Source organism: Oryx dammah, unplaced genomic scaffold (assembly GCF_014754425.2).
Source record: "Oryx dammah isolate SB20612 unplaced genomic scaffold, SCBI_Odam_1.1 HiC_scaffold_28, whole genome shotgun sequence".
In the NCBI taxonomy this organism is placed as follows: Eukaryota; Metazoa; Chordata; class Mammalia; order Artiodactyla; family Bovidae; genus Oryx; species Oryx dammah.
The window spans coordinates 14,139,681-14,204,014 of NW_024070212.1; the positions used below are offsets into that span (position 1 = coordinate 14,139,681).

Consider the following 64,334-nt stretch of genomic DNA (forward strand, 5'->3'; position numbering starts at 1 on the left):
GCCGCCCCGACGGCGGCCCCCGCGGCGCAGACGCCCCAGCCCCCCACCGCCCCCAAAGGGGCCAGCGACGCCAAGCTCTGCGCTCTCTACAAAGAGGCCGAGCTGCGCCTGAAGGGCAGCAGCAACACCACCGAGTGTGTACCAGTGCCCACCTCCGAGCACGTGGCAGAGATCGTGGGCAGGCAAGGTAAGCGGGCGCCGGGACCGCGGAGAGGGACTGGAGTTGGGGGGCACCCCATCCCTAGCACGGAAAGTTCACTTCCTCCCTCCTTGCCCGCCTCTGGCTCAGTCCCTTCCCCACAAAGGGGGACCCGCCCCCTACCCTGATTCCGAAGTGCCTCAAAGTTCCCTGCTACCCCCTAGTTGGAACTGTCCTCCAGATCCTTCCTTCCCTAGGGCTCTGCCCTTAGACAAAGAAATATCCTCTCTCGGAGAGAGGGAAAAGGGAGGGGGATCGGTTTTCCAATCCGGGGAGGCTGTCCGGAGGGGGTGTCCACTCGTAGCCAGAAAAACTGGCCGAATGTGCAAAAGAGTTACTCAGGAGCCCCAACTACGGCATCTACTAGTGGTTTGGGGAGGGGGCACCCCTGGGACCCCCAGCTACCTGGAGTTACAGACTTTGGGGGAGACCTGGCCCGGGAAGGCAGACTGAGTATCTGTCTCTTTGTTGGGCTGAGTGTAGGAATGGAAGGGGGTGTGGCTCATGGGAGGGTCCCAGCCTGGGGGTGAGGTGGGGAAGGGGGGCTGCTGGGAGGAGGGAGTCCCGTGGTCACCCGCACACTAAAGTTGGATGGTCTGTGGGATTTTGGAAGGGGTGCCTCCAGTGAAGTGCCACGTCCCGGTGTGGACCTCTTCTCCTCCCTCTCAGGCTTTTGTTCTGGGCTGGCCACGGCAAGGGGCCAGAGGCCTGGAAAAGGGTCTCTGGTAGTGAGAGAGTAGGACTGGGTGGGAAGGGGCATGCTGAGGGGTGAGGAACCGTCACCTGGAGATTTGCTGGAGGGCATGGGTCTGGGTGTGTTGTTGGGGAGGGGGGGTGGGTACAGAATTAATCCAATGTAGAGTGTCTGATACCACACCCTCCTCTGCTCCAGCATCCCTGGGCGGGTGGGGGTGGGAATGTTGGTAAGGGTCCAGATTGAGCAGACGGGATCCTGGGGACCCTTCCCTCTCCCAGTTTCCCAAAGAGGAGTTGGGGGGGGGGGGGATTTGGAAATTGCAAGGGGGCTGGACTGGGGAGGTGTGGGGGGGGGGAGGAGCAGGGGAGGAGCTGTCCCACAGTGGGGAACAATAGAGGAGCTGCATTCCGGCTGGGAGTGAAGGAGGAGGCCGGCTGCCTGCTGGTGAAGAGGGGAGGCAAGTCAGGGGGGCCCCTACTCCACATCACACCTCGTCTATCCGAAGTGTGGGGGGTTGGGGGGATTTTGCTGGGAGATCCAGAATGGAGGAGGGAAAGATGCCACTCCCCGGCGTAGCCCTCATCCCCCTGGGGCACCCCATCTCTTGGGATTTCTGGTTTTAAAAGTTGGATTTCCTCTTGTCAGAAACTAGGGACCCAGAGCCCTGGAATCGGGTGGGGACACTGTTATCTTTTCTTGGGTGCGGGGGTGGTCTTGGGAGGCCCCGGAATTTCATGGAGTCATTCTTTCCTCTTCTGCCTCCGCATCAGATGGGCCTGTCTCTCATAAAAGTAGGGGGATTTCTCCTATTCAGAGAAGAGAAGCCTCCTCCTCACTCCTTAAGGAAATGGAAGTCCTTTCTCTTGTCTAACCTCCCTTCTCCTGCTGTGGTGTAAGTGGTGCTCTATTTGACCTCTAGGAAGGTGAAGCCAAGTGGGTCTTCCCTTCAAGAGATGCTTCTATAGGGTTGGAGCAGGACGAGATCCGCTACCCGTTCTGCATCTCTAGGCCTCTAGCTGTTCTCCTTACTTTTATACCTGGCCTGTTCTCCTCACCCCAATTCCAGTCCCCAAAGACACCTATAACAGCTCTCCTGTAAGTTTAGGGGCCCAAAACTTACAGCCAGAACCCAGGTGCCTATCAGATGCCATACAATTAGAAGTTGTAGAAGGGCCTTCACTGTTCCTTCCCCCACCCCCCATGCCTCCCAATCATTTACTGATATTAAAGCAGCAAGGATGTGGGCTTGACAACAGGTAGGACTTCTCAACTGCCAAGAGGTCTGAAGACAAAAAGGGAGGAGCAGATTCTCCTTCCTAAGGTCTCTTGAAGGTGAGGAGAGCTGCCCCCAACCCACTCTCTCCTCCCACATGCCAATCTGGTAGGTTTGGAGAAGAAGCCATCTGGAGTGGAGGAAGGAGAGGGAAAAAAAGATGAGCTCACCTCAGGCCTATGGTTGGAGGGTTAGGCAGAGTCAGAAAACTAGGACCACTGGCATTGGTTGGGGAGTGAGAAAGGGAACTGTAAATGCATATCTGGAGACGGGTATGAAGGTCTAAATGGGGATGGGGGCAAAAGTTGTGGGCAGGGGTGTGTAGGAATGTACTGCATGTGTCCTGGGAATGATGGGGATGGAAGAGTGGGCTGGATGAAAGGATGAAACACAGGGAATCCATGTGTATGGGGGAGAGGGGTATGTGAACGTGTGCATTAGACTTGCACCAGAAATAACGTTTAGATAGAGGCAAGCTGCATAGCGGCTCCTAGGTCCCTGTCTCTGTGTGTGCATGTACAAAGACACACATGTAGCATGTGTGCTTTGAGAAAACATGTGAGTCTCAGAGGTTCCGTGTAAAGATAGGGGCAGGGATTGGGAATCAGAAAAGGAGGAGAGAGCTTTGTCCAGTCAGCCGTCAAGGTCTGCCACCTTTAGACTGCAGTCTGGCCATCCCAGCCTCCCTCACTTTCTCTTTCCCCTTCTCCCTCTTTGTCTCTCTTTGTCTGGGCCATTTCTCTTCCTGCCTCTCTCTCCAGCCTCTCAGCTTTTACCCACTCCTCCTTCAAAGCAGGAGTATGGGTCGAGAACACCTTCTCCCCCACCCTACTCAGCCCGCAGCCCATCTTGGCTCTCCTGCCCCAGGGGACAGGGTGGCAGGAGTGTCCATGAGGTCAGAGGCACTGCATCCCTCACACGTCATTATCCTCCTTTCCTTCCTAAAACTGATTCTCAGACCCTTCCTGACCTCTCACACTCGAGTTACTGAAAACTTGCTGTGAATTTGGGACCGGCTGAGACACTAATGGGTGGAAGGCATGGGAGCAGATGCGGGTCAGTCGTCCCAGTGTAGACTGGAAGACACTTTTAATGCGTGGAGATCAAGTGAGGAGTAGACTGTAGGCTTCTGAGGCAAGATCAGGGTCAGTGACAGACTGGAGATCGCAGTTGCAGGGCAGGGTGGGTGATTGAGCGACTTGGAAGTATGAGTAGCCAGAAATCAGTAGAGAAACTGGGGGAAACAGCTAATGGTTGCCGAGGAGTTAGTGAGTAGATTAGCAGCTTGTCTGGGAAGGTCAGTGATTATTTCAGGATTTCAAAGAGTGCATGAATTTGGAGGTCCTACATGGAATTCAAGGGAAAGTTGTGACATTTTGCAATCTGTGGCTGATAGATACCCTGGATAGATTTAAGATACAGTAAGTGAATTGTTCTGGTTAGAGTAGGGGGGGAGGGTTTCCTAAGGGTAGATAGAGGTTCCTGGTGGGCTGGGTATCGGAGTAGAAGCAGGAGCTTGTTGGCTCCAGCACAAACCTTCTTGCCTTGTGAGTTGATTTCTCTCTTCCTTTCCCTATCCCAGGCTGCAAGATTAAGGCTCTGAGGGCCAAGACCAACACCTACATCAAGACGCCCGTGCGAGGCGAGGAGCCAGTGTTCATGGTGACTGGGCGGCGGGAGGACGTGGCCACAGCCCGCCGGGAAATCATCTCAGCGGCCGAACACTTCTCCATGATCCGCGCCTCGCGCAACAAGTCGGGCGCCGCCTTTGGAGTGGCGCCTGCTCTGCCCGGCCAAGTGACCATTCGTGTGCGGGTGCCCTATCGCGTGGTGGGACTGGTAGTGGGCCCCAAGGGGGCAACCATCAAACGCATCCAGCAGCAGACCAACACGTACATTATCACGCCAAGCCGGGACCGCGACCCGGTGTTCGAGATCACCGGTGCCCCGGGGAACGTGGAGCGCGCGCGCGAGGAGATCGAAACGCACATCGCGGTCCGCACAGGCAAGATCCTCGAGTACAACAATGAAAACGACTTCCTGGCGGGGAGCCCCGACGCCGCGCTGGATAGCCGCTACTCCGAGGCCTGGCGGGTGCACCCTTCCGGCTGCAAGCCCCTCTCCACCTTCCGGCAGAACAGCCTGGGCTGCATCGGCGAGTGCGGAGTGGACTCTGGCTTTGAGGCCCCGCGCCTCGGCGAGCAGGGAGGGGACTTTGGCTATGGCGGGTACCTGTTTCCTGGCTATGGCGTGGGCAAGCAGGACGTGTACTACGGAGTGGCCGAGACTAGCCCCCCGCTCTGGGCGGGCCAGGAGAACGCCACGCCCACCTCGGTGCTCTTCTCTTCCGCCTCTTCCTCCTCCTCCTCTTCCGCCAAGGCCCGCGCTGGGCCCCCGGGAGCGCATCGCTCTCCTGCCACCTCCGCGGGGCCCGAGCTGGCTGGACTCCCGAGACGCCCGCCGGGAGAGCCGCTCCAGGGCTTCTCTAAACTTGGGGGGGGCGGCCTGCGGAGCCCCGGCGGCGGGCGGGATTGCATGGTGTGCTTCGAGAGTGAGGTGACTGCCGCACTGGTGCCCTGCGGACATAACCTGTTCTGCATGGAGTGTGCAGTACGCATCTGTGAGAGGACGGACCCGGAGTGTCCCGTCTGCCACATCACAGCTACGCAAGCCATCCGAATATTTTCCTAAGCTCCTGGCCCCTGGCCTCCTGGGGCCGCTCCCCAGGGGCCCTTCCTGGAGCTGTTTTCCACTGGGGCCTTTTGCAAATCAGTGGTTTGAGGGGCAAGGTGCTTAGATACTCGCTTGCCGGGGAGGGGGGAGGGGAGGCGATGGTGGCTGGAGGGCGGGGCCACTTTCAGAGCCTCTGGTCCCCCTGTCCTGGAAAGGTTGGGAGGGGGGCCAGGCCGGAAATTTTACTAGAGTTACAACTCTGATACCTCAACGCACCCTTCAATCCGGAAGCAGCTAAGAGAAACTTGTTTTGCCAGAGGTGGCCGCTAAGGCATCCTGACTCCTTGCCCGCCCAACTCACACTACCCCTATCTCTAGGGAGGGGATGGGGAACGGGAGAAGGAGAGTTACCATCTGTATCTAGAGGTGCTCCAATAATCCCCAAGCCTCTGGTCCTGACCTCTGACCTCCAACCACGACCCTTTAGACCCTCCACCACCTTGTATTCTGTTTGAGGATTTGTTCTGGGCTTCCAGCAGTATGAGGGGGTTGGGGCCCTTTCAGAAGTCTGAATAGATTTTTGAGGGGGAAGGGGAGGAAGTATGTCGATCAATAAAGGGCTCAGAACTCGTCCCTCCCCACAAAGCTGGGCTAGAGGAGTCTGGAGAGGCGTTCTCTGCTTTCCCTCCACTCTCTCCTCCCCATCATCCTTCCCTTTGGGTTTTCCTCTTTCCTTTGCTCTGTCCTCCAGCTCTTCTCTCTGCTTCCCCTTGCTGGCTGTCACAACCAGCCCTGTCTTGCTCTTCCTCTTTCTTCCCTTCTTACCTCTCCTTCCTGCGCCATCCAGCCCAGCTTTGGGGACACTATCCCCCTGGGGAGAGGCAGAGGGAAAAAACATTTTGATGGTCCCCTCAATTCCTCTTTGTCATCCAGAGGCCCACTTTTCTCCTCCTCCAAAGAAACACCTCAAATTCTTGATAGAATGTATCCCTGTTCTCAGTGAATATTTGAAGAGGGGACTAATACTGGGGTATGTAAAGGGTCAAACCTCCACCTTTATCATCTTTGGGCATTACATTTAGGGAGCAGTTTGGGGGCTGGGTTTTCTGGTGGTGGGAGGGGGAGAGCCAGGGTAGTGTGTCTGCTCTTGAGGAGTAGGAGGGAGGCAGTAGGAGACGCTGCTGGAGGGAGGCAGGGTTCCTCCTCCCTTGCAGTGCCCCATTCCCTGTGCCCCTCTCTGGACCTGACCTGAACCCTTGTTAACAAATTAATCATGAAGCCTCTGAGGAGAGACCTTGTCTTCAGAGAGGGGTCACTCCAGAGCCAAGCAGGATTGGGGTGCAGCCGGGCCTGTTCTAAGAATCATGTATTATTATAGGCCTTGCACGCCCTTTGCTGCTTCCCTACTGCTCACCTGGGGCAATCACCAGCCTCCCACCCTCCTGGTTCCGCTGGCCGGGCTAGGAGGGGATGGGGGATGGGAGATGGGAGTCCCCAGGGGTCCTAGGAGATTCTTGTATATAGTAGGGTGGGACTGTTCTAAGTGATCTCTGAGCCTTGAGGCTCTGGAGTCCCATTCTTCCTGGATGGAGAGGGGGTGCAGGGATGGGGGCACAGAGGGGATTTCCTCCTCTCCTTCCTCCTGTTGTGAATTAACTCACCTCTCCTCAGCCTTCCCCTCCAGACCACCAGCCAGGGAGGGGAGCGGAAGGAGGTCACAGCCAGGAAAATTGGCCTGTGACAACTTCCCTCCTTCCCGCCAATGTGAGCCATCCTGAGATGTCTGTACAATAGAAACCAAACCAAATGGGCACCCCTCGGGCGCCGAGGGAGGGTGGGGAGGGGGGTGGGAAGATGGGATGTCTGTCTGTCGATCCCCTCCCCCTCTCCACTCTACCCACAAAGGCGGAAGACTGTTACACTAGGGGGCTCAGAAAATTCAATCCCACTCTTACTAATTGAGCCAAACCTAGAAACCAACACAAAACACGTAGTGAGAGACAAAATAGAGGAGAGAAAGCAAGAGAGGGAGCGAGATAGGCAACCAACACAGAGGAGAGAAAACAAAAATAGAAAAAAAAAGCAGTTCTTTATAATTTAATATTCTATTTTAATAAAGGCATTTATTACCGTATAAATGTAGCAAAGAACCTGGGCTAATATGAAAAAAAAAAAGACTTTTTATTAGGTAATTTATTATATGAAAAGGATATTTTATTTTATGATAAAGTGATCCTTAAAAAAATAAAAAAACTTTAGAAGGTTTAGAATATATGTAGGGAGAGAAGAAGAAAAAAAATACATTTGTATTCAGAGTTAAATCTTAAAAAAGTGTTTTTAATATATGTTCTGGTTTACGTTCCTTTTTTCCCCCACATTTTTTTGGGGAGGAATGTCGTTTGCTTTTCCGGGGGAGCATCCTGGGATGGCTTGTGGAGACAGGGGCTAGAGGAAGCTGGTCCCTCTGGGGCCCTGCAAGTAGATTGGATTTCACCCCCAAGGCTCCCCCTCCCTCTCCCCCTCCCCTTTGGGGGAGCTGGCAGAGCCAAACAAAGAAAGGGATTAAGGAGAAAGGAAGAAGCAGTAGGACTGAGGATCCTGGGGTGTCCCCCCCCCTCCCTTCCCCTGTCCGGTCCCAGGGGCAAGTAAGGTGGGGAAGTCCAGAACTGAGGCCTAGCAGGCCTATGGGAACCCTCAGAGAGGTGTGAGATTTAAGAGAAATAGTTTTTTGTTTGTTTGTTTGTTTTTTTAACCAAAAATGAGAGAGAAGAAAAACCGAGGGGTTTAAAAGAAAAGAATACTACAAAATAATAATAATTAATAATAATAATAATTCAAATTTATTTCATATAATCCTAGAGACAAAGAGAAAGAATTACTAGTTACTTAGTAGACGATATTCAGATAGCTTAAAGTTTAGTAGCATTGAGGGCCCCTGGGTCCAGTAGAATGTATAAAAGTCATAATGAAAAGGAAAATAGAGGAGGGAAGTGGCTGAGTCCACCCTGAGGCCCCCCCCCATCTTCAGATATCAGGGTGGAGCAGGTTGCTAGTTATGGTTGGGAGCTTCCTTCCAGTCTGCTGGGGTTGATTCTAAGAATCCTTGGATTTCTAAATTATAGGACAAATAGATGAGGGGCTCAGCTCCCAGGGTCTTTGAAAGCATGAACACTGATCATTTCAACCAGAGGAGGGCTAGATTAGGGACAGCTAAGGTGGGAGAGCATGGTTGGCTCCCTGTCTTTGGGCAGCCCTTACTCCAAACGTGTCCTCTTGGGGCTCTGAGAGGAGGAAGACTGCCCAGCTTCAACCCTCCGGTGACAACTTCTCCCAGGCCTAACTGAGGAAGTCCTTCCTGAAGTATAACTGCAATCCACTCTACCTCTGATTAATTCAAGAGCCTGGTAGGTCATTCCACCAACAGACACACACGCACACACTTCTTTCTCAGAGCTTCAAGGGGACTGGAGGGTATCTGTCCCCCATTCTTTTTCCTACTGCTTAGCTTCTGACCTCCATGGCAGCAGGTGAAAGAATGATCTCAACAATCAGTCTCCTTTAAAGCTGAACTGTGCTTTACAAATTTGCAGGAGTGCTTTATTATCTCTTAGATACCAAGGACTTGCCACCCACTGGGGTGGAATGGAGATGCTGTCCTTGAAGGCCTGGGAGAACTGGCCCCCAAGGGTACAGAGTCAGGGGGTGCAGCAGGGACTTTAGGTGACCCCAACCCTAACCATCTGTTCTAGTTCACTGCCATCTGTAAGAGTTCAGGTAGAGGTCATCTGCTGTACCCAAGTTGGGGAGCTTGGCTTTTGCTTGTGAGAAATCAACTTGTTTTTTAAGCACTTGCCTTCTACCAACCCCAGCTTGTAATCAGGTTGGTCCCCCCACCCTCGGTCCTGTCCAAGGGGGTGTAGAGGCCTCTTGACTCTTGGCAAGAAGTTCATTGACACTAATGACTCTGTCATGCTCCTCCCTGGCCCTAGACCCCAAACATATCTCCTCCCCAATTTACTCTTCTCACCCCACCCAGGGACAGACTTTTCCCCTGCTCTTTTTGTCCTAAGAACCCCGCTAGTTTGGGAAGGTAGCGTCTGGGGTGGGGAGGGCTTCCTCTTCCCTACTCGAGGGTGCGGGTGGGGTAGGGTGGGTGGGGGGAGACAGCCCTGGGGCAGGGGAATGGTCTCTCCACTGTAGAAAGTAGAGTAGGATTGTGGTCAGACTTAATTTGAGGCATCTAGTGAAGACACGTTACAAATCCACCAGGAAAACCATTTCAAAAGCAAAATAAAGGCGGGAAACAAAACGGACCCATGAATAATCAAGTCAAAGTGATGTTGCACAAAATGCAGAGAAACCAAGAAGGGGGAGGGTTAATGTATTAAATGTGCTATTAAGAACTTAATTTTATTAAAAGTATTATTACTTAAGGCTCAGGCTTCTTTCTTGGCATGTTGGTCGGAACCGCCTTAGGGGGAGTAGGGTTTTCTCTATTGTCATTCTGGGTGACCTTGCTTACCTTGCATGGAGTGGATGGCTCCTATCTGCTCTCCACAGCATCCTACTTGGGTCTCCAAGAACTCAACCCCTCTTTTCTCTCCATTTACCTCCTTCTGTTCCTTGAGGCACCAGGAGGCCTCATTCAACCCTACCTTGCAGAACAGGGGAAGGTGAGGGAGGGCCACCTAGACCTTGCTTGGAAAGCCAGCTTCTGGACTTGACGGAGAAAGGGCCCAGCTGAGAGCTTGACCCTCCCGTCAGTCCGCACCAGATTCAATCCATCCCTACACACCACATCTCTTCAGGGTCAAGCAGAAACCTGGATGGAAGACTTAGGCCTTCCACCTCCCAGGCTTAAAATCCCTTCCCCAGCACACACAGCCTGGGCTGGCCCTGACTCCCCTTTTCTTAAACATCCCCCCTGCCTCCTCCCCTCACCCCTGGCATTGGAGTGACCTCAGCTCTTGGCACCAGGGCCCAGGGCACCAGATGGTACCCGCTGATGGTTTCCTTTGTCTCTTCTTCCAGATACCCTTCTCTGCCATGCTGTGCTCCCTCTTCCACCTGCCCTGGGGGTTGGCAGAGGGAAGGGCGGGCACCTCCCACCCCCTTGGCACTGTCCCCAGACCACAAGACTCCAGAGACAGCTGGCCCCGGGGGGCAGTGGATACGGTGAGGGGGATGAGGGAGGGGAAGGGGAAGGACTCAGAGGAGGGCCCAGAGATGAAGGGGAGGCAGCAGGATGGTCAGGCTTGATATAAAACACAGCTTTATTGGAGGGCCGTGGTCTGTAAGGGGGGGACCGATAATAGAGATCTGGGGGTGGGGAGGGGTACATGAAGACCTTAGAGCTCTGCAGGGCTGTGGATGGGGACTGGCCCCTCTGACATCTGGACCAACAGGGCAGCGAAAGCTCCTGGAGCTTGGCAGGGCTGGGGGGCACCGGAACACAGTAGGGGCAGGTCAGAGGCTGATGCAACAGGCCCTCTTCTCCCCAGGACCCAGCTCCTGCCCAGCCGGGCCACTGCCCAGGGTGATGGCATTGGTCCGGGTGTTGTTCTGCCTCTGCTTGGACACCTTAGCGAAGATCTCTGTGAAGGCAGAGGGCGGTGATCAGGGCAGACAAAGATTAGGAGCCCACACTCCCCATACACACTCTGCGTGCCCCTCTCTGAACACTGGGGGTTTTGCTGGAAGGAAGAGGAGTTTGGGCGCCTGGGTCCCGTCTACTTACGTGGGTGGAGTGGGACTAAGACTCAGCTCCCTGGGAGTGTGGCCTTCTGGTTCTTTCCCTAAGCTCCAGCTGACGGGGTGGGGGTGTATGAGGGAGACTCTGAGGAGGCTGGGGGGGCCCACAGAGGGGATGAGGAATCAGCTGGGGCAGGCGAGGGCTGGGTGCCTGCGTTCCTCCCGCAGCCCGCGGAAGCCTCAAGGGTGGGATGGCGGTGCCTTTCGAATGGAGGCAGGGGCTCTACCTCTGAGGACAGTCTCAAAGGCCAGCTCGACATTGGTGGAATCCAGGGCCGAGGTCTCCAAGAAGAGCAGCCCATTGTTTTCTGACGGAGAGGAAGCACACCATTAGTTGTGAAGGGTCAAGATGATAATATTTACTTCATGTTTTACCATGTACGTTCGTTATGCGCTAAACCCTTGGCATGTGTGACTCATTTAAACCTACAAACAAGCTGGAAGGTAGATCTGAATAGTATTCCTCTCTTTTAGAAGAGGAAACTGTAGCCCAGAAACAGAGGGAACCAACAAAGAACTTGCTTTGTGTCCCACATCTAGTCACTCACCAAGAGACGTGGGCTAGGCCATGGGACCCCACAGCCTACACCCTTAACCCCTGTTTCCTGCTGCCTTGAAACCCCAGAAAGCTCCTGGGCAAAGTGTGACAGGAGACAAAGAAAGCCCATCTGCCACACTTGGGGTCTCTGAGCATGGCGACATGGGCTGCCTTGAAACCAGCTATGAATAACTGCCCATAAAGACAGGGCAAGTGGGGTGGGACATACCGAGGGACACAGGGTCACTGAGGGCAAGGGCGAGGAGATTCTGAGGCAGACAGAATGGAGGTAGGGGGGCCCTGGGGAGGAAGTCCAGGCCAGAGCCCTACAGTGGGGGCGGGGGCTGAGCATTGGCAGAGCAGCCGGAGGGGTCCGGCTGGGTTGTGGTGGGCTCTCACCAGCAAACATGCGGGCTTCCTCAGTGGGCACCTCCCGGGACTGGCTGAGGTCACTTTTGTTACCGACGAGCATGACGACGATCGTGGCCTCGGCATGGTCGTAGAGCTCCTTCAGCCAGCGCTCCACCACGGCATAAGTCTGGTGCTTGGTCAGGTCGAACACCAGGAGGGCCCCCACAGCACCACGATAGTACCTGGGTAGGGGGTTAGTGGGGTGGACAGAGGCAAGGTCAGGGCCATCAAGCCCAACCTCAGAGCAGAGCTCTTAGGCCAAAAGCCAGAGAAGAGCACCAGAGACAGGGAAATATGAAGATTACAGTCCAGAGAACCAAAGCACACAGGGCAGCCCAGATCTCCCATGTCTGATGCTGAACGCCCTCCAAAAATACTGGTCTTGGTCTCTGAAGACTCACCTCCCTTCTCTAAAACCACAGGCTCCCTCCTCCCTCCTAACCCCTCTGCTGCCTCTGGTCTTTGTTCTGATGTTAGCCACAGATGTATACCAGGGCTCTGGTTAAACTAGCTTCCTGGATGCCCAACACCCAAAATCTACCTCACATAGCTCCTTGACCCCCAGCACTTCTCTCTCATGGCTATCTTTCTAGAACTAATTGAATCTCCCTGATCATCTGAGGCACCCTTACTAAGCATCCAGTCTCACTCTTGGAAGTTTAATAGCGCTTCTTCAGACTGAAAGAAAGTGAAAGTGAAGTCGCTCAGTCGTGTCCCACTCTTAGCGACCCCATGGACTACAGCCTACCAGGCTCCTCTGTCCATGGGATTTTCCAGGCAAGAGTACTGGAGTGGGGTGCCATTGCCTTCTCCAGGGGATCTTCCCGACTCAGGTATTGAAGCCAAGTCTCCCGCATTGCAGGTGGACACTTTACCCTCTAAGCCACCAGGGAAGACTGGTGGTATATAATTATTCCCTTTGTACTGAGGCTTGCAAGAGTCAAGTGACCAGTCCAAGAGTGATGAATATGCATAAACAAAGCCACAAAGCCCCCGACTGCTGCTTCCTGGGCCCCACCACCACCCACAACCACACACACACACCATCTTTGGCCTGACACTGACTGGGAGACCCTCTGTGTCCAGTGTCAAGAGGCTTATATGTTCCTCTGTGTCCTCGAGTTTTGTAAAGTGTGGTTATGGGGTCCAGCCTTTCACCTTGCAGTTAGATAGTGAAGGTTGCCATGTACAAAGCACTGCAGAAGTGAGGGGGGTTTGCTCTCGATCCTAGAATATGTCCCCATCACAGCTGCACCCCAATTTCACCTGCTTGAAACACAGACTTCTTATCTAAAGAGAGATTAATGATAGCACCTTATTCCTATGGTATTTGGAGGATTACATAAAAAGCCCAATGTAAAGTGTCTTGTACCTTCCCTGGCACATAGTAAAGACAAGTAAGTGGTGGTGATGACTCCTGTTTTGGGTGCCAGCTGTCAGTATCATTGCTTCCTGTCTCAGACTGTTTGTAGCTCAGAGTACTCGTGTCTTCTCCCCCGAGCCATGGTGGCCCCACGGTCCCATTCAGGGAACTCGCTGCTGAGTTTCCTTGCCTCCTCCTCCTCCACTCCTCCTCCAATGGTACACCCTGACTTCCCCAGCACCCCAGCACCCCAGTACACCCCCAGCCCAGGGCTCACGCCGACGTGATGGCTCGGTACCGCTCCAGGCCAGCCGTGTCCCAGATCTGAGCCTTGATAGCGGCGGTGCCCAGCATGACAGTGCGGGTGGAGAACTCAACCCCGATGGTGGTGCGGCTGTCGTGGCTGAACTCATTGCGAGTGAATCGGGACAGCAGGTTGGTCTTCCCCACTCCTGACTCGCCGATCAGCACCACTGAAGGAGCGGAGAGATAAGGACTGAACTTGGAGGGTCTGCCCATCAGAAAAGACGAGTAGCTCAGAAAACTGAGGAGCCAGGTCTCCTGGCAAAGCCATTCACGCACGCTCAGTCGCGTCCCACTCTTTGCCACCCTATGGGCTGTAGACTGCCAGGCTCCTCTGTCCATTGGATTCTCCAGGCAAGAACATTGGAGTGGGTTGCCGTGTCCTCCTCCAGGGGATCTTCCCGATCCAGGGATCTAACCTGCCTCTCTTAAGTCTCCTGCATTGGCAGGCGGGTTCTTTACCACTAGCGCCACAGGAAGCCTGGCAGAGACAAGGGTCTCCAACTCTACGTGATGTACCCACACTGAGGCAGAAGGGATGAGGGTCTGAAACAGGCTGAGGGGCTTCGAGGGTTCTCAGCCTGGCCTGTTGCAACATGGCAGCAGAATCAGCCCATGAATTTGGTGAGACAGTGATGTCTATGGGCTGTTTGTGGATAGTGGCGTTCAAGGGTTGTGAGGTAACAGGGAGGGTAGGGGGTCTGTGAGGGGGGGTGCACATTTCTGGGTGAGAGGATATGAGAACATGTGTGTTTTTCCATGTATACAAGCTGGAAGGAGAAGTGGGCAGTTTGTGTGTTTGCGAGGGGAGCAAAGGGGGGAATAGCAATATGGGTGAGGAGAAAGTTTGGCAGCTGACACATCTGTAGGTGGGGGAAAGGTATGGGGGTATGTGTGCAAGAAATTAGGATCCTGTTATCCTCAAGAAGGGGCAGTCTTGTATGCCTAAGACCATGGAACTGGATGTGGGACCAGTTATGCATGCCTTCAGCAACTTGTTATTCTCTTCCTTATGAAAAAAATGGGAATAACAATTTTATCTGCGAGTTGTTGCAAGAAGTAAACAAGATATTGCCCAGGATATAGTGAGTATGCAAAACTGTTACTGTCATTATTGTTGCTGGTGAAAAATGAAAGTGTTAGTCACTCAGTCGTGTTCGACTCTTTGTGACCCCATAGACTGTACCTTGCCAGGCTCCACTGTCCATGGGATTCTCCAGGCAAGAACACTAGAGTGGATAGCCATGCCCTCCTCCAGGGGGTCTTCCTGACCCAAGGATCGAACCTGGGTCTCCTGGGTCTCCTACATTGCAAGTGGATTCTTTACCCACTGAGCCACCTGGGAAGCCCATTGTTGTTGGTAGGCTGGTGCTTTTACCTTTAGGTTTTCATGGACAAGGATACACCAGAGGGGCTATGAAGAGCCTCTGGGCCCAGCCTTACCCACTGTGAGTGAGCGAGGGGCTGGCATTAAAGTGTAGGGCTTGATGTTAGATATAACCCATAATCCACTGGCCTGGAGCTACCCAGGGTGGTTCTGGAAAGGCGGGCTGGTGCCCCAGGATTGGGCACTGCATAATCTGGGCCCTGGTCCCCACTTAGCCTCTGATTAGCTATGTGACCCTGAACAAGTGGCTCATCTTTTCTGGGTCCCAGTTTCCCTGTTTATAAAATCTACAAAGGCTCACTCCAACTTCAAAAATTCCTTATTTGTGTAGGATAGGGAAGAGCTGGGAGCTGTGTGGATGTGTGTAGGTAAGAGGATTTATGAACATGAGAGTGTGTGTGTATGTGTCTCTGCTGTTGGAAACCTCATTCCCATCTCATCCCTCCCACGAGGTGGACTCTGAGCCAGGGCTCTGAATACTGACTGTGCGACCTTTTGAAAACTATTTGTTCTGTGTCTCATCCTCCTCTGAAAAATGGAGATACTAATGGTTAATGTTTATTGAGCCCCTCTAGTATGCCCGGTACCCTCCTGAACGTCTGAACTCATTTAACCCTCACAACAATGCCGCAAGGCAAGTACCACTATTAGAAATCACCCCATGTTTACATGGGGTGAGCGTTCAGTGACTTGCACAGGATAACGCAACCAGTGTGGTAAATGTGAGCTGTGCTGTCCACATGAGCCTTCCAGGGAGGCCTTGCCCCTCGCTGCAGGGAGTGCAGGCAGCACCCAGCCTTCAGCTGTTGCTCCTTCAGCATCTGCTTCTGACATCGAGGCAGCCTCACCTGGGCTCACGCCTCTCCCTGGGCAGCCGCGCCCAGTGCGCAAGCAAGGAGAGGGGAAACCCAGAGCTGCTCGCCCTTGGTCGAGGCTTTGTGTTCCTGCCTTGCAATGTGACTTCTCCCTCTGCCCGATCCTGTGTCCTTCCTCTTCCTTTCACTGCTGTTGAGCCATGATAAACATCTCACACTCCAAACTTCTCCTGGTCTGCTTCTAGTGAGCCTAAATTGCAATAACTCCTAAGCGGCGGGGCTGAGATCTGAACTGCCCCAGGCTACTGTGACCCCTTACCCTGTCTCCCTTCCTGGGAAAAATGCTGGAAGTACAGGTTTCCCAAGCCCTGGTCTCCTGAGAGTCCCAGCTCAAGGGAGGGTGGGGCTGAGGCTGGGAGGGTGGAGTGGCTGGACAGGGAATCACAGTGATGCCAGTCCACCCTGCCCTGAAGGAGGTGTGGAGGTGGGGGTAGGGAACACAAGACTGGCTAAACACAGGAGCGAGATAAAGGAGCTGGAAAGATACATGCAAACTTCCAGGGATAGCCTAGTTAAACCCAGTTCCGGATATTTGAGCCCACGGGGTCTGCCAAGGGACAGACTGACAAGGCTACGGTGCTGGGAGTTCTCCAGATTCTATTAGACCCTGGTCCCGATTCATAATATCTTCCCTGTGTCTTCCTCCAGCCCTGTATGGTATAGATCTTCCAATCTCTCCTTTCCTGTACAGCTGCCCGGAAAGGTGACTTTCTTCCTTTTAAGTCTCTCTGAAGTCTCACCTCCATCTCTTGTGCTGCAGTGGCTAACTCTTCCTAGGGACTGGGGCTCCCGTTAGGAGTTGGGCGGAAGAGCCCGACTTGCACCATTAAGGAGTGACCAGCATTGTTTACTTCCGCAGAGCATTCTGGCAGCTCCAGGACTTTTGCTCCTGTAAACAGATCCCACCCCCGCCCCACTCCTTAAGCTTACTTTCTGATCTGAAGGAATGATGAGCCCTAGGAGGGGGGCCCTGCTAATTGATTCAGAAACAGGAAGGGGCCCTCTGGCTCTGTTGTTCTCTTCCTGGGTCTCTCTCAGGTATTCCTCTTTCTTTATGGACCCCCGACTCACCCTTGAAGACAAAGTTATAATCTTCCTCGGCTCTGTTCCCCATCTTGGCTCCGCATGGAGGGCACAAGTGTCTTCGAGGGCAGAGGTGATGGGTCTACCTGTTGGCTCAATGCCCTCAACCCTCAGCTCTCAAGACACCTGGATCCGCCCTTCCTCTCATTGAGAGTAAGACTTCTGCAGTGAGAGGGATCGAGGGCCGACTTTAGGCTAGCCAGGGCCTAGGGAGGCTCAGTTCTGGTAGGTGGCAGAGCTGTAAGGAATCTGAGAGGAAGGAAGCTGAGAACAGGAAGAGTGAGCGGCTGGAGACCTGGAGCCCAAGTGGGTGGAGAGATGATGACGTCAGACAGGTTAGACAGGTTGTGTGTCTGCTCTCAGCCTGGGCTCTTGCAAGCAGGTGAGCAGGCTCAAGGGAGTGACAATGGGGGCAGCTAGGACAGGGACAGGACCTTCGGAGAGCCAGCTGAGGACTAAATGTGCGTTGCTAGGCTCCCGGGACCTGTGGCTGGGGGTGCTCAGCCACTAGTGAGTGAGAAATAGTCCCTCAGGGAGCAAGAAACTACACAGCCTTCTGCTATTTCTTGGAGCCTAGTAGGAGCGGTAACTGGGGGGACCAGAGGAAGGGCTGTGGGGGGAGGGGCTGGGGTCACCCCACTGCAGGGCAGAGCTCTGGGAGGGGCATCTTGGATGCAGCAACTTCTACCCCTCCCTGACAGCCCAGGACCTGGGATGGGCAGTTTCTCAACCTGGGTGGAGCTGGGACTTGCAACCTACCAGCTTCCCTGGGATGAGTCCCTTCCTACAGCACTGGGAAAGATCCAGCCTTGCTCTAAGGACACTGGATAGCGGGGGAAGCTGGGGCAGAAACAGCCAGGTGCAGGGACGGGTCTGACTGTTGGGCCAGGACTTCTTAATTGTTTCTACTGTTTCCCCAGGACCTGAAGCTTCAGGGCAGATACTTGCTGTGTGCAAAGGACTTCCTGATCTGGAGAGGGGTGTGCGTAAGCCTGTGGATGCCAAGAGGGAAGGGGTGGCCCTCGTAGGCCACTAGGGGGCACACTCCCAATCCCGAGTAGAAAAGGGGCCCCCCAAAGTTGGTGCTGGACACTAAACTCCCACAGCCTGTTCTCTCTTCGTCCAACGTGACCCCCACCAGCCCACTGTTCCTCTCGGCTCACTCCCAAGGTTTTGCCAAGCAGGTGGGCAAGATTCTTCTCTGAGTGGGCCTGGTGAAGTCACAGCACCGAACCGGCCAAGGGAGCCTAGGCGCCTCTGCCAAAAACCGTGTGGTGGTTGGGGGTCACAGTGGTGTGGGAAGCATCCTAGCCGAACGCAAAGGGCATGATGCACAATCGCTGCCCCTTCCTCACTCCTCTGATTCCCCTCATCCAAGCAAACAGCCAAGACATGAGACGGCAGTTGAAGTTTATTCTTGGGAAGAAACAAAGTCCCCCGACTCCAACCCCCTGCAACAGTCCAGGAAGGTTTCCCTGGGGAGCCGTGGCCCACCACATGGTCATCTCACTCTTCTGAATCCCAGGCTCCACCGACGCCCATTATGATGCTGCTACTTGGGTGAGAGGCTCCTCCAAATACTGCACCAAGGCCTGGGCCTGTGGGAAAGGGAAGAGAAGGCCTGCCACTCGAGGCATCTTAAATTCAGGTCTGCTCCTACCGCTGAGCCCCCAGCCCCTAGCTGCTGCCTGTGAGCCCACCCCAGATGTTGACTGGGTGACATGAGAAAGACTCTGGGAAGATGGTGGGGATGGGAGCGGATACAGTGATGGAGCATGAAGGCTGAGCCCAGGGGTGTACAGGAATGGGCACATACACACCTTGGCCTTGAGCATTCCGAAGCCAACGGTCTCCTTGGCATACATGCACAGTAGAAGGTTGGCCACTCTCGTGATGGCTACACGGCCCTCCTGGTGGGGGTGATATCAAGGGATGTGATATCTGCTTGCAGCCTTCGCCCCTTCTTTCCCCAAGGGCTTCTCTTGAGATGGTCTGTATCTTCCTTTCATGCCCCAGGCAGGGCAGGAGCTTCTGCTGGGGGACTTTAGCCACAGCCCTGAACCTGAAGTCCTGAGCCCATTCTAGCCTCAGCACAGTCACCTACTAACCAAGTTACCCGAGAAAACTCCATCTCCCAGAAGCTTTGTTTCTCTTTCTGTAATCCCTAGTTCACTCCAGTTGCTGAGGATGCTAATACACAGGAAGGAGTCTGGTGTCTACAAAGGGCTGTCCAGATGGGGGATGTTATTATCATGGTTTCACCCCCAGTGACACTGTAAGGGGAGAACACAACCCAACTTACAGTTCTCCTTGTTTCCCAACATAATATTTTTCAAACTGTAGGTTTGCCCCAGGGCTAACTAGCCCCAGATCAATTAAGAAGGTTGATCAGCATTAAAAGAGAAATAAAGTGTATTGCATACAGCAAAGGAAGTACTATTTCATGAAACTTTTGTTTTACTAGACCCCGACTGAAAATATATTTCTTATGGCTGGGTTGTGGTCAAGACATCTGAAAGCTATTGCCCTTATGGCACCAGCTCTAGGCTAGGGACCCTAGGAATCATCAGTTGAACTGGCATCTGTGGTTAAGGAGGGAGTGAGGAAGAGGTAGGTGGCTGAGGTGCAGTGGAAATCCTTCCAGGAGAATTCACTCTTGGGGCCTTCCCAATTTGGTTCAGCAAATTTTCACTAAGTATGCACCATGTGCTTGGAACCAGGTGTCATGCCCTCTGCCTCTTTGGCATCACCTACTAACCTCTCCAATTCTCATGCTACTCTGGCCACTTCAACCTTGTTATCCCTGACCAGGCATCAGTCTGCCGCAAGGCCTTTGCATTTGCTGTTCTATCAGAAATGTTCCCAACCTAGACGGCTTACCAGCCGCCTTTAGATGGATCTTTGATGAGATGCCACCTTTTCAGTGACGTTGTCCCTGATACAACCATCCTATCTTACTTCCTTGCTTTTTCTCGATAGCATTTTCTTCTACTTTGTACATTATTTTATTTTTTTGGTAACACCACATGGCTTGCAGGATCTTTGTTCCCTGACCAGGGGTCAAACCCGGGGGCCCCTGCAGTGAAAGCACCGAGTCCCAACCATGGGATCACCAGGGAAGTCCTCCCCTAGCATTTTCAATATCTAACATACTACTCTTTAAACGTACATAGGTATGTTACAAAACATATTCATGAATTTATTTTCAATAAGTTCATACGTAAGACTGCAAGCTTCATTAGGGTGGCAGTTTTTGTCTGTCCTCTTTCCTACTTTTCCCCTAGCCCTGAGAACACTGCAGGGACCTAAAAATATGTTGACTGGACAGATATAAAGATGTATGAGCCAGTTTCTGTTTCCAAGAAGTTCACAGTCTAATGGCCACTTCCCTTTTCTGGACTTCATGACCTTTCTCTGTAAAGTGAATGGACAGCAGGGTCTAGAGACCCTGCCATGCTTCTGGGTTCTGTTAATCTCAGATGACAACACTTTGTGTCTGCATATCGCTCTAGTTTATATTCACGCCCTCCTTTGATCACAATAACCCTGTGTGCATGGTGTGGTGGAGGGGATTATTGCTTTCACCTTGGAGGTGTGGTCAGAAAGCTCAAAGAGGTTATCACTTACCCAACGTTTCACCAATGCTAAAACCAGAACCCCAGCCAGACCTCTGTTCCAGGACTCTTTTCTCAGCAATGCATAGGGTCCTGCCTATCATAAATGCTGCTGCAGACCAACTCTTAGTACTATCTTCCAGACATCCTTTCCCTGGCCCTCCAACCATCCAGGATGGGGTCCAGGTTGCCCTTTGGGATCCCCTTAGGATCAGAAGAATGGATCCCTTCTTCATACCATGCAGTCCATGAGGATGAATTTGAGATTGTCTTCATTAAACGCTTGGTTTCCGTTCCGGTCGTAGGCCGCCCAGATGTTACTGGCGATGGCCGCGGTGACCCGGGCGTCTGTATCCCCATAGCCGGAGTAGGCCAACAGAGATCCTTCGTTATTCAGCAGCCTGGTGAAGAATCAGGAGGGATATCAACGTGCTCAAGAGTGAGTCAAACTCCTCCGTACCCATCCCAATTCCCGCCACTGGGACTGAGTGTGTCCTGGGACGTGCCCAGAGCACCTGGCACGTCGGTTTCCTTTTCAAAAGGGGCTCTCCGTCAGATTCACCTAGGCCCCCTCTGCCACCTCCTCCCTTCCCAGAGAGCCTTCCCCAGCCCTCCCTCGGAGAGTCGCGCGCTGCCCCACGCCAGTGCTCGCCACCCGGCTTCTCGGTCCGCACTCACAGGGTGCTCTGAACACCTCCAGTGTTGGCCTGGCTTAGCACCTGGGTCAAAGCCTTGGGACGCAGCATGCCTGAGGCTCCTAACCCTGGGTTTTTGCACCCAGAACCCAGAGTTTCTTATTGCTGGCCTCCGCCAGTCGCTTTCCGTAGTCCCGCTGCCCTGCTCCGGAACGCCCTGGGAGTTGTAGTTTCCAGGCCTGATTTTGTGGTTCCGACTCAACCCTGCCCCACAGCGATGAACGCTGGGAATTGTAGTTCTCCGCGGCTTCGCGAGGCACCCTGGGAACTATAGTTCTCCTTTCCAGTGCGACCACGCGGTTATGCGGGAAAAGAGCGGGAGTGAAAGGACAGTGGCAGTATTGGAAGGACATTTAATGCCCCCCTCGGGCAGAGGAAAGTCATATCCGCATGACAAGTCACGATTCAGTAATTAAAAGAAAGTAAAATTCCTATATTTGTCAGGCACACCTTTGGTTACTTTTCAAAGCAGTTTTCTACATTATACAGTTAGGTGAGATTAGGCGAGAGATACTATTTAGGAAAGGCCGTGCAGGCAAAATTCAGGTCTCTGGAACTGTACTTTGTAGACTTCGTGCAAGCCACTACTCGCAGGGGAATAAAGTCAGTCCTAGAGACGAGGTTCTGGGTGGACATCCAAGAATAAGAAAAGTCAACCTCAAAGTCGGGATAGGTCTCAGGCCTGGAAAGGATTTGGGCTTCCGGAGAAAGGCCAGTTATCACAGGGAACGGAGATAAAGCGGCGACACAGAAAGTCCTTTGTCCCGAAGCTGGAGTTACCCGCGGAGGGGCGGGGGCAGCTTTGGGCCCAGGGGGCACCTCGGCTTGGCTCCGGCGGGCTGCGTCGGGCTGTGGTCTCTCGCGGGGAATTCGACCCCCGCCTCGCAGTGACCGACATGCCCCGCCCCTGCCCCGAACCCCTCGGAGACCGCAGCCCTGCAAGGCCCGGTCCAAGCCGCCGGACCCCGGGCTCGGCCCTGGGCGGACCCCACTGCAGTGGCCCCCCCAGTCCGCCCGGGGCGCTGTGGCCGTGGCGGGTCTGGAGGGGGCGGTGAAGCCTTGGGGAGGGAGGGGACAGGGGAGTGTTGGAGGCGCCGGAGCCGAGCCCGGCCGGCCAGGCGGGCGGGGAGGAGGAGGAGGAGCCGGGCGGGCTGGCGGGCGGCCGGGTGGCGGCGGTGGCATGGCGGAGCCAAGCGGGGCCGAGACGAGGCCCCCCATTCGGGTCACCGTCAAGACCCCCAAGGACAAGGAGGAAATTGTGATCTGCGACCGAGCCTCGGTCAAAGAGGTAGTGCGGGTGGCGGGGGTGGGGGTGAGCGCGGAGGAGGGGTCTGCGAAGAGGCGGGTGGCTCTGAGACTGTCGGGCGTGCAGGAGGGCCGGGGAGTGGAGGGCGGGGGCCCAGCAGGCACTCGGAGGAGCGGGAGGGAAGGGCTGGCGGGTAGGGGGCATCCTGCGAGGGCGATCTGGGGGAGCGTGGCGCGTGTTGGGGAAAGGAGGCCGGGGTTTGCCTTGTGGCCTGAGCTGGGGGCGTGGTGGAGAGTGGGAAGAGGACACCTTGCACTGGGAAGCGGGGAGGACCCTAGGTTTGAGAGGAATGTTCGCCCGGGTTACTGGTCGGGATTCGAGGCGCAGAGGCAGAGTGGGAGCCGGGCCAGGTGCTGAGCCCGGAGAGTGGGCGGCGGGGCGCAGGTTGGGGGGAACTCTGGGCGCCTACTGTGCGACTCAGAGAACGCCCAGAATTCTGACGCCTGGTAGGTGGGGGGAGGATTTCCCTCTGCCTGGATCTTTCCTACTCTTACAAATTAAAGTGGATACATTTGATTCTCAGCCTCTCTGGGATTTACACAGTGTGCAGTAGGTGCTTAGTAAAATGTGTTGAATGAGTGAATGAGGGAATATTGCCTGTGTTCACCACCTCCTGTGGCTGCTCCAGAATTTCACAGGGGCGGGGCTTAAGATAGGCGTCTGATTGGAAGGGAGGGGTCTGGAAGCTGCCTTTGCTTAGCAAGTGCACCCTCTACTAAAGAGTGTGTGTTTGATTTGCTTGGGTTGATGGGGGCGGGGACGGTGTGTGTAATAGGTTTGGGGAGTCTAACTCTCCCCAGCCAGCCTTTATTGCCATCATTACCCCTACCCCCGACCTTATAAAATGACCACATTCCATAATTTAAATAATTTTTGCCTGCAAAGCTGAATTTGAAATCAGCTCTAATTGAGAGCTCCCCACCCCCGCCCCGCCCCTCCACCCCGCAGCGTGTTTGGTTAAGAGGAGCCTGGGCTTAAGACTTGAGTTCCAGTTTGCCCAGGGCAAATTATCTAACTGCTCTAATCCTCAGTTTTTTGGTCTCTGAAATGGAGATAATAATTAACATGTATAGTTAGTGCTGTTATAAATAACTGGGACTTATTTGTTGTAGTTGTTACAAGAAAACTGGGAATAAAGAGAGGAAAGAGACTTGAAGTCTGAAGAGAGAAGGCTGAGGGGAGACAGGGTTGGGCCAAGGAGTTTCCATGAGAGAACTGCCCAGGTAGTACCCTCAGGGGGAACTTGGGACTGAAGAGGGAGTGGCAGATAGAAGCAGGGCTTGGGAGGGTGAGAGACCCTGGAGTATTGCTGAGAGGAGCCTCTCACTGGTCCAGCTCCTTTGGTTAAGAAAGGAGCCGCTTAATTTAAGCTGGAGGGATGGAATCAAGACTGCTGAAAGGACTTCCCACGACTAGAGGTGGGAGCAAGGGAATGCAGAAGCTTTGAAGGAGAGGCAGGGTCCCTGGTTGGTGGAGTCCAGGCAGCCTCCACAGTGACCTTTGCCTCTTGATCACAGTTTAAAGAGGAAATCTCCCGGAGATTTAAGGCGCAGCAGGACCAGCTGGTCCTGATCTTCGCAGGCAAGATTCTCAAGGATGGGGACACACTGAACCAGCATGGGATCAAGGATGGGCTCACTGTTCATCTGGTCATCAAGACCCCTCAGAAGTAAGTTCAGGAGAGGAGCAGGTCCAGCCTCAGACTGGGCTTTCTTTGTTTTTCCCCATCTGACACTTTCTCACCCATTGTTCAAGCATGTGTCTGTGGAAGGTCTGTGGAATGCCAAGACCCAGGAAAGTGGCTCTTCGATGGGCCGCCAGAAGGCCCTGTGATCGGACCTGCAGGGCCAGGGAACTTGACTTACCTCGCCCTAAATGACCTGGAGATAGAGGATACTGGCTCCTTTCTCCCTTTGTCTGATTTGCTGACTGCCCCCCAGCGTCACCCTGCCCCAACTCCACGGTTACCTCAGAGGTGGTTTGGTTTAGGGCTGTAGCTGCACAGCACATGTAGAAATCATGGTCTTCCCTTTTGTGTCCACTTCAATGGGGATTTTTCTTTCTTTCTCAGGGTTCAAGATCCAGCTACTGCCACTGCTTCTTCCCCTTCCACCCCAGACCCAGCCTCAGCCCCCTCCACCACCCCTGCTTCACCCGCCACGTCTGCCCAGCCCTCCACTTCTGGAAGTGCCACTTCAGATACAGGCAGTGGAAGCCGAAGGGGCAGTGGAGGGGGTACCTCCCCAGGGACTGGGGAGGTACCTCCCAGTGCCACTACATCCATACTCTGTAAGCCTTTAGGGAGGAAGGCACCACACTGTAGCCTATAGAGTGGGAGAGAGACCAAGAAGAGGGGAACATTGATCCCTGCTCCTGATCTGATGGGGATTGGGGCCCCTGAACATAGGGTTCCAGACACTGGTGCTTGAGCCACGTGGGGAGGAAACCAATCTGCAAGGGCTTCCCAGAAGAGGGAGCATGGTGAAATATTAAGGGTGAAGGGAGAAATGGGGCTGGGGATGTGGAAAACCCTGGGAGAGGGTGTTGGAGTTTGGGAGAAATGTGGGCCCAACAGTAGCCAGTTGGAGAATATTTATTTGCTCATTGAGGAGGCCATCACTGATTGCCCTCTCTGTGTTCAGTGCTGTGCCTGCCGGTCAGCCTCGGCCATCAGAGGTCTCAGTCTAGTAGGCGCCCACCTCTTTGCCAGCAACAGATCAGGGCTGAGTCTGTGGAAATGATTGAGAAAGGGAGATATGAGAAGCAGAGGGGGCCCATCCTGGTTCTTTCAGGTGATTTCAGTGGCTCTGGCCAAGTAGAAGAGCCTTGGGACAAACTGACCCTGCTCCCCTCCCCCACAGCTGGCTTTGGGGGCATCCTGGGCTTGGGCAGCCTGGGCTTGGGCTCTGCCAACTTCATGGAGCTGCAGCAGCAGATGCAGAGGCAGCTGATGTCCAATCCTGAGATGCTGTCGCAGATCATGGAGAACCCCCTGGTCCAGGACATGATGTCTAACCCCGACCTGATGCGCCACATGATCATGGCCAACCCCCAGATGCAGCAGCTGATGGAGCGGAACCCTGAGATCAGTCACATGCTCAACAACCCTGAGCTGATGAGGCAGGTGGGTCTGAGAGAAGGTTGCGAGGGGGTGGGGGGAAGTGTGGAGGACCCTGGGCACTCAGCTGTGCCCTGTCTTACCTTGTCCCACCTTGATTTGTTCATTCATTCATTCAACAGCCATGTTTTGAGCACTGGGAGTACAGTGATGAAAAGACATAGGCCTAGCTCTCTAGGAACTACTTCTCTTTTTTTATTATTTTTAGATTTGTTTTATTTCTTTATTTTTGGCCGTGCTGGGCCTTTGTTGCCTTGTGGGCTTTCTCTACTTGCTGCGAGTGGGGGCTACTCTGTGTTGCGGTCTCCTCACTGCATGGCTTCTCTTGTTGCAGAGCACGGGCTCTCGGGTACATGGGTTTCAGTAGCTGCAGCTTGTACTTGGTAGTTGCTGCTCTTGGGCTCTAGAGCTCAGGTTCAGTAGTAGTGGCGCACAGGCTTAGTTGCTCCATGGCATGTGGGATATTCCCAGACCAGGGATCAAACCTGTGTCCTCTCCGTTGGCAGGCGGATTCTTAACCACTGGACCACCAGGGAAGCCCCCCAGGAACTTCTGGTCTCAAAGGGAAGTAGGACAAGTAGGAAGGAATTTATAGTATAGCATGGATAGTACTATCATAGAGAAGGTCACAGGATCCCTTAGGAGTACACAGAAGGGCTCCTGACCCTACCCTGGGGCTCAGAGGGGGCCATAAAGGAAGTGTTGCCCAAGCAGAGACCCAAAAGAGGAAGAATGAACCAGAGGGAAAAAAAGAGAAGAGTATTCAGGGCTAAGGGACAGCAAGCACAAAGGCCTGGGAATGAAAAATAGGATTGGAGACCTTTGTGGCTAGGCAGGGCCAGGTGGATAAGGGAGGGTTAGGTGGGTAAGGAAGACCCAGGCAAGGCGGTCTGGTGTTGGTCTTCGGGAGCTCCGTCTTGTGGCCACCCACTAGGGGACGAGGGTAGATGATCTTAGCAGAACTGCGGACACTAGTGCTGGACTCACCAGAAGGTGAGTCCCAGAAGGGCAAGAATTTGCAAATGTTTTGTTCACTGCCTAGAACAGTGCCTGGTGTATAGTTACACTGGTGTATGGTTAACCACTCAATAAGTACTTAGTAAATGAGTGACTTGTGAAATAAGAGATCAGAGGCTTATCATAAGACATAAAAGTGTCTTAGAAGAGGCATGTATGGAGCAGATTTAGGAAGAAGGACAGGGAAAGCTTTTCTCTCCCCCCACCAATTTGTGGTCATTTTTCAGAAGCCGTAATCTAGTTTTGGTCAGACAGACCAACCCAGCCTTGAACCCTGTCTCTACCGCTAACTGACTGTGGGTACTAGGCAGTGAGTCTCTGAGCCTATTTTCTTATCTGCTAAATAGGGACAGAAAAACAGACTTGGGATAGTTATCATGGGGATTAAGTGACTTGAATTCTGTAAATTACTTAGCTCAGTGCCTATATGTAGTGACTGTTCAATAGGTGCTAACTTTCTCTTTTGCTTTCCCCCCTTTCTCGTGTCCTTTCTTTCTTTCTTTAATATTTATTTAGCTTATTTACTTGGCTGTGCTGGGTCTTCATGCAGGATCTTTAGTTGTGGCATGTGGGATCTAGCTCCCTAACTAGAGATCGAACACAGGGCCCCCTGAATTGGGAGCTCAGAGTCTTAGCCACTGGACTGCAAGGGAAGTCCCTCTCATGTCCTTTCTTATTTAACTTCCTTGTGTTCCCTGATACTTCTGCAGATCCCCTGAACCTGAGGGAAGAAAGCTGCTGCCCTCACCCCATCTGGGATCATTGTACCCCCAAAAGTCAACCAGAATACCCACAGAGAGGCAGGGTTGGAGCCAAGATGACAGTACAGAAAGGAAATCCAGTTCACCCTCCTCCCAGCCACTCTGGGTCAGTTCCTGGGCCCTGGACCCTAGTCCTGGTCCCCCTCTTCAAGGCCCACTCTTTTTCAAGCTTGGTGACCTCCTGGTTCCAGAGTCATTTTCTCTCTTTCCCTTTTCCACCAGACAATGGAGCTTGCTCGAAATCCAGCCATGATGCAGGAGATGATGCGGAACCAGGACCGGGCTCTAAGCAACCTGGAGAGCATCCCTGGAGGGTATAATGCCCTCCGCCGCATGTACACGGACATCCAGGAGCCCATGTTTAGTGCTGCCAGGGAGCAGGTGGGGCCAAGGGCTGGGTTGTGGGAGGGTAGTCTGAACTGGGGATCACCCACCTCAGACCCAGGCAAGCCTGAGGTGCTATCTGCTCCTCTTTCCCTCCCTAGTGCCCTGAGGGTAGGCCTTGGCTTGAAGGTGGTTTTCACGGGGGCATAGCCAAGGGTGGTCCATCTCGGCATGGGCCTGAAGCACTAGGGCAGAAGATAGCAGAGGTCCCTAGGGAGTGGGGACAGTGTAGTATCCAAGGGCTTTGAGATTGTTCTGACAGACTTCTTGTGCCGAGGGCTCAAAGGTTGTGGGGCAGGCCTGAGGTCAAAGAGCCCCCCCTTCCATGGTGTGTCTCAAGTGTGGTCCACAGATCACCTGCATCAGAAGCACCTGGGGTGCTTGTTAATCATGAGATTCCTGGTTCCCACCTTTGAGATACTTACTGAATCAATCTCTGGAATTAAGCCTTGGGAATATGTACTTTCAAAAATGTTTTGTGAATTTTTTTCAAACATACAAAAAGTATAACATTCTCTCATATTAAAGTTTAATTTACACTAAATACATTATGCATTTACCTGTTTCAAAACTCAGAAGTTACACAAAGTAAACAGAAGGATATTTAAAAAGTGTGGAAAGGTATCCAAGCTTAATAAAAGTATACAAAAGGGATCCTTCTGTTTCCATCTCCCAGCCCTCTCTTTTCTATCCCGGAGTTAATGAATGTTTTTAGTATTTTGTGTGTTTTCCTAGATATCTTTATCATTAGCAAATAAGATATTACACATGGAATTGCAGCCTTCACCTGTCCCTCCCCCACCCTATGCCTCTCTTTCCCTCTCGGAGTCACTACCATCCTGAAGTTGGTGTTTATCATTTTGATTCTTTTATTACCTATGCATGTATCCATAAATAATCTGTGGCATCATTTTGCATATTTTTTCAACCTTATAGAAGTGATATGCTGTTTGTATAATTTTAGACTTGCTTTTTAAAAACATCTAAAAATGTTTCATTTGAAGAATAATATAGTTGCAGAAAGGTGCACATATCCTAAGTGTTCAGCTTGATGGATTTTCACAAACTGAACAGCCTGCCCCCACAACCAGCACCCAGGTAGGAGAGTGGGACCTCACAATACTTTTTCCTTGTGGAAAGGAAAAGGCACCATGTCCTGAGCAGTCCTTGCCATCCCAACAGATTTCTTGTTCATGGCATCGCTAGCGGTAGTGTTATTCGCTCAGTCGTGTCTGCCCCTTTGTGACCCCATGGACTGTAACTTGCCAGGGTCCTCTGTCCATGGGATTCTCCAGGCAAGAATACTGGAGTGGCTTGCCATTCCCTTCTCCAGAGGATCTTCCAGACCCAGGGATCAAACCCGGGTCTCCTGTGCTGCAGGCAGATTCTTTGGTGTGTGCCTTGCTGGCTGTGTCCCTATAATGATACCACGTTGTCTTAATTAAGCCTGGGCATCAGGTAGGGTGACTCTCCCCTCCCCCCTGCAGCTTATTCTTCACCGTCATCTTGATGATTATTGCCATGCTCTTTCAAATTTTAGAAAGTGCTTATGAAGATTACCTGTGGGTTTTTAGTTTATTTAAGTTTTATTTTACTTAAGTATTTAATTTAAAATGTATATCAAAGTAATGCATGTACCTGGTTAAAAAAAAAATTCAAGTAGTTGAGCAAGGCTCAACTAATTCTGATATACTTTAAGGTATGAGAACCACTGGCTCAGCTAAAAGAGCAGTGTTTGGCAACAACAAGCCTGCATTCAAATACCTGCTCCACCATTCTTCAGTGGTGTGATTTTAAGTGAGTTGCTTAAGCCTCCCTGAGTTTTCTGCTGCCTCATTTTCAAAATGGAGACAATGTATCATACCATTGTCCTCAATCACTTTGGTCTCTGGATCCCTTTATTTATTTATTAAAAAAAAATTTTTTTTTTTGCCTTACTGCACAGCATGTGAGATCTTAGTTCCCTCACCAGGGATCAAAGCTGCACCCCTTGCAGTGGAAACATGGAGACCTAACCACTAGATTACTAGGGAATTCCACTCTGGACCCCTTTATATAGTTAGGACCCCAAGGAGGTTTTGTTTTTGTGGGTTAGGTCTATTGATATTCACTGAATCTGAAATTAAAACTGAGAATTTAAATAAGTATTTATGAACTCATTTAAAAATAACAATAAACCTGTTGCACATTAATATAACCAGCATGCTCTTTATAAAAAAATTTTATTTCCCAAAACAAAACTTTAGAGGAAAGAACGGCCTTGTGTGACATTTTTGCAGATCTCTTGAACGTCTGGCTTATGTAGCTGGGTTCTCAGATCAGATCTGCTTCTGCATTCAGTCCATTGCGTTGTCACATGTTATGTAGCCTTTGGAAAACACCCCTGAATATTTATGAGAGAATGAGAGTGAAAAAGGCAAATAATGTCTTAGGGATATAAAAATTGTTTTTAAACCTTGCAGAGGTCCTAGGACCACACTTTGAGAACTGGTGTATTAGAGGGATATTATAAGCATTAGAATGAATGGGTCAGGCACATAGTAGGTGCTCAATAAATGGCAGTTGTTATCACTTTCAGGAGTTCTGGCAGAGATTCAGGCCTCAGGGTGTACGGGGAAGAGCAAAGCAGGACCCAGAACTAGGTGGGGTTGGGTGCTAGGCAAGTTACCAGAAGAGGAAACCTGCAATGATGACAAAGACTGAAACTGTGGTGCATGTTCCCTGGCCTGCAAACCCTATTATCTGAACAGGCATCTGGTAGGGCAAAGGAACCACAGCTCAGAGCAGGAGCTGGCCCCCTGTTTGAATAAACAGGAAAAGTAACTGGATATGAAACTCCCTGGTGCGGTGGGGCTGAGGCTGCTCAGGTACCTCCTGCATGGGTAAGGCCTTCCTGGGAACAGGAGAGGGAGGCTGAGCAAGGGGAAGAGGCCTGTTCTCCCTCAGCCATCACAGGCCTCAGACAGAGCTCTTTCCTGGCTATCAGCGGGTCCAGAGGGAGGAGGTTCAGATGCAGATTCGGGTGCCACCTTAGGCAGCCCATCATGTAGTGGGGTGCAGACCCTGAGACAATCCTGGGTAACATCCTAGGGGGCCTGGTGCTAAGGGGGACTGTTTAGCTGAAGCAGCCAGTCTGAGAAGATGGGGGTGGAGAGGAGAAAGAAGAGATTACATGTCAGGAAGCAACAGAGGACAAGACCTAGGGAAGGGTGCTCAGCCAGAGGTGTGCCCCTCTGAGGGGCTCCACTGTGATGTGCCTGGCTGGACAGAATGCCACATGGGGGATCGGGAGGTGCGGAAGAAGGTTCAGCGGAGTTAGACTTGGACTGAGGCGGCTGGAAAAGGGAGAGCTGAAGGCAAATAGGGGTTGGAGTAGAGTCAGCTCCCATCAAGCCAATAATTACCTATTGAGCACCTACTAGTGTCAGGGCCAGGAGTGCCAAGGTGAATCTGACATTGTCTCTGCCCCTTAAGAGCTAAGGAAAACAAGTATCTCGCTGCACAGTAGGAAAGGTGTGTGTCAAGCACTATAGAGCACAGAGAAGACTAGAAACCAAATACTTAGAGCCACCAGGGGAGATGGGGGGGGTGTTTCCGGTTATCTGAGGGGTTCAGTTTTATCCAGTCATTAGCATCAGCCAACTGCCACCTTGCAGGGTGAGGGTGAAGTTGCCCATTGTGAGGCCAGAAATTGACACGAGGACCTCCACAGTTTAGATCTCTCTCCCTTTCCTGGGGACGGGGAGGCTATTAGGTGAGAAGAAAGAAAGGGCCTAGCCCTTCTCCCTGATTTGTTTCAGTCCTTAACCCAAAACCTTTCCCTCCTCCCAGTTTGGCAACAACCCCTTCTCTTCCCTGGCCGGGAACTCCGAGAGCTCATCCTCCCAGCCTCTGCGGACTGAGAATCGAGAGCCCCTCCCTAACCCCTGGAGCCCCTCGCCCCCCGCCTCCCAGGCCCCCGGGTCCGGTGGGGAGGGCACCGGAGGATCAGGGGCCAGCCAGGTGCACCCGACAGTCTCCAACCCCTTTGGGATCAATGCGGCTAGCCTGGGGTCAGGTATGTCCTGGGGTGGGAGGAGCTGAGTGGGGTCACCAGGGCAGCCCCCTGCCCCAGGCCTGAAGGGGGTTCACACTGCTCCAGAATGTTGAAGACAGAGGTGAGACTGTATCGGAGCCACAGACAGCTCTGTGGCCTGCAGTTAGTGGCTTCACCCCTCAGAGGGTGAGGCTTGGCTCTAGCCCTGTCCCAGTGTCCCCAAGAGTAAGTAGCGGCTTATGAATGAACCAGGCCCCACCTTCTAAGCTCTTTCAACTCTGCTGGTATTGTCCAGTGTAAATGGGTTAGAGTGGGGATGAGGGTGTGTGAGAGGAGTGAGGGACGGGTAGATGTGAGGCTGGCCGAGAGAGATGTGCAGAGCTGCCTTGTACAGAGTATAGGTTATGCACTGCACAACCCTGGGAGATGCCCCATTTATCAAGACTATGACTATACATGGCCCTAGGGATGTCTGGTAGATGCCATGATTTCTCTGTACTCGGGAATACCTTGGTCGGGAAAGTCCCTTTCCTTCTATACGCTTATTTCATAAATAAGGGACTTGAACCTGACCCATGGTTGCAGAATTATACTGCTGAGTCTTGAGGGGTCTGGACCATCACCAGGTTGGGGGAAGACCACATGGGAAAGGCTCCTGGCCTTCCGCCCCAGCTCCAACCAGACCGTTGACATACTTGGATTCCTAATGAGATTTGGTTTGAGGAAAAGGGTCTCTGCTGCTACAATAAGTTTGAAAACCATTGATCTGGGTCATCTTTAGTCAAATCCTTTCCAACTCTGACATTATCTGACCTGTGGCAGGAACAGAGGGATAGGAATCAGACCCAGTTTGTAACCAGCTTGATCATAGCAGAGCAGATGGTGAGGGAGCCAGACCAAAGCAAGGCAAGATGACCTCAGGGTCAAGAGAGACTTGGACCCACTCCCTGGGCCGTGGGCGTCCACTTTACTGCTGCCTTTCTGAGTTTTGCAACTGTTCAGTGCCTGAAGTAAGGTAGATTGAAGTCAGGCATCTGGTTTCCATTTGGACCCCTGTTCTCTTGTTTTGTTTCTTTCCCTTCCTATCGTAGGAATGTTCAACAGCCCAGAAATGCAGGCCCTCCTCCAGCAGATCTCTGAGAACCCCCAGCTGATGCAGAACGTGATCTCAGCCCCCTACATGCGCAGCATGATGCAAACGCTTGCCCAGAACCCCGACTTTGCTGCTCAGGTATGGGACTGGCATGAGGGGCGTGTGCTGGGGGCTGTGACTTGTGATGATCAAAATGCTCCAGAGCCAGACTGCCTGGGTTTTTGTATTGAGCTCTACCACTTCCTAGCTGCATGAGCCAGGCAAGTTATTTATCCCGTTTCCTCATCGGTAAAATGGTAATAACAACAGTACCTGCCTCCAAGTTGTGAGGGTTAAGTGAGTTAATAATATAAAGTGCTTAGCGCATGGCCTGGCACAGAGTAAGCCCTGTGTACTGAGAAATGTTCGCTATTATCGTCCTCATCAGACTGGCTTTTGACTCTTGTCCTTGTCCAGAGTATAGTTCCAGTTCCTCTCACTGTCCCACCTAGGACTTCAGGATACTCTGAGATCTTTGGAAAAGCTGGCCCGGTTTCCTACAGTGGTGGGGTGCTGAGGGAGATGAGGCGGTGGGGGCATTGTGAGGGTGGGTAGGCCCAGGCCTCCCCCTGCTACCTTCATCCTGGCAGATGATGGTGAACGTGCCGCTCTTTGCGGGGAACCCCCAGCTGCAGGAGCAGCTCCGCCTGCAGCTCCCGGTCTTCCTGCAGCAGGTAAGTGAGGAGCCTAGACGGGTGGAGGTTGAGGGCCACCCGCGTAGACCCAGAGGCCCAGGGGGTGGAGCTTAAGGGAGGGGCCGCGCCTGGCTCTGGACTCAGGGTCTAGGCCACCTCCCGACTCCTGCTGCGTCCTGTGGCCTTTCCATGTTGTTTCCCACCAGATGCAGAACCCAGAGTCACTCTCCATTCTCACCAATCCCCGAGCCATGCAGGCGCTGCTGCAGATCCAGCATGGGCTGCAGACCTTGCAGACCGAGGCCCCAGGGCTGGTGCCCAGGTGAGGGCGGGGCGAGTGGGCAACAGGGATCTGGCTCCTCCGCCCCCTCGAGCCCGTTTCCTGCCGCTCTCAGCAGCCCTTGTGTCCCTGAGGATCTGTTTTCCTGTTTCTTCCAACTGCTTTTCCTGCTGGATCTCACGTTCCCATCCTTTTCTCAGAGGCCATCTCCCCCTTCTCGGTCTCTCCTGCCTGCAGCCTTGGCTCTTTTGGGATGGCCCGGCCCCCAGCATCCTCGGCAGGCAGCAACGCCGGGTCTGCGCCGGAGGCGCCCACCGCCTCGCCAGCCCTCCCAGTCACGTCATCTCCAGCAGGGGCCTCCAGCGCTCAGCAGCAGCTCATGCAACAGATGATCCAGCTTCTGGCTGGAAGCGGAAGTTCACAGGTACGCAGGGCAGCGGACTGGTGCTAGGACCCTGCAGTGCTAAGGGCGGCAGTCAAATGGAAACAGCAGGCTTTGGAGTCAGCCAGGCCTGGCTTTAGTTCCTGGTCTGCTACTTTCTAGCCTTAGGTAAGTAACTGATCTTCCATCAGTTTAGTTTCCACAGCTGTGACCTGGAGATGAGCATAGTAATAGCACTTACTGGGTCAGCTGAGTACTGGTCTATGTGCCTTGTATATAAGAGCTCACTTCCTTTACTCTTCACAGCAGCCTTGTTCTTACTCTTTCTGTGTTACAAATCCCAGAGAGGTTAAGTGGCTTTCTCAGAGTCACATAGTGAGTAAGTAATGAAGCCAAAATTCAAACCGAGGCATATTGGCTCCGGAATTTACCCTTTAACCACTGTGTTTTACTACTTCTACTGTATCAGAGGACTCTTTTGATAATTAGAGCAGCCTCTGTCTGGGACTTTCCTGGCAGTCCAGTGGTTTAAGACTCCACATTCCATTGCAGGGGGCACGGGTTCTTTCTCGGGTCAGGGAACTAAGATCTCATATGCTATGTGGTGCAGCCAAAACAAAAATAAAAATAAATAAAGCAGCTTCTGTCTCTGAGACTGGAGAAGAGGATTCCGGGAGGAGAGGTGACCAGAGCCCTGGGCTACAAAGTCTAGGCCTGGGGCTTGGGGGCAGAGCAGGGGATTACCTCAGGTAAGCCCCTTAACCTTTCTCTGACCTCTGTGACCTCTGGGGAAAGCCTTTCAACAGAAATGGAAGTGTGCCCAGCTCTGTGCGAGGCTCTGAGAGGGCTGGGTGAAGCGCTCTCCAAGGCCTGGTCCGGCTGGGTCTGGAGCCCAGTGTGGGTGGATCATGATGGAAACATCACAGAGCGGCAAAGGGCTCCTGGACTGCAGGTTGGGCGCTCTGATCGCTGGGCTCCTTCCAACCCTGAGTCTTCTGTTCATGATCTAGGCTATGGCTTCCTGAACATCCCTTGGGGAAGACATTTCCAGGAGGTGTGTTTTGGAGTGTTAAAAATGAAAAGCCTCCTCTTTTGTAAATAACTGTATTTGTTGATGGGTTAAATACAATTAAATAGGTTCGTGTTTTCCGGGGGCCCTTCTCTGACCTTTAATGTGGCCGTGTGTGTGACAGTTGCCAGGGGCAGGTTTGGAGGCAGTATTTACTGACCACAGAACATTTGGCTTTTGGACTGCCTGTTAACATCTCCAGAGTGCTGATGGAAAGCAGTTAGGAATATGGGCTGATCTAGACCTATTTGTTTGAAATTTCCAGAAAGATTGCCCCCCACCCCCACCTTATGACGGCACAGCTGTTTAGTGATTTGGGACGCTGGCACCCCTGGCCTCTGTTTGCTGGTCATTGACCCCTACCCCATTGGTTGATTCTGAGGAGGACTTTGTCTCTCCATCATAAATCCTTGGAATCAGCTAGGCCCTCTGGGGTTGGTCCTGAGCCCACTTCACAAGGCTTGTCCCCTCCAGGTGCAGACGCCAGAAGTGAGATTTCAGCAGCAGCTGGAGCAGCTCAACTCCATGGGCTTCATCAACCGTGAGGCCAACCTGCAGGCTCTGATCGCCACGGGAGGGGACATCAACGCAGCTATCGAGAGGCTCCTGGGCTCTCAGCTCTCCTGATCCCTCAGCCCGGGCCTCCTGCGTCTCCCTTCCCTTGATGCCAGCGTTTGGCTCCTCTGTCGGGCTGGCCCTCTGCAGCTTGCCATGCCTTCTGTTCTTCCCCCTTGTTCTCTCCAGACAGCAGGGTGACTTTAGAGGGGTGGGCCCCAGCCCCGTGGCTCTGAGAATTCCACTTTCACTTCACCTCTTGTAGAATCTTCTCTCCTGGTCCTGCCTGCTTGAGCAGAGCTATTTAAACAGTTTTCAGTTTTTGTTGATTGGCCCCACCTCCTTACCCCACAACCATCTTTTGCAGCCTTCACACTTCTCAGTGGCAGTGCAGAGTTGAAGGAGGAACCCACTGTCTGCTTTATTAGAACAGGGTCTTCTCTCTCTACCACTAGGATTTTTCTTGTCTTATGATTACTTTTGGTAACTCTTCCTCCTCTCTTTCCCCTCATCCCCTCCCACCTCCAGCCTACCCAGTGCTAGACTTCCATCCTCTGAAGGAGGGCCAGGTGAAGCAGGCTGTGATTTTCCTCCTCACCGCATGTTCTGAACACTTTCAGGGGGTCTGTTGGAATTCCCAGTGGAAGGAAGATGCTTGTTCCCCCTGTCTGAAGGGAAACATGAGACGCAGCCCCTTGGAGCAGGAGTTAACAAGCCCTGAAGTGAAGTTGCTCAGTCATGTCCGACTCTTTGCGACCCCGTGGACTGTAGCCTGCCAGGCTCCTCTGTCCATGGGATTCTCCAGGCAAGAATACTGGAGTGGGTTACCATTTCTTTCTCCAGGGGATCTTCCTGACCCAGGGATTGAACCCACGTCTCCCGCATTGGAGGCAGACGCTTTAACCTAAGCCCTGGACCAGCCCAACAAGGGGATGAGGGAATGAGACTTTCTGGAGGAAGGGAATGGGGGAAATAGCCTGAGCAGAGAACTTGGAAGTTGGAATTGACAGGGAATGGAAACACTAATAGTTCTTTTAGTCCACAGAGTCTAGGCTTTGGCCTAGCAAAAGAGATTTAGAGATGGTAATGAAATTTGAGTTGAAGAAAAGGGTTCAGTGAAGCTAAACAGTATGGCTCACAAGGGATTATGTTGGTTCCATTTCCTCAAACACACATGCTTCTGTACATTCACACACATTTCCATGAACCCAGGACCTGCCCGCATCTCCAGGTACCGGTGATTTAAACCCTGCTCAGAAGACATGACGAGGATTGGGGTCTGTCTCAGCAGTGAGGGTGTGTGTGGGTGGGTGGGTGCATGGATGCATGCACGCACACATGTGCATGTGAGTTGAGTGGGAGGGTGGACACCTTATTGATTTCTGGTTAGAGTTTCATCCCACCAGACAGAAATAGGCAGAAGGGCCTGTCTAGGTCAGGAATATATACACCCTGGAGAGCTAGGTCCCCTAGGCCTCTGGATCCCTGGCTAGGGTGGGTACCCCTTCTGAAGCTGTCAGGGCTGTGACTGGCACCCTTGATTACCCCTCCCCTTATTGCTTTCGGGGAATAGTTGGGGAGGAGTCTTTCTCTCTAGAACCCCTGGCCGCTCCTGCCCTTGAGTTTTCACTGTTTCCCTCCAGGCCAGAAAGTTCTATTTGAGGAAGGAAAGGAGAGGGCAGCAATGATGCCTTTGATCTGGAATTGGACTTTACTCTAGTGGAGCACAGGGGAGGCTCAAATCACCTCCTCTCTCTGCTACTTAGCCCAGCTGCTTGGAGGACCCGTTACGGAGGCAAGAGGAACTGAATTTACTCCCAAGTGGGAAAGGGTCCCAAGCAACCCAGAGAGGATGTCTGTGTGGCTTTCCCTCCCTACCTCCCCCAACTCCTACACTGGCCTTTGTAAATAAATGGTATGGTCTTTGTTGTGAGGGTGTCTTGGTGTTTGTTTCCTGGGGTAGAGGAGGCGGGCTGAAGAGGGCTTTTGTAAAGCTGTATCTAGACCAGTGGTTAAGAATCTGCCTTACAATGCAGAGGAAGCGGGTTCCATCCCCGGTTGGGGAACTAAGATCCCACATGCTGCAGGCAGCTAAGCCCACGTACTCCATAGCTACTGAAGCCTGCTCGTTCTAGAGCCGAAGAGCCACAGCGAAAGATCCCTGCATGACACAAGGAAAGTCCCGCGTGCTGCAACCAAGACCTAACACGACCAAAGAAAATATTTAAAAGAAAGTGTTCAGAATCACTGAAGGTAAAGGGATAACTGATCATGCGGCTATCTGTAATCTGTGGTTTAGGAATGGAAAGGGTTGTTCTCTTCCATTCCTCATTGCCAGACCATAAGTTATCAGGTCCCACCCCACCCACCACACCCGTAAGTCAGGGCTGGGAGAGGAATGTATGAAAGGTGCTAGGAATACGGCTAAGTCCTTGCTTCCTTTCCCTGATCTCTTGGCAAGACTATCCTCTCCTTACCCCAGGTAAAAAGGTCAAAACAAACCCTTATATTCAGATTTTATGTAAGTGGAGTTTCGCAGTTCCTAGTCTTAAGCTCTGAGGCTACAGTCTAGCTGCTGCTGCTAAGTCTCTTCAGTTGTGTCTTACTCCATGACCCTATGGATGGTAGCCCACCAGGCTCCGCTGTCCCTGGGCATTCTCCAGGCAAGGATACTGGAGTGAGTTGCCATGCCCTCCTCCAGGGGATCTTCCCGACCCAGGATCAAACCCACGTCTCCATGTCTCCTACCTTGGGAGGTGGATTCTTTACTGCTAATGCCACCTGGAAATCCCTGCTCTGCAACTAATCAGTGTGAGCCTAAGGAAGTCTTCATATGTCTACAGCTTTATCTTTTGTATAGTGAGGTTATGGGCTAGAGTTCTGTGATATCTGGAATAAAGCGAGTGGGAGGTTCCACTTCTAATAATGGTAGGCTGGATGTTTCAGACCAACCCTCAGAATTTTTAAATATGAAAAGTATCAAAATTCGACCGAACTGAACTGAACGAAGATTGACTGGGAATCCAGAGAGAAAAGAAGACTCCAGGGCTGTCTTTGCCCATGGGGGCTTTTCCAATTGCGAAAAGGCTTCTGAGAGGCTGAGCTATGCTTTTGAGGGCCTTGAAGGATGAGAGCTAGAGGAAGAAAAAAATAAAAATCTGGGATAGCTAAATATAGGGATGCTGGTAAAGATCCACCTAGACTAGGACCCCCTAAGGATGAATCAGAAGGAAAGCAGTTGTATTCTGCAGCCTGGTGTGCCACCATTCTGGGTGGTCCAGAAACTCTCAAGTCTCAAACTTGGAATAAGCTGATCCATATGTGTAGCATCTCCAGATGCTTGGGAGAAGCAAGCAGAAATCTCAAGGAACTTAACACCAATCTGGACCTCAAAAGTATTATAGTTAATAATTTTTCAAATATAACATCAACCACAATGAGAATTAGTCAAGAGCCTGAAGAAAGCAAACCTGAAATGACACCCTTAAAAAGGAAATGAGAGACAACAAATAGACAATTCCACGTACTGGAGTTATGCAGAAATAAATGTATGACCGTTAAGATAAACGCAAGGCTTGGAAATTTCAGCAGAGACCTGAAACGACACAGACATAGCACAATTGGAAAAGGACCAAATAGAAATTTTAGCTAGAAAAATAAATGAAATTAAGATCTCAAGAGATGGGTTTAACAGCAGACTAGACATAGCTGAGGAGGGAATTGGTAGATTATAGAAACAGAATGAAGCTTGAAAAATAAGGATGGAAAATACAGAAGAGACAGGAAGTTGGGCTAAATTATGTTTAATTGGAGTCCAAGGAGAGGAGAGAAACGGAAAAAGGCAACCTGAAGAAGTAATGTCAGAATTATCTACAATTGATGAAAGCCATCAATTCACAGATTCAGGAAACCCAGTGACTTAAACTCTGCAAAAAGGGGAAAGCAAAAAGAAAACATCCTAAAGAAACTACGGAATAAAGATGGTTTATCCTCAAAGGAACAACAGACAACTGCTTACATCTCAACTGCAAAACTGGAAGGCAGAAGAGTGAAATGCCATCTTCCCTATGTTTAAAGAAGGTAAGAGCCCAGAGAAAACATCTTTCAAAAAATGAAAATAAAACAAAGATATTTTCAGACAAACAAAAACAGTCTACCACCAGCAGTCCCACACTAAGGGAAATTCCAAAGGTTAATAATCTTTAGTCATAATAAAAAGGAAAAAAGAATAAAAGGAAAGTAAAAAAAATAATAATAAATAAAAGGAAAAAAAAAACCTATCATGATGGGTGCATGCCAAAGGGACACAAGAGCCAACTGAAAGAGCTCCCGATGGCCAAAGCTAGAACAATTTAAACAACAAAATAAATAAGTATAAAATAAATGCTCTTGCATCTGTACTGATACAAATAAATAATTGAATAAATAAATGAGTGAGAAGACACAAACCTGTGTAGAAAAATTACAAACAACGTATGTAAATGTTCTGTCCTCAAGGAGAGGAATAGAACACCCATTCCTCACTTGTGGGCTGCACATGCCTACCTAACAGAGTACAGGGTGGAAAGGGGTGGAGTGGGGAGCATTAGAGTGGGGGAACCCTACCTCAGTCAGGAGATCAAGGTCAGTGATAAAGCATGTTGATAGTAGGTACTCTTGAGATGGTGTGAGGAAAGCTACATTTTACCTCTGTTCTCCTCCTCCTCCAAACTTATAACCTTAGTCCAATCATGAGAAAAACAAACATGTTCCAACTGGGGACATTCTACAAAATATCTATCCAGTACTCCTGAAAACTGTCAAGGTCATCAAAAACAAGGAAAGGCTGAAAAACTGTTACATTCAAGAGGAGCCTTAGGAGAAAGGAGTAAATGTAATGCCCTAGTGTTCCAGGGTAGGACCCTGGAACAGTAAAAGGATATTAAGTAAAACAAATAAATCTGAATAGAGTATAGACTTTAAGTTAATAATAATGTATCAGTAGTGGTTCATTAATTGTAAAAATGTACCATACTAATGTAAGATGATAATAATAGGGGAAACCAGATGTGGGTATATAGGAACTCTTTTACTGTCTTTACAATCATTCTGTAAATCTAAAATTAGTCAAATTGAAAAGTTTAAATAAGACAAAGCCAGAGAAAATAGAATATACAAAATAGAAATTCCACATAATATGGCAGATTTAAACTTTAAGTAATTTTATTAAATGTAAATGGATTAAATGCTTCAATTAAAAGTCAAATTTTGGGACTGGTGGTCCAGTGGTTGGGAATCCACCTTGCAATGCACGAGACTCAGGTTTATCCCTGGTTCAGAAACTAATATCCTGAATGCTAGTTGCTGTTTAGTCATTAAGTTGTGTCCAACTGTTGTGCCACCCCATGGACTGTAGACTTCCAGGCTCCTCTGTCCATGGGATTTTCCCGGCAAGAATACTGGAGTAGGTTGCCGTTTCCTTCTCCAGAGGATCTTCCCAACCCAGAGGTCAAACCCATGTCTATTGCTCAGCAGGTGAATTTTTTACCACCCAGCCAACAGGGAAGACCATCCTGAACACTATGTAACAACTAAGTCTGCACAGCAAAAAAAAAAAAGAACTCGAAGTTTGTCAGGTTGGATCAACAAAATAAAAATCTAACTACAAGGCCCTGAGGATCTTGCGAATGGATGCTCTGATGTGAGCCTGCAGGACAGCCCAATCTACATCCTACCCTACATCTACCAGGGACCCAGAGGCCAAGTCCAGAAGGCCCCAGGCTCACTGGTGGTCTCCTCTGCAGGGAGGGGAGGCACTGAGCTTGCCCTGACGCTGAGCAGGGATCAAGACACCCCAAGGGCACTCACAGAGCCCATGCTGAGTGGGCTCAGAGCTCCCAAACCAGCTGCTTTGTGGGAAGGAACAACCTTTCATCCCCAGAGACCTTGCCACTACCTGGGTCATAGCCTTCTTTGCAGAGTGATGGGGGAGGAGAGACAAGGCCCAGCCTCAAAGAGCAGACATGTAAAGGCCTGCTTTTAATCACTCACCTTTATTTTTCTTTCTTTCTTTTTAAAAATAATTTTGTTTATTTACTGGCTGTGCTGGGTCTTCGCTGCTGTGCAGGCTTTTTTCTAGTTGTGGTGAGTGGGGGTTACTCTTTATTGTTGTGATGTGCAGGCTTCTCAGTGCGGGGACGTCTCTTGCTGTGGATCCCAGGCTTCAGTACTCGCTGCACGTGGGTTCACGCTCGGGCTTAGTTGCTCTGCAGTATGTGGAATCCTCCAGGACCAGGGATCAAAGCAGTGTCTCTTGCATTGGCAGGCAGATTCTTTACCAGTGAGCCACCAGGGAAGCCCAATCACTACCTTTAAATGAAACATTCTGAATTCCTCAGTGGGTGGAGCTGGGGGTAAGGGAAACAATCTATACTGTATCCAGACCATAAGACATTTATTGAACATAAGAAAATAGAAAAATTCAAAGTACCAGTTTGGAAAAAGGTAAACTGTATCAACGCAAACCAGAATAAAATTAGGATAGCCATATTAATAATAAACTAGCTAGAACCTTAGGCAGAAAGTAACACTTAAGAGATAAGAGGTAATTCATAATGATAAAAGGTAACATTCACCAGAAAAATATATAACCATCTTAAATATTAATATTTATGCATCTAATAACATGGCCTTGATATATAAAAAGAAAAAAATTGAGAGCACTATAAAGAGAATTAGAAAAACTCCCAATCATAGATTTCAATATACCTATCTCTATAATTTATACAACAGGCAAGGGAAAAAGTATCAATGTTAATTAACTCTAAGATACAAATGTTTTGACATTTTGATATCTGATAGGAAGGGTTTTTTGGTTTGTTGTTTGTTTAATCCTTTGGTATCCCGGTATAGTTTAATTGGTAGCCTTTTTTAAAACTGATAACATTCTAAAGCTTTTTGATAGTAAGTAAAATAACAGCGTGTTATATGTTGGACTGTGTCTCTCCGAAAGTCATGTGTTAACGTCGTAACCCTCAGTACCTCAGAATGTGACCGTATTTGGAAAGGGGGTGTCACTGCAGGTGAAATTGATTAAGATGAGGTCATACCCGGAGTAGGGCTTCCCCAGTGCCTCAACAGCAAAGAATCGCCTGCAAAGCAGGAGATGCAGGAGACTCGGGTTCAGCCCCTGGGTCAGGAAGATCCCCTGGAAGAGGAGCCAGAGTCGGACACAACTGAGCGACTAAGCACAGCACATACTGATACTAAAAATCCCCAGCAAACCATCAGATGCTGGGGGCGAGGTATGGAACATACTCTTCCTCCAGCCTTCCAAAGAACAAATACTGCCAGCATCCTAGTCTCATACTTCTGTCCTCCAGAACTGTGAGATAATAAATTTCTGCTGTTAGAGCCCTCTGTTTTGGGGTACTTTTTTAAGGCAACCCTAGCAACAAAAAAACAAAAATACTGGGTGCATCTTATTTTCAATGAAAACCAATCTGTATAATACTACATCCAATAAACTGTAGAATATACATGTATATATATATATTTTCAAGCATACATGGAACATCTGCAAACACTGAATATATTCTGGGAAATATAGCAATTTTCAATGAATTTTAAAGAATAGAAATAATACAAAATATCAAGACTTCCCTGGTGGTCCAGGGAAGTGACTGGAGTGTGGGTTCGATCCCTGGTCTGAGAACTAAGATCCCACCTGCTGCTGCTGCTGCTGCTGCTAAGTCGCTTCAGTCGTGTACGACTCTGTGCGACCCCATAGACAGCAGCCCGCCAGGCTCCCCCGTCCCTGGGATTCTCCAGGCAAGAATACTGGAGTGGCTTGCCATTTCCTTCTCCAGTGCATGAAAGTGAGAAGTGAAAGTGAAGTTGCTTAGTCATGTCTGACTCTTAGCGATCGCATGGACTGTAGCCTACCAGGCTCCTCCGTCCATGGGACTTTCCAGGCAAGAGTACTGGAGTGGGGTGCCACTTTCCAGGCAAGAGTACTGGAGTGGGGTGCCATTGCCTTCTCCGTCCCACCTGCTACTCTGCCAAAAAGTTATAAAATGATAATACAAAGTACAGTCTCTAATCTTAATACAGTTTTCTAGAACTCAAGATTTTTGGAAATAATTAAATATACTACTAATTAATCCATTGGTCAAGAAAGACATAACAATGTGAATTATTATACAATGTTTAAAAAACTAAATAATGACAAAAAATTAACCTGTAAAAACTGATGGAATGGGCTTTCCCGGTGCTCTGTGGTAAAAACAACAAAAAAAATTCTGCCTGCCAATGCAGGAGACACCAGTTTGATCCCTGATCTGGGAAAATCCCAGATGCCTCAGAGCAACTAAGCCTGTGAGCTGCAACTATTGAGCCTGCGTTTTAGAGCTTGCAAGTTGCAGCTACTGAGCCCACACCCAAAACTACTAAAGCCTGCACACTCTAGGACCTTCAAGCTGCAACTAATGAGCCCCCAGGCAGTAAGTACTGAAGCCCACGTGCCTAGAGCCCCTGCTCCACAACAAGAGAAGTTACCGCAGTGAGACCGAGCACCAGGGCTAGAGAGCGGCGCGTGTGCAGCAAGGAAGACTCGGTGCAAACAAAAACAAACAAACAAATATTGTAGTGTGCGTATGTCATTTTATCAAATTACAAATAGAATTACATTATGATCCAGCAATTCCACTTCTGGGTATATACCCCAAAGAACTGAAAGCAGGGTCTTAAAGAGGTATTTGTACACCTATGTTTGTAGCAGCATTATTCACAATAGCTTAGATGTGGAAGCAACCCAAGTGTCCAGTGATGGAGGAATGGATATACAAAATGCATATAAATGCATACAATGGGGAGCAGGGGCCCGGGGCCATGGGCTCATCGACCACGGGCTCTGTGTCAAACCACTAGTTTGCAGGTGGCTGCACCAAGGTGCCAGAGGAGGCGCCCAAGGAGGCGCCCAAGGAGCCACAGGTACTGCACAGTGCTGGCTTCTATAAATGCTTCGATGTGTGGTTGGCATTTGGCTTCCTGTCCAGGACCCACCCGTGCAGGGGTCACGATCAGCCCTGCAGTGGATGTCTCTGTGCACCACAGTAAGCTGCACCTGGAGGGCTTCTCGAGCTTGAAGGAGGGTGAGGCTGTGGAGTTCACCTTTAAGAAGTCAGCCAAGGGCCTGGCCTCTATCCGAGTCACCAGCCTTGGTGTGCTGTTCTGTGTTGGGAGCGAAAGGCGACCCAAAGGAAAGAATATGCAGAAACCCAGATCAAAGGGAGAGATGTGCTACAATTGTGGAGGTCTAGACCATCATGCCAGAGAAGGCAATGGCACTCCAGTACTCTTGCCTGGAAAATCCCATGGACGGAGGAGCCTGGTAGGCTGCAGTCCATGGGGTCGCTAGGAGTTGGACACGCCTGAGCGACTTCCCTTTCACTTTTCACTTTCATGCATTGGAGAAGGAAATAGCAACCCACTCCAGTGTTCTTGCCTGGAGAATCCCAGGGACGGCGGAGCCTGGTGGGCTGCCGTCTATGGGGTCGCACAGAGTCGGACACGACTGAACTGACTTAGCAGCAGCAGCAGCAGCAGCAGCAGACCATCATACCAAGGAATGCAACCTGTCACCCCAGTCCAACAAGTGCCACTTCTGCTACAGCACCAATCATATGGTAGCTTCATGTCTGCCGAAGGCCCAGCAAGCTCCCAGCTCCCAGGGAAAGCAAGCCTACTTTCAGGAGGAGGAAGAAGAGATCCGTAGCCCTGCCATGCTCCCAGAGGCCCAGAATTGAGCCACAGTAGGTAGCAGCTATCCTTTTGTGATCAGAAAGTTTGGAGAAGCAGGCATCAATCGGCAGAGTGGAGTAAGTGGGGACAGGGTGGGTAGGGGTCAGCTGGCACTGCCATATATCTCAGGCTGGGGTGCAGAGCATCACCCCCTCTTCCCTCTTGGTGGGAGGAAGGCATGAAGCAAAGGAACTCCAGTCACGCTCTCTCCAAACGTATGTGAGGGCTTTGGGGGTTAACCCTCCCTGCATGCTTTATCGGAGTCTGCACCCCCAGAAAGTGGCCTGGATAGAGAATTTGTTTTACTCTTAAAGAAGGAGATGGGATAATATTTCCCATGCCAGAGTGAAAAGATTAAGCATGAGACCAGATTGATGGACCCAACCCACAAGTAACTGCATTCTGTGGGAGGAAATTTGTCAGCAGGAAGGCAGGGTTTCCACATCTTGTCTTCTCATAACCCCGTCTTGGGATGGAGTGCTGAGAACTGTCCCAAGCAGTGGGTTGTGATGACAGGCGAAAGGGATGGTCTGAAGAAACAGCTGCAGTCCTGGTGCTTCTAAGCTCACTCCTACCCCATTCTGGACCAATACAATTTTATTTATTTGCTCCCCTTGGTGACTATGCCTTGGGTTCTTGTTTCTCCAGGATTCCAACCACACTAGCTCTGTGGGAATGGCGTATCTTGTGCATTTTAACTATTTTTTCATGATATATAAATATTCTGGTTTTGTATTCTTGTATATTTTAATCTAAGACCCTCATACCTGCACTGTGTTCTCAGGTACATGAGCAATCTCAGGGGTGAGTTGGCAGCAGCTCTGGGTCTGCACAATAGGAATGCTTTTTGTTGCTCTATTGCCAGAGAGAACAACTATTTGGAGTGTACAGCCTATTGAACTACATAATTTTTGCCAGTTAGAGCTGGCTTTTATGCCAGATTCCCTGGTAGCTCAGCTGGTAAGAATTCGCCTGCAGTGAGGGAGACCTGGGTTTGATCCCTGGGTGGGGAAGATCCCCTGGAAAAAGGAATGGCTACCCACTCCAGTATTCTGGCCTAGAGAATTCCATGGACTGTATGATCCATGGGGTCGAAAAGAGTCAGACACAACTGAGTGACTTTCATTTCCACTCTCTGCTGTGGTGTCCTCTTGAAACCCCTCCATCTTCAATGTTTCATAAGAGGCTAGGTTTTTACTAGGTTGCCGCATGACTTGGTCTTCTACTGAAAGATTGGAAATTGGTTTGAATAGGGAGAGGTGGTACAGAGAGGTTAGGAAAGACTGGGCCAGGTAAAAGCAGAGAGGGAGAGCTAAGATTAGGCAAAGGTCCTCTGTACGTGTGATAAAGGATTCCATTCTAGACCTCTAATCCCAAGGCACAGGACTCACTTTACTTATCAGGTCTATCTTTCACTGGATTGGGTTAAACCTACCAGGCACAGCACGGTATACTGTATGTGTGTGTTTTTATTAAAAAAAACGTGAGTTGGTAAAGATAGGTTTTAAGAGCAATGTCTCTGTACCCATTTTGAGCTGCCCAGAGATGGATACATGAAGCAAGGACAGGATCCTTAACCTTAAACAGTTCTGGGTGTTTCCTGCTTGGCTTCCAGGGAGACCATCAGCTATGGCTTCTTCGTGGTTCCCAGAGCCACGGTCCTGCTCTGTTGCAGAAGTGGTTAGTATCATGGTAGCTAAAGGAAAAAAGGGAGTTTCATTTACATGCTGTAAGATCACTGCAAACCTACCTCATGTGTTGTAGTGGGGCAAATGCAATAGCATGCATTGGGTGATGTGGGTCTGAGGCCTGGGTGCTTGTCTCCCCCAGCTGCTACTCCCCCTCTAGTTATAACCTTTGTCTGGGCTTTGTAGGACCTCACAAGTAGCTGATTTGGTGATTGCTGGGTGGTTTAGTTTGTGTAAATATAATGTCTTGGTCTTCCCCATGTTCTTTTGGGGTTTTATTGTTTACAAACTTCTTTTCATTTTGAGAAAAATAGCCAAAGCATCTTTGACAAAAGGTTTTGCACCAGGCCAAAAGATCTGAAACATAAGCCTGGGGGCCCCTCTTCTTGAAGTGGGGCGTCTTGAACCACACTTTCTTTTGTCTTCCCCTTCCCCTATTTCCTATTTCGAACAAGATTGTCTGTCCTAAAAACTGGATTCCTACCCCCTCTTATGTCCACCTTTGTGTCCCCTAAAATAGCCCATACACCTGTATATTTAATTTGTGGGGTGCCTGCGTTTAAATGAATCTGTGCAACAATCTTGAAGAAGCTAGGAACTCTCCATCCCTTGTTCTCGGTCTCCTGAGTCATGACCATTCCTTGTTGTGATTCATGCTACACAGACTGCCGTCTTTGGATGGATTAAAACCTATTTTAATCTCAAGTCTGAGGGTAGACAGGAGCAATGAGGGGGTCTTCCATGTAGAAAGTGGGGTTAGGAGACCGCTAAAGGAAAGATGAATGTATATCCAAGTCACGTAGGAACTTTTATGCAGGTGCAAGAAACTGATGTCCGATAGGCCACAAGATTATTTAACAGAAGATGGATGAATATAACTCCATGTTTACTGCTAGAAGCCATAGCTTTGTGTGAAATCTTGAATTTATGAGGAGGGAGGGAGGGTAGAAAAGCATGTACCCATCTGTTCTTTCCCTCATCCTTTCCTCTCATTCCTGAACTACAGGAGACATAGCCCTCTTGAGCTTTAGCAACCAAATCTGGGCAGTGTTTATTTGATGGTTGATTTTGTTGTGCCGGGTACTTCCTTTCCCACTTGCTATCATTTTGTAACACACATTCTGACCCTTTCCCCTTCCCCTTCTTTTCCTTGGGAATATACAATGAATAAAGACTCATTCAGTTCAGTTCAGTCGCTCAGTCATGTCCGACTCTTTGCAACCCCATGAACTGCAGCATGCTAGGTCTCCCTGTCCATCACCAATTCCCAGAGCTTACCCAAACTCATGTCCATTGAGTCGGTGATGCCATCCAACCATCTCATCTTCTGTTGTCCCCTTCTCCTCCTGCCCTCAATCTTTACCAGCATCAGGATCTTTTCGAATGAGTCAGCTCTTTGCATCAGGTGGCCAAAGTATTGGAGTTTGTCTCAACACCAGTCCTTCCAATGAACACCCAGGACTGATATCCTTTAGGATGGACTGGTTGGATCTCCTTGCAGTGCAAGGGACTCTCAAGAGTCTTCTCCAACACCATAGTTCAAAAGCAGCAATTCTTCGGCACTCAGCTTTCTTTATGGTCCAACTCTCTCATCCATACATGACCACTGGAAAAACCATAGCCTTGACTAGATGGACATTTGTTGACAAAGTGATGTCTCTGCTTTTTAATATGCTATCTAGGTTAGTCATAACTTTCCTTCCAAGGAGCAAAAGTCTTTTAATTTCATGGCTGCAATCACCATCTGCAGTGATTTTGGAGCCCCCCAAAATAAAGTCTGACACTGTTTCCCCGTCAATTTGCCATGAAGTGACGGAACTGTATGCCATGATCTTCATTTTCTGAATGTTGAGCTTTAAGCCAACTTTTCCACTCTCCTCTTTCACTTTCATCAAAAGGCTGTTCAGTTACTCTTTGCTTTTTGCCATAACGATGGTGTCATCTGTATATCTGAGGTTATTGATATTTCTCCCAGAAATCTTGATACCAGCTTGTGCTTCCTCCAGCCCAGCGTTTTTCATGATGTACTCTGCATATAAGTTAAATAAGCAGGGTGACAATATACAGCCTTGACCTATTCCTTTTCCTATTTGAAACCAGTCTGTTGTTCCATGTCCAGTTCTAACTGTTGCTTCCTGACATGCATACAGGTTTCTCAAGAGGCAGGTCAGGTGGTCTGGTATTCCCATCTCTTTCAGAATTTTCCACAGTTTATTGTGATCCATATAGTCAAAGACTTTGGCATAGTCAATAAAGCAGAAATAGATGTTTTTCTGGAACTCTCTTGCTTTTTCTATGATCCAGTGGATGTTGGCAATTTGAACTCTGGTTCCTCTGCCTTTTCTAAAACCAGCTTGAACATCAGGAAGTTCACTGTTCACATATTGCTGAAGCCTGGCTTGGAGAATTTTGAGCATTACTTTACTAGTGTGTGAGATGAGTGCAATTGTGCGGTAGTTTGAGCATTCTTTGGCATGCCCTTCTTTGGGATTGGAATGAAAATTGACCTTTTCCAGTCCTGTGGCCACTGCTGAGTTTTCCAAATGTGCTGACATATTGAGTGCAGCACTTTCACAGCATCATCTTTTAGGATTTGAAATAGTTCAACTATAATTCCATCACCTCCACTAGGTTTGTTCATAGTGATGCTTCCTAAGGCCCACTTGACTTCACATTCCAGGATGTCTGGCTCTAGGTGAGTGATCACACCATTGTGATTAACTGGGTCATGAAGATCTTTTTTGTACAGTTCTGTGTATTCTTGCCACCTCTTCTTAATATCTTCTGCTTCTGTTAGATCCATACCATTTCTGTCAGGTCCAGACCATTTCTGTCCTTTATTGTGCCCATCTTTGCATGAAATGTTCCCTTGGTATCTCTAATTTTCTTGAAGAGATCTCTAGTCTTTCCTGTTCTATTGTTTTCCTCTATTTCTTTGCATTGATCGCTGAGGAAGGCTTTATCGCTCCTTGGCATTCTTTGGAACTCTGCATTCAAATAGGTATATCTTTCTTTTCTCCTTTGCTTTTCGCTTCTCTTCTTTTCACAGCTATTTGTAAGGCCTCCTCAGACAGCCATTTTGCTGTTTTGCATTTCTTTTTCTTGGGGATGGTCTTGATCCCTTTCTCCTATGCAATGTCACAAACCTCTGTCCATAGTTCATCAGGCACTCTATCTATCAGATCTAGTCCCTTAAATCTATTTCTCACTTCCACTGTGTAATCATAAGGGATTTGATTTAGGTCATACCTGAATGGTTTAGTGATTTTCCCCACTTTCTTCAATTTAAATCTTAGTTTGGCAATAAGGACTTCATGATCTGAGCCACAGTGTGCTCCTAGTCTTGTTTTTGCTGACTGTATAAAGCTTCTCCATCTTTGGCTGCAAAGAATATAATCAATCTGATTTTGGTGTCGGCCATCTGGTGATGTCCATGTGTAGAGTCTTCTCTTATGTTGTTGGAAGAGGGTGTTTGCTATGACCAGTGCGTTCTCTTGGCAAAACTCTGTTAACCTTTGCCCTGCTTCATTCTGTACTCCAAGGCCAAATTTGCCTGGTACTCCAGGTGTTTCTTGACTTCCTACTTTTGCATTCCAGTCCCCGATAATGAAAAGGACATCTTTTTTTGGTGTTGGTTCTAGAAGGTCTTGTAGGTCTTCATAGAACCATTCAACTTCAACTTCTTCGGCGTTACTGGTTGGGGCATAGATTTGGATTACTGTGAGAGTGAATGGTTTGCCTTTGAAACGAACAAAAATCATTCTGTCGTTTATGAGATTCCATCCAAGTACTGCATTTTGGACTCTTTTGTTGACTACAATGGCTACTCCATTTCTTCTAAGGGATTCCTGCCCACAATAGTAGATATAATGGTCATCTGATTTAAATTCACCCATTCTAGTCCATTTTAGTTCGCTGATTCCTAGAATGTTGACGTTCACTCTTGCCGTCTCCTGTTTGACCACTTCCAGTTTGCCTTGATTCATGGACCTAACATTCCAGGTTCCTATACAATATTGCTCTTTACAGCATTGCACCTTGAAGTAATTACCATAAAATTCACCACAGTGATGACCTCCACGGGAAGTAAGAAGCTGTGATTAGGAAGGAGGACATGTGGATAATTCAAGGGTACTGATAATGTCCTATTTCTTGAACTGAGGATTGATTACTATGATTTCTTAGAATGAGCATTTATTTATGTTTTGTTTTGAAATAAGTTTTTTCTTTTTCCTTGCTTTTCCAGTGGTCAGGTATGGAGAGTTGGACTATATAGAAAGCTGAGCACTGAATTGATGCTTTTGAACTGTGTTGTTGGAGAAGACTCTTGAGAGTCCCTTGCACTGCAAGGAGATCCAACCAGTCCATCCGAAAGGAGATCAGTCCTGTGTGTTCATTGGAAGGACTGATGTTGAGACTGAAACTCCAATACTCTGGCCCCTTGATGCAAAGAGCTGACTTATTTGAAAAGACCCTGATGCTGGGAAGGATTGAGGGCAGGAGGAGAAGGGGACAACAGAGGATGAGATGGTTGGATGGCATCACCGATTCAGTGGACATGGATTTGGGTGGACTCCGGGAATTGGTGATGGACAGGGAGGCCTGGCATGCTGCGGTTCATGGGGTCGCAAAGAGTTGGACACGACTGAGCGACTAAACTGAACTGAACTATTTCTCCTTACAGTTCTTCTGTAAGGAGAAAGACTTACGGAAAAATAATAAAAATAGTACAAATATTCTTCACCCAGCTTCTCTTATTGTTAGTATCTTGCATGCGTGCATGCGTGCTAAGTCACTTCAGTCATGTCTGACTCTTTGTGATTTCTATGTGTGTGTCTGTGTGTGTGTTAGTCGCTCAACTGTGTTTGAGTCTTTGTAACCCTATGGACTGTAGCCTGCCAGGCTCCTCTGTCTGTGGGATTCTCCAATCAAGAATACAGGAGTGGGCTGTCATTTCCTCCTCCAGGGGCCCTTCCCAACCCAGGAATCCAACACACATGTCTAGCATTGGCAGGCAGTTTCTTTAAGAGTGTGCCACCTGGAAAGCCCGGTATCTTGCATAATCACAGTAAAATTACGAAAATGAATTAACATTGATATGATAACGTGAGCTGAACTACAGATTTTATTTGACTTTTACCACTTTGTCCTTTCTGTTCCAGGATCCAATCCAGAATCCCACATTGCATTTATTAATAATTGTCCCGGTTCTTTAGTCTCCTTTACTACATGAAAGTCTTTCAGAGCCTTGGCACTCTTTTTTCGGGGTGGTGATGAACATTTTATAAAATTCATTAATTATGAACTTTACTAGCTATCTAGTGGTTAAGACTCCCTGCTTCTAAAAAAAAAAAAAAAAAAAAAAAAACAAAAGCTCTGCCCGCCCACTGCAGGTTGGCACAATTTCAATCTCTGGTTGGGGACTAAGATCCCACATGCTATGCGGCATGCTAAAAATATTTTTTAAATTATTTTTTTAATTTATTTTTTGAAGTATAGTTGATTTACAATGTTTTGTTAGTTTCTGGTGTACAGTAAAGTGGTCAGTTTCATATATATATATATTTTTTTTTAATATTATTTTCCATTATGGTTTAATACAGGATACTGAATATAGTTCCCTGTGCTATACAGTAGGACCTTGTTGTTTATCCATTCCATATATAATTGTTTGCATCTGCTAATCCCAGACTCCCAATCTATTCCTCCCTCATCCTGCCTCCCCCTTGACAACCGTACATCTATTTGAGCCCTGGCACTTTTGAGGACTACCGGTCAATCATTTTGTACAATGTCTCTCAATTTGGTGGTTTGTCTGATATTTCTCATGCTTAGAAGTTATTCATTTTGACATGTGTGCCTTCTCAGCACATCATATCAGGGGTACACAATGTCAATATGTCTTATCACTGGCAATGTTAACCTTGATAACTTAGCTAAAAGGAGGTGGGATTTACTATGTTTCTGCTTGTAAAGTTATTATTTTGATCTATGTAATTAACAAATACCTTGAAGGAGATACTTGAAGACTGTGTAAGTGCCCTGTTTCTCCTCAGTTTTTTACCCATTAATTCCACCTTCCATGGGTGGACGTTGCTCCAACGATTAAGACTTTTGGTGTTTTAATAGCGGTTTTCTATCTCTCGATGTGTTCGCTGCAGTTCTTCTGTAAGGAGAGCTGCTCTTTCTCCATTTTTATATGTTAACTTTGTGCACTTTACTGTAATACATATTTCAAGCACACCTGGGACATTTACAAAAATTGAGTATATCCTGGGAAACACAAGAATTTCAATGAATTAAAGAATTGCCCTGCCCAGATTCTCCTTATGGGGCCACACACCCATTTCCAGCTGCTATGGAGTTGATGGCTAACAGCTCACAGTCCTTCACCAAAAAAACTTCCTTCAGTCAGCAGGGAGGCTACCTCACTAGAGAACCTCGAGCAGCCCACAGTGACTGACTGACATGGGCTTACAAAAGGCCAACCCCCTGCCTCAAAAGTGCAACTAGTTTTGAGATGTAACCCACACTTCAGAGCTCCTTGGGATCAGGTGGATACAGACTTAACCCTGCCTAGCTTTCTGCCCTGCCCTAATCTGCTTCCCTCATCCACCTTCCTTCTCTGGAGAGCATTCTCTCAATAAAACCCTTGCACAAGAACCTCCATCTCAGGCTCAGCTTCTAGGGAATCTGCCCTGAGATATTTTCCTGATTTCTAAGATTCCTTCTGAATGATTAGTGAATATGTGGGGAAGGGAGAAGATAGAACCTTGAGGGAAAGTGTCCCCCCCCCTTTTTTTTCTCCTTTACTCAAGCTAAGGAAGGAAAAGTGAGATGGCAATATAAATTTGGGAGCTAGTCTTAAACTTTGTTGCCGTGATGGCAATCTTGAAAATGGCTTCGAGAATCCCTGTGGGCAGTTTTTTTCTGGTCTTCTTATTTGCTACAATCAGAAGCTCAAAAGTTTTGCTATATAGAGCTGAAAGTTATGAGGGAGAAAGTGAGACAAGTCTGGAGTTGAAACCCGGAAAGCTAGGCCTTGAAGCCTCCCTCATTAGTTACCCCAAGACTCTTCTCTTCAGGTTGTTGTTCACCTTCTTGGAGTTGCAGACCTCAAGGGTTTCAGAAGCCTCCTGAACCCTCTCCAGGTCTCACCCACCCATACACTAGCCCCATGTGTTAGAGATGGAAATTCATACAGTATTAGAAAGGATGAGAAGATGTTCAGAGAGATGAAAGGGGAGGAGGTGGAGGAAGAAAGTAGATACATCTACAAAAATAATTAAGATCATCAATCAGGTTCATACGTACCAGCCATAAAAATAAAATTTGCTTTATTTACATGTTGAAGGATTACACTCTCTGTTCTCCTGGCTTTTGCCCAGAACTTCCCCTGGAGTTCCTTCAGGAGCCTGTTGCCTTGCTTCCTCGTTAACAGAACCTGTGACTCCATTCTCCTTTTCATCTGAATTTCTCCTTTCTTTGGAATCCGATGCTTTGTTCTCCTCCACTAACTTCTGCTTAGTTTGGCAGCACATACACAAGTATTGCCGGAACTCCATCATACTCCAGGGAGATGACTTGGTACTGGAGACAGTCGTGTTCAAGTTACTTTCCAAGACGCCTGAATTCTCTTTTTGCTTCGGTTGGCGGGTCTTTGAGTACGCGTGTTGCTTCCGTCTCACCCTAGGAGAGCGCCCTGCCTCGTCCTCCTCATCCTCCTGGTCATTCTCATCTTCCTCCCTCACCTTATTTCTCCTCATCCGGAAAATGGCAATCTTATTCCGCTTCTGTCTCTTGCCTGGAACAAGGCTGGGATCTTCTTCCTTGAAGAATCCGAGAGCAAGGAATGAAGCGTGCTCTCCACTGACCCATCCCATTACATATGGGACTTCGAGTCTAAGGCGGGGGAAGTGAGGCAGAGAAGGACTGAGATCAGAGGGAAAGATTAAGGCAAGCACTCACCTGCTTGTGAGTACAGAGCAGGAAGCACAGCTTTAGCCTGCCCTGCCTGGGGAAGACATGGGCTTAAAATGACCAAAGAGAAGTTACCAAGCAGTATCAGCAAAGGACACACAGACATCTTCTAAGCGCATCAGATGAGAGTCATGATTTTAAAAAGGATTCAAATACTTTGGTTAAAGAATACCTTTAGAAGTCAGGTAATAACCCTCTAATTTATCTGTTCTAGAAATCCAGGCAGTTCCTATTTGAAGGTGATAGATATGTTTATTATCTTGACTGTGATGATGGTTTTGCAACCATATACATTGCCAAAACATCAAGTTGTACACTTTAAACATGTATAGTTGCATTGTGTGTCAATTATAGCTCAATAACAAAATTACAGCTAGCATTTAAGCCCTCCCCCAAATAAACAAGCAAATAAGTTCATATATCAAGTGTGTTCAACAGCATATAAATGTTGAAAGGATACAATGGAGCACACTCATAAAAATGGAGTAGCTAGCCAGGAGGCAGTTCTGTGTGTGAGATCCTGAGTCAGGCAAACTGAGCTCAAACTCTAGCATCTTTTAGGCAATCTTGGGAGAGTTACTTAATTTACTTTTGTCTCCATTTCTTCATCTGAAAAATGGGGATAATAATAGCATTTACCGTACAGGGTTCTTATGAAGTTTACATGAGAGATAAAGTCTCATAAAATGGCATGTTGTAAGTATTCAATGGATATAAATTGTGACTACTATTACCGTTGGTATTTTTTCCTGGAAGGAGTCCGATCAAGCCATGTTTAGTAAAAATGTGAATTGGAAGGACATAGACAAGATATGGAAGGTTGCCACAGAACATCAAAGGGGAGGTCAGTGACCTAAGATGCCCATACGGTGGTAGAGCAAAGGTGGGAGACCCCAGAGGAGGGGTACTCACGCTGGTCAGGTCCTGGCTCCCTTGATAGCCTAGGTCATCAGTGAAGCTGTGGATGGGTGTCAAGGATATATCAGTGGTGTTAAAGGAGGGGTTTTCTACCCCTGGGGATCCCCAAGCTTCTTTAACCTCCTAAGGGGAAGAAGAAGGAGAGGTTAGTTAGAAGTGGAACTGCTCACACAAAGGCAGAACTTCAGGAGTCACCCTGCCCTTGCACCTGCTGTGTCCCATCCTGCCCTCCTACTTCAAGATTCGAAGACAGAGACATATTATCTCTCTTCTTCATTATCATGAAGTCCTATGATCACTAACGCATTGAGACTCCGGTGCGTTCCCTCTCTAACCCCGCACTTAAATTCTTTACTCCCTATGTCCTCATAGAAGCGGTTGTCATAGCAATAGAAGGGTGGGGGCCCAGGCTCATAGGTTCAAGGAGGGCTCCTCTGAGGGATGTTGAGAGGGTGCACACGCACACATGCGCACACGCACACACACACACCCTTCCTTCTCCTTCACTCTCAGCAAGAAGAGGCTGCATTTGCTCATCCCCCTTCCCCCAGCCCCCACCAGGGCTCCGAGTAAGAAGACTGAGCTTAAGAAGAAACGCTGTGGACTCCCCTGGTAGTCTACTGGGGAAGAATCCGTCTGCCAATGCAGGGGACACAGGTTTCATCCCTTGTCTGGGAAGATTCCACATGCCGTGGATCAACTAAGCCTGTGTGCCACAACTATCAAGCTATGCCTTAGAGGCCAGGAGCTGAAGCTACGGACGCCCTCTCCCACAGCTGGAGAGGCCACCACAAGGAGAAGCCCGTGTGCCTCAACTAGAGAGTAGCCCCTGCTCCCTGCAACTAAAGAAAACCCAGGCACAGCAACAAAGACCCAAAGAAAATAAAGAAAGAAATAAGAAAAAACACTGACCAAATCCTAAAAGATGGGACCAAACCCCAAAGGGCACGAAGACATGGAAGATATAGATCCCAGAATCCACCTTGGAATCTGCATCTGCTAGAGAGAAATTTGGCATGGAGCAGAAAATAGTCCATGACCCACTTTGGGTGGCCAGGCCTGTCTGAGATCTTCAAGGATCCAAAGACTTAGTAGGATCTTAATGTCTGTTTCAAGAGCCTGAGCTCTGACTGAGCCTTCTCTCCCTTTTCTCCCGCCATCCTCTCAGTCTCTGAAGGTACTAACCAAGGCTCTATCTTTCATGCATTTCTCTTCCCTGTCCACAGCTCTCCCTGGGAGAAACTCATTTCATTGAATTGCCACACATTTATTGATTAAAAGCAATGCCGCAAAATCGGTCTAGGATCCTAGATTTTTTTTTCGTCTTAAAGAGCATTTTGGCAAAAACTGAATATGGATTCTAAACCTGAAAATAGTGTGTTATCAGTGTCAAACCTGTTTGGATTCATTGGGTTTATGGAAAAGAATATTCCTGCTCTTGGGAGATACAAGAGGGAGATACAACTGGGATGGAGTGTCATGATATGCAACTGACTCTTGAATGGTTAAAAAAATGTATATGTGAATATATAGCATATGTGTATGCACACAAATGTTAATTTATATGTAGAGAGAGAAAACAAATGGAGAAAAGGTTCAGTTTAGTTCAGTTCAGTCGCTCAGTCGTGTCCAACTCTTTGCGACTGGTAAATCTGAAGTGAAAGGTACATTGTTGATTAGCCGCCAAGTCACGTCTGACTCTTTTGTGACCCCATGGATTGTAGCCCACCAGGCTCCTCTGTCCATGGGATTCTCGAGGCAAGAATACTGGGGTAGGTTGCCATGTCCTTCTCCAGGACATGGGACTGGATGCCATGATCTTAGTTTTTTGAATGTTGAGTTTCAAGCCAGCTTTTTCACTCTCCTCTTTCACTTTCATCAAGAGATTCTTCAGTTCCTCTTTGCTTTCTCCCATAAGGGTGGTGTCATCTGCATATCTGAGGTTATTGATATTTCTCCCAACAATCTTGATTCCAGTTTGTGCTTCATCAGCCTGTCATTTTGCATGATGTACTCTGCATATAAGTTAAATAAGCAGGGTGACATTATACAGCCTTGATGTACTCCTGTCCCAATTTGGAACCAGTCCATTGTTCCATGTCTAGTTCTAACTGTTGCTTCTTGACCTGCACACAGATTTCTCAGGAGGCAGGTAAGGTAGTCTGGTATTCCCATCTCTTTAAGAATTTTCCACAGTGAGTCAAGCCGTGTCTTTTTCAGAATGTGACATCTATAAACCAACCAACAAACCAGCTGCTCTCTTGCTCAAAGAGACCATCTCTCAGAGCACAAGAGTGATCTGCTTTTATGCTAAAATAGCTCCTCATTCCTAGAGATCAGGGTCAGTCAGTTCAGTTCAGTCGCTCAGTCGTGTCTGACTCTTTGCGACCCCATGAATCACAGCATGTTAGGCCTCCCTGTCCATCACCAACTCCCAGAGTTCACTAAAACTCACGTCCATCGAGTCGGTGATGCCATCCAGCCATCTCATCCTCTGTCGTCCCCTTCTCCTCCTGCCCCCAATCCCTCCCAGCATCAGGGTCTTTTCCAATGAGTCAACTCTTCGCATGAGGTGGCCGAAGTACTGGAGTTTCAGCTTTAGCATCATTCCTTCCAAAGAACACCCAGGACCAATCTCCTTTAGAATGGACTGGTTGGATCTCCTTGCAGTCCAAGGGACTCTTATGAGTCTTCTCCAATACCACAGCTCAAAAGCATCAATTCTTTGGCACTCAGCTTTCTTCACAGTCCAACTCTCACATCCATACATGACCACTGGAAAAACCATAGCCTTGACTAGACAGACCTTTGTTGGCAAAGTAATGTCTCTGCTTTTCAATATGCTATCTAGGTTGGTCATAACTTTCCTTCCAAGGAGTAAGTGTCTTTTAATTTCATGGCTGCAGTCACCATCTGCAGTGATCGTGGAGCCCACAAAAAAAAGTCTGACACTGTTTCCACTGTTTCCCCATCGATTTGCCATGAAGTGATGGGACCAGATGCCATGATCTTCGTTTTCTGAATGTTGAGCTTTAAGCCAACTTTTTCACTCTCCGCTTTCACTTTCATCAAGACGCTTTTTAGTTCCTCTTCACTTTCTGCCATAAGGGTGGTGTCATCTGCATATCTGAGGTTATTGATATTTCTCTCAGCAATCTTGATTCCAGCTTGTGCTTCTTCCAGCCCAGCATTTCTCATGATGTACTCTGCATATAAGTTAAATAAGCAGGGTGACAATATACAGCCTTGACGTACTCCTTTTCCTATTTGGAACCAGTCTGTTGTTCCATGTCCAGTTCTAACTGTTGCTTCCTAATCTGTATATAGGGTAGCGGGGAATAAAAGGGTAAATGGGCTAAGGGGGAAACAGGAATCCTACCGAGCTCTCCTCTTCAGCCTTCCCTCTTGATGAATTGGGAGCCTGGGAGTAAGAGGGGGACAGGAAAGGGAGCACTCTGTGCTTTGTGCACCAAGAAGCATCTACCACAAGTAAGGCATCTTCCCTGGGTTCAGGCAGTCAGTGGACTCAGTCGAGATCTGGGCACTTCCTGCTGGAGACTTGCTAGAAAATGTTCCATATGCTTCGCTTCAGACTGTACATTTTCCCAGTGATGGGGAGAAGTTTCAGAAGAAAAGCAGAGAAAAGGTTTGCTGAGAGTCGTCAACACCCTGGCCTTTTGGATTTCAAAGCCAAAGTTCAGAGAGATGTCAGTATATAAGAACTGCACTTCTAATACACTAACCACATGTGACTGTTTCACACTTTAGTTGAAATTAGTTAAAATGGAGACTTCCCTGATGGTCCGGTGGTTAAGAATCCTCCTTCTAATACAGGGGACACAGGTTTGATCCCTGGTTGGGGAATAAGATCCCACATGCCATGGGGCAACGTGGCCTACACACTCCAACTAGAGAAGCCCCCGCTCTGCCAAAAAGACCTAGTGTAGCCAATAATAATGATGATGTGACAATAATAAGGTCATCATTGTAAAAAAAAAAAAAAGTTAGTTAAAATGAAATAAAGCTAAAAAATTCAGTTCTCCAGTCTGGATTTCAAGTGTTCCATAGCCACACGTGACTGGTGGCTAACATATTGGACAGCGGAGCTCTCATAGAACACTTCCATTTTCACCAAAAGTTCTATTGGACAGTGACTCATTAGCAAGAAAGGCATGGCATTCTGTCTGGCTTATCACTATTATTATTATTCTCTCTCTTTTGAGAGACAGGCAGAGTTTTTGTCTGTTTTGTCCACTGCTATTGCCCAGAAAAGTGCCTGGCACTCTGGAGAATGATCAGGAAATTTTTGTTGAGGAAATACTACAGGAGTTAGAACCAGTTTTCCATCACTTCTATCCCCTCACTCAACTGATCTCATCTAGAATGAGTTCATCCAGACTGGGGAGGAAGACAAGAAAGAGGAGGGAACAGGACAGAGGGGGTCTTAGACATCTGCGGCTAAGCCCCTCAGAAGAGCTCTGAGGCTCTGCTGGCTCTGACTTTACGCAATTTGGAATTTGGAGAGGATGGCAAAGAAAAAACCCAGATAAGCTAGTGAATCCAAGAGGAATTCTTGCACTTGCTCCCCAAAATGCACATTGTGCCCAGAGAGTGGGTCTGGGACACTGGGATTTCTGCTCACCCCAGGTCTCAGCCTGGTTTGTGGAATTGAGGAGTGACTGAGAAGCAAGTGAAGGGCCAGAGAGAGCCCAGCTGAGCTCCGTATGGCTCCAGAGAGGCATGAAACATAGAGAGAGGGACGGAATTCCCCGGTGGTCCAGTGGTTAAGACTCGGTGTTTTCACTGCTAGGGCCTGGGTTCAATCCCTGGTCAGAGAACTAGGATTCTGCAAGATGAGTGGTGTGACCAAAAAGAAAAAGAAAAAAGCAGAGGGAGGAAAAGGAAGAGGGAGAGAGAGGAGAACTGTGCCTGTGGAGGTCTGGGATAAGCCTGAGGGGGATGACCTGTGCTCTGTGTGAATTCACACCCGGGAACAGACAGGCTCAGGAAGTCTCTGCTGCTGCTGCTGCTAAGTCACGTCAGTCGTGTCCAACTCTGTGCAACCCCATAGACGGCAGCTCACCAGGCTCCGCCGTCCCTGGGATTCTCCAGGCAAGAACACTGGAGTGGGTTGCCATTTCCTTCTCCAATCCATGAAAGTGAAAAGTGAAAGTGAAGTCACTGAGTCGTGTCCACCTCTCAGCGACCCCATGGACTGCAGCCTACCAGGCTCCTCCATCCATGGGATTTTCCAGGCAAGAGTACTGGAGTGGGGTGCCATTGCCTTCTCCGCAGGAAGTCTCAGTGGATGCCAAAGAGGACAAGTATTGATGACAAGTATTAAACACCAGAAGTATTTGATCCCCTCTCTCCATACCTGTAGCACATCGGGAGCCCTCTAGAAAATTAGAGGCACCTCTGGAGAGAATGGCTGGGGAGTCCCTGCAGGAATAAAGGTTTAAGTCCTTGCTACCTAAAGGAACAGGAACTGGAAGAAGAAATTGGGTTTGATTGTAGAAAACTAAGGAAATTAACATGTCTTAAACATCTGAGTTTGCATCCTGATATTTATATCCACTATTTTTATACCCACTATTTCATTATTGTTTGATTTTTTAAAATAAGACTATAAACCTATAATATCTGTGTAAATTAAAAATGATTTTTTAAAATGATTCCATTTACATGGGGTACCTAGACTAGTCGAATTCATAGAGACAGAAAGTAGAATAGTAATTGCCAGGGGCTGCGGACAGGAGAAAGGGAGTTAGTACTGAGTTATTTATTTTTGCCTACATTGGGTCTTCATTGCTATGTGCAGGCTTTTCTCTAGTTGTGGTGAGCAGGGTCTACTCTCTAGTTGAGGTGTGTGGGCCTCTTGTTGCAGTGGGCTTATCTAGTTGCAGAGCATGGGTTCTAGGCACTTGGGCTTCAGTAGTGTGGCATGGGGCTTAGCTGCTCTGTGATATGTGGGATCTTAGCTACCCATCTGGGGATCGAACCCGTGTGCCCTGCATTGCAGTGTGGAGTCTTAACCACTGGACCACCAGGGGAGCCCTGGGAGTTAGTATTTAATGGGTATGGAGTTTCAGTTTGGGAAGATGAAAATTTCTGGTGATGGATGGTAGTAATGGCTGTACAATAATGTGAATGTAAATGTACATTTCAAGTGGTTAAAATGGTAAACTTCATGTTATGTGTGTTTATCACAATCAAAAAATGAATGTAAAAGTAAGAAAAAGAGATTGCTGCAAATTTACTGTAACAACTTTGATTCTGGATACTTCATGAAAACTGGCGTGGTTCATATTCACTCCATTACCACTTACAGAGTGCCCTTCCAGCTAACCTTATGCCCATTGCAGGCCCCTGGGTTTGACAGCAAGGCTCTATTTCTGAGTGCTTGCCTAGCCACCAGCTGGAAAGTGGTTTGCCACTTCCTTCTCAGCTTAGTCACACATTCTCTTGGTGGCCCTCTTGTTGCAGACCCCCAAAGAGAAGTCAGTGGGCAGGTTGGGCTCTGCCTTAAACACCAAGAAACAGGACACAAAGCCAGTGACACCATCCTGGGGGCACAGTAAGCACCCTAGGTAGCCCGAGGCTGGCTCTGCACTCCTCTGTTCCTAGCACACAGTGTCCTGAACATCTAACAAAGTTCTGCTCAAGCTCTTGGGTTGGGGTCCCCATGAGGATGGAAAGAATAAGTTGTATTCTTTTGGAAGTCTTTCAACAGAAACATCTCCCTTAGCAACTGACTCTCTCTCTTTTATGGCCATACTGTGTGGATTGAATCTGGGTCCCCTGTAGTGGAAGTGTGGAGTCCTAAACACTGGGCTGCCAGGGAATTCCCAGCAATCAAATCTCAAAACCACGCCTCTAGTCAGAATAGATTTCAATAGAGAGACTGTAAACAGAAATGATGAAGACTCCTCTAATCAGCAGATATTTCTTGAGCACCTCCGTGTGTTCAGCATCACTGTAGGACCTTTGGATAAATGTATATTAGACAAATTGCACCTAATCATGAAGGTCGACTTTCCAGATCAGAAACAATCAGAAAACAAACAAAAACCTACATGTCACTGTGGTGCTGTGAAAGAGCAATGCAGTCTGGCAAAGCCAAGGAAGGCTTCCCAGAGGGGATGAGACTAGGGTGAGGCCCTGAAGAAGGGCTTGGATTTGAATAGGAAAGAGAGGCAACAGAGAATTTTTTGAGGGAAGCCACACACAAAGGAAGTAGGAGGTTGTGTGTAGAGAATTTGTTGTGAGTCATTCCTGGAGTATATCCTGTGTGCTGAGGCATGACACTAAGCAATGGGAAACAGATCACCTGTCCTCAAGGAGCTCTAGTCTGGGAAATGGTGAATGGAGGGGCTACTAAAGCAAATACTGTGATGTGTATAAGTCTACAAGAATGTTAAGCCCGCAGAAAGTAGAAACCTTACCTGTTCTGTTCATCACTGTATCCTCAGTACCTAGAACAGTGCCAGGCACAATTATGTGCCCAATAATTGCATATTGAATGAACTCATGCTGCAATGGAGATGTATAATAGCAATATTGATAGCTACCGTTTATGGAGCACACACATGTGCCAGACAATATGCTAAGGGTTTTACATACATCATCCTATTTTATCCTCCAGCATTTTGAGAGTGCTATAATTATCTCATTTCACAGACTTGGAAACCAAGGCTTATAGAAGTTAACACTTGCTTCAAGGTTACCTAAACACTTAGGTGACAGAACAGAGATTTGAAGTCATGTATTCAAAACAGCCTAACTTCACTATCCATCCTCTGAACATAGAGTCAAAATGCTGTTTGGGGAAGTTTGTCTACTAGCTGACTGAAATGTGCAGAGAAAGACTCAAGAAAGCGAGACTATTGCAGTGAAAAATAGCAATAGCAACGCGTATAGACTAAAGCAGTTACAGGAGGAAAGAAGAAAGGATCTACTTTCAGGGGATTTCAGTTCAGTTCAGTCGCTCAGTTGTGTCTGACACTTTGCGACCTCATGGACCGCAGCATGCCAGGCTTCCCTGTCCGTTACCAACTCCCAGAGCTCTTTTTCTTGGGGATGATTTTGATCACTGCCTCCTGTACAATGTTAGAAACCTCAGCCCATAGTTCTTCAGGCACTCTGTCAATCAGATCTAATCCCTTGAATCTATTTGTCATTTCCACTGTATAATCATAAGGGATTTGATTTAGGTCATGCCTGAATGGTTTAGTGGTTTTCCCTACTTTCTTCAATTTGAGTATGAATTTGGCAATAAAGTGTTCATGATCTGTGCCACAGTCCACTCCCGGTCTTGTTTTTGCTGACTGTATAGAGTTTCTCCATCTTCGGCTGCAAAGAATATAATCAATCTGATTTCTGTATTGACCATTTGGTGATGTCCATGTGTAGAGTTGTCTCTTGTGTTGTG

The 64,334-nt window shown here is 49.0% G+C and overlaps 4 protein-coding genes and 1 pseudogene across 4 annotated transcripts in view; 3 read left to right on the plus strand and 2 right to left on the minus strand.

The window, feature by feature from the left end:
- The window catches only part of MEX3A (mex-3 RNA binding family member A), an 8,224-nt gene extending 1,058 nt beyond the window's left edge, over nt 1-7,166 (plus strand). The window contains exons 2-3 of the mRNA XM_040230295.1: nt 1-187; nt 3,752-7,166. The exon at nt 1-187 is cut by the window's left edge and continues 13 nt beyond it. Coding sequence (XP_040086229.1) covers nt 1-187; nt 3,752-4,860 — 1,296 coding nt within the window. The 3' untranslated portion in view covers nt 4,861-7,166. The remainder of the gene's footprint in view (nt 188-3,751) is intronic.
- Nucleotides 7,167-10,091: 2,925 nt separating this feature from the next.
- RAB25 (RAB25, member RAS oncogene family) lies at nt 10,092-16,832 on the minus strand. The gene is made up of 5 exons (XM_040230296.1): nt 16,542-16,832; nt 13,183-13,378; nt 11,531-11,724; nt 10,821-10,901; nt 10,092-10,436 (listed from the first exon to the last, which is right to left on the minus strand). Exons 1-5 carry the CDS (start codon nt 16,582-16,584, stop codon nt 10,309-10,311), a joined length of 642 nt encoding a protein of 213 aa, XP_040086230.1. The 5' UTR covers nt 16,585-16,832; the 3' UTR covers nt 10,092-10,308.
- A 1,117-nt stretch (nt 16,833-17,949) lies between these two features.
- Nucleotides 17,950-21,063, minus strand: LAMTOR2 (late endosomal/lysosomal adaptor, MAPK and MTOR activator 2). The gene is made up of 4 exons (XM_040230297.1): nt 20,846-21,063; nt 20,406-20,568; nt 18,374-18,463; nt 17,950-18,151 (listed from the first exon to the last, which is right to left on the minus strand). The coding sequence occupies exons 1-4, from the start codon at nt 20,911-20,913 to the stop codon at nt 18,095-18,097; spliced, it is 378 nt and encodes a 125-aa protein (XP_040086231.1). The 5' UTR covers nt 20,914-21,063; the 3' UTR covers nt 17,950-18,094.
- A 907-nt stretch (nt 21,064-21,970) lies between these two features.
- Nucleotides 21,971-37,470, plus strand: UBQLN4 (ubiquilin 4). Its single transcript, XM_040230298.1, has 11 exons — nt 21,971-22,150; nt 23,686-23,837; nt 24,240-24,457; nt 25,030-25,292; nt 27,287-27,445; nt 31,280-31,505; nt 32,576-32,715; nt 33,207-33,290; nt 33,458-33,573; nt 33,769-33,955; nt 35,457-37,470. Exons 1-11 carry the CDS (start codon nt 22,043-22,045, stop codon nt 35,607-35,609), a joined length of 1,806 nt encoding a protein of 601 aa, XP_040086232.1. The 5' UTR covers nt 21,971-22,042; the 3' UTR covers nt 35,610-37,470.
- Nucleotides 37,471-44,405: 6,935 nt separating this feature from the next.
- On the plus strand, nt 44,406-45,322 carry LOC120855454 (annotated as a pseudogene).
- The last annotated feature ends 19,012 nt before the right edge of the window (nt 45,323-64,334 follow it).

Excerpts from the sequence above, each read along its gene's own strand:
- LAMTOR2 (XM_040230297.1), bottom strand. The coding sequence starts at position 20,913 with ATGCTGCGTCCCAAGGCTTTGACCCAGGTGCTAAGCCAGGCCAACACT. Across the intron at positions 18,464-20,405 it reads TCATCCTCATGGACTGCATG|GAGGGCCGTGTAGCCATCAC; the intron begins GTATGAAGAAGG and ends CACCCCCACCAG. Across the intron at positions 18,152-18,373 it reads TCGGAATGCTCAAGGCCAAG|GCCCAGGCCTTGGTGCAGTA; the intron begins GTGTGTATGTGC and ends CCTTTCCCACAG.
- RAB25 (XM_040230296.1), bottom strand. The coding sequence starts at position 16,584 with ATGGGGAACAGAGCCGAGGAAGATTATAACTTTGTCTTCAAGG. Across the intron at positions 13,379-16,541 it reads TTATAACTTTGTCTTCAAGG|TGGTGCTGATCGGCGAGTCA; the intron begins GTGAGTCGGGGG and ends CCGCTCCTTCAG. Across the intron at positions 10,902-11,530 it reads GGAAGCCCGCATGTTTGCTG|AAAACAATGGGCTGCTCTTC; the intron begins GTGAGAGCCCAC and ends CCTCTCCGTCAG.
- UBQLN4 (XM_040230298.1), top strand. The coding sequence starts at position 22,043 with ATGGCGGAGCCAAGCGGGGCCGAGACGAGGCCCCCCATTCGGGTCACC. Across the intron at positions 31,506-32,575 it reads TGCGGCTAGCCTGGGGTCAG|GAATGTTCAACAGCCCAGAA; the intron begins GTATGTCCTGGG and ends TTCCTATCGTAG. Across the intron at positions 32,716-33,206 it reads ACCCCGACTTTGCTGCTCAG|ATGATGGTGAACGTGCCGCT; the intron begins GTATGGGACTGG and ends TCATCCTGGCAG.